The sequence below is a fragment of the Cygnus olor genome, chromosome 3, assembly GCF_009769625.2.
Source record: "Cygnus olor isolate bCygOlo1 chromosome 3, bCygOlo1.pri.v2, whole genome shotgun sequence".
NCBI lineage: Eukaryota > Metazoa > Chordata > Aves > Anseriformes > Anatidae > Cygnus > Cygnus olor.
The window spans coordinates 40,320,209-40,392,297 of NC_049171.1; the positions used below are offsets into that span (position 1 = coordinate 40,320,209).

Sequence of the window (72,089 nt, forward strand, 5' to 3'; positions counted from 1 at the left end):
AACTCATTTCAGTAAACATCTGTTTAATTGCTTCCTTAAATGTCTTATTCTTCATAAAGAAACAATGGGCAATCTAGTTGTTCATCATAAAGTAAATTATTTTATAACTAGCATTATCCTGCTCACAACGGAGAAGGGGTTGCAAAGATCTTTCATAGACTGGAAGTAGAAAAATACAACAGTTTAGCACTACAAAAATGATATTGAATAATCCAGAGATGTCTTCAAATACTTGTGTTCGTGGGATTCTATTCTTAGAATATGCCATAATAACCTATAATGGGGCAGCATTTTACCCCCAAATAACTCAGTTGATATCAGGGGGAGATTTTGAGTAATAATAAGTATAGTTCTGAGTAAATTATTGCTACTGATTTTTATTTTTTTTTTTCCCCTCAGAATGTCTTTTGTGCTAAAGATAGACAAAACCTTTTTACTTCTCCTTAAGCAGAAGTCTGCAGTTCCTGGTGTTCCTCAGACAAAGGCTTTGAGTCCATTGCAGTGTTGTCCCTAAGCTCTTGTCCAATACTCACAGTATAGTTTAGCACACCATTCCCTAGCACACCATTTGCAGGATATAGAGCACCAGTCATATATTTTAACTGCTCAGACCAGTTTATTGGAACACAGGAAAAAAAAAAAAAAAAAAATATAACCTGCAACATGAATCTTGCCAGTTCAGAGGACTGTTTTTGCACCAGTCTCTAAGACTAGTGACCACAAAAAGTCCTGTTCATACATTCATATTTGGCTCTTGGCTTCCCTGTTCTCTTCAGTGTCAATTGAGAAACATTCAGCTCTAAACTCCATTGTTTAGAAGTTCCCAGAAAAATTTTCTTTTATATATCTCAAATTAACTAATTAACTCTTGTTCAAACCTGCCTCTATGGGGGGGGTCCCACTTATTTAGCTGTCTCATTCTTCTGTGGCACTTATTATAATTAACATACAAGACGATTTCTCTGCCCAGTCATTTGTAATAATTTGCAACTATTGAACAAAATGCAGACATTAAGACCTTCCACCACAACATGAACTTTTCAAAACCTCAGTTAAAACTAATTTGTTTAGTGCTCACCTTTATTTTCCTGTGTCTTTAGATGATCCTCAAATGGACATATACTTGGAAAATATATTCTAATTCATGTAAAAATGTCTGTGAAATGACCCTGGGTGCAATTAACAGTGTTGTTTGTATTTGGTAGCATGGGATGAATTGAAAAAAGTTTAAGAAACTTTGCAAATAAAGAACCATATATGCAACCTATGTTATCTTTCACATTTGTGCTTGAAGATTGAGAGTTAGCAAATATGACACATTCTTAAAAGCAGTTCCCAGAGAAAACCTGGAAAACACAACATTTACACCAACCAAAATAATGAAAGACACACTGCCATTGTTGACTCTTGGTCATATTGTATGTTGACTCTAAATATACTCTGCTAGAAAGACCCAACCATGGGAAGACCTATGCACTACTTGGAATATCTGGAAGATCTATTATCTCCATATTTCTAAATACATGAGCAACACCAAGTAAAGAAAAACTTCTAACAGGAAAATTGTTAGATGCTGAATGAGTATTACCATTATAGATGCTTGCCCTATTCTTATCCATATCTAGATGGCATGGTGATTTGTGGCTTCTACCACATTTGATTTCTTAGGTCCTTTTATAGTTCTTCATCGTAAAATTTCCTCTGATTTTTGGAAGAGTTAAGGCAAATTACTGGAGCTTGTGAGGTCAGTCAGCTTGGAGAGAAGGATATGAAATTGGTAACCATCTTCAAAAGAGGGATTGGTATTCCCATGGTGGATATGACAGTCCTATATGACATTTCCAGGCTGCCTAGTTTAGCCTAGTATATTACCTACTCCACTGTCTTTGTATTTCTCTCTCTCTCTCTCTCTCTCTCCCTCCATATATATATGTATATATATATATATACACACACAAATGAACATGTCTGAGGCAAAGATTTGATTTTCTTGAATCCTTCTTTATTCTCCTATGAGTTTTCCCTATGGGAGTCAAGCACATTGCACTTACCTTATTATTCCATTTGAAATAACCTGAACTGGATTTATGTACACCTTGAAACATATTCTACTTGTTCCCTCAACACTGCTGGATAGACATAATATAACAGTGTGCTTCAGGGAGGCAAATGACTTAAGTTGTGAATAAAACAGATTATATTAACCCAGGGGCACAGCAAAGAGTGTTGTTTTAATTACTACAGAAAAGAGTGTATAGAAATGATTTACAGAAGGCAATGGTAAGGCTGCTAACACAAGGTGGTGCTATTTACGCTTTACATAATAGATGTTCAAAGCTCTGTGCTGCCTGCTGGCATTCGCCATTTTCCCCATCAACTTTACAGGGCTTTGGACTAAGTGGGAGGTGCAATTGAGTCCATACTTCTCCTCATGTACCTGTTCTAAAGATGACGGGACATTTCCTTGGCAATAGCTACCTGAGTTCAGCTTGACTGGAAGGTATGTTAATTTGTCCTTGTCATCTCTTGAAGGCAGGACAGCAGTGTTAGGTGTTTTACTGTACCAAGTACCACAGGGAAATCCAGCACTACAAGAAATGACATACTTGGCTGTTTCTGGATAGGAGGAGGTTAGGAGCCAAAGCAGCAAATACTTACTCTGTACTATTCCCCAGATCAAAGAACTGCCTTAGAAGGATTTAGGATACCAGGTGGCATGGTAGACAGATGATACTTTGCTTTTTCACCAGCTTGCTCCATGAAATTGCATTGTGCTTTCACAGTTGTAATTAGGCAAGGTCATTATCAAGTGTGGAATAATAGCTTGTATTCAGCTGGGTGAATCCCTTTGAATTTCTCCATGGATGGTAGATCTCCCACTGCAACTACTTTGTTGAAAAACTCAGGGAATAGTTATCCAAAGAAAAATCATAAGATTACTGTGAATGTTGCTTGAAAGGGAATAGGATGTTGGTAATAAGTGATGACTTCACTGAAATTTAAGTGTAATGAAATGACTGCATTCATCAACTGGGTCCATTCAGCATGTCATATTAAGACATTGCCAGAGTAAGATTTATCTCTGCTTATTGATTCACGAAAACAAGAATAACTATTTCATTTCTTCCAGAATGAACTCAAGAATTCAAGAAAAAATATTTAAATTCAGGATTTTTTTTTTTTGTATTCCAAATTAAAAACAGCAACAAAACAGCAAAAACATATAAGTATATATATCTTCTAATTTAATAAGCCTGAATTCAATCAGAGCAAATTAAAAAAAAAAAAAAAAAAAAAAAAAGCAAGTAAAATGAGAGGGATATTTCTTCCTTATGAACTGCTTTTAATACCCAATTCTTTATCTGATTTTTTTACCTTATACCAGATGATAGATGACTAGTTTAGTGGCTAAGGAGCAGTAAAAAGCAAAGAAGTTCATAATGTTCTTCATAATGATCATAAGATCTTCTTCATTCATTGAATATTTCACTATTGGTATAAAGAAATTCATAGCTAATCAATTAATAATTGACTGAGCAAAAAAAGATCAATGGAAATATTTTTTAACCTTACATATAGGAACTTGAGATTTTGATAATATTTTTTTCTTTTTGCTAAAAATATACTTGAGGAAAGAAAAAAAAAAGGCAAATCCAAAATATTTGCAGGAAATAATACTATTTTTTATTCTGATTGAAATCAAAATTAGGTAAGTTTCATACTGTATGAAATCATACAATATATTTTATACTGTGTGTTAGTTTCTTATGCAAATCTTTCTTCTTTTGTATGTTTGTTATGAATAGATAAAATAAAACACTGCATGATAGTTACTCTATCAAGGGTTTATGGTTCATGTACCAGGACAGTAAGTTCTAACTGATAAGCAAAAATATTTTTGAAGGAAAAATGAAATTATGATGATCGGAAGAAATCAGATAATTTTTGACATTTTGGAGAGAACAGCAAATAAGGTTCTGGAGCCCTTTCACCTCCCGCTACTATCTTTGAAAGCTCTGTTTTTTCAGACTTCACCTATCTGGTATTTCACTGGTAAGTCCTTAAATTTAGCAGCAGTCTGTGCTTTTTGCTTCTCTTCATTAGCCTCAATTTATGCAGTCAGCTTTTCTTCTACTGTTTTGCTGAAATAGTTGTTTTTCTAAATTGTTTTGTCAAGCAGTCCTTATTTGCTCAGCTGCTTGTTTCTAGACCTTCACTTTGCAAGACATTTCTTTTACAGCTACCAGTTCTCTCTTCCCCCTCCCCCCTGTTCTTCAAACTTTCTTTTGAAAAAGTTCCAAGTAATTTCTTCTTCTGAAAAGAGAAGTGCTGGAATTTTAGAATTTAATTTTTCAGCATGAATTGTTCAGTTCAAATAATTTCCCAGAAATAAACTTGTTGATTTTTCATTCTTGATAGTATTAGTAATCTGGAATTATTTCAAATAGAAAGCCCCACTTAGTTTAATCAGACATTTAAAAAAACCTCTAATCTAGAAAGGAATCAAAAAATGCACTTTTTTTTTTTTTTTTTTTTTAAATCACTTGTTTATAGGGGAGTTATGACAGAGTTGCTGCAAGTAATTCCAACTTCCCATTTATTTTCAAGAAGTTAACAGATTAAAAAAATAAAACAAATGGATATGGGAACCATAGCCTACATGTGTGCTGTTATACTTGATGGATTTAAATAAACCACATGAATTAAGGTCTTTTTGTTAATCTCTGCAATATGAGCATCTCTAGTTGGAGTATAATGGAACAATCAGTAGCCAATGTATTTTCAAGAACAAAAAGTTCATATTTGTTGTATTTTTTGTCTCATTTTAATAGCCTGCTGTTTTAATTTGTTTATTATTCAACAATTGAAATTTCTGTATAAGAAAGTCGTACAGCTAAGAATCATTTTAGGTATCTTTCTTATATACCAAGTGACAATTCAATAACAATTTACATCTTTAATCAATGTGCTTGTCTCTTCAAGTGTATGATTACGTTGGTTTGCAAAGGGTAACTACTGAAGGAATATGTTGAAGGAATTTAATTATATTTAAACAAGTTGCTTCCAATCTTCAGGTATTATGAAATTAAGAAGGAATGATCATTAATCTAAATGGAGCTATAACTAGAACTGGTGGTGGACTAAGACAAAGCCTACCAAATAGCAGCTGTAATAAAATGTAATCCCAAAATATTCCATATTTCACTTGGAAAGATGCATGACCTTGTCTTACTTATACAACAAGTTTTACATTTGTTTCTGCTTGTTCATTTGCTTCTGGTGAAGGTAACTTAGAGCAGAAGTGCAATTGGCTTACTACACCTGGAGTGCCTAAAGCCAGTGATTGTGTAATATCCTTTGATTAACAAATTTGTCTCACCTACTGTTCAAGGTTGGTAATAGATGTAAGAAATAAATGGAAAGATTGATTTCCCCTAGAAGATAATTGTATCATCCATGACAAAACAATTCATAAATAAAATCAACATATTGCATGATACTTTCCAGATGTTATATTTCTGTGTGGTACGTTTTGAAGGATGAAGCACAGTGTCCTCCCCGGTGTGGCTGGCCAATTACTTTTGTCAGTTTCTTGTGTACAGACAGTGTGGTTTGATAACTGTAGAAAGTGTAGATATTTTGGGGGGAACTCTCTGAAAATGAAACTGTGTTTTTAATCTGGGGTGTGGATCACATCTCACAGTGCTTGTACTACTTGGTGTCAGTGCCATACAGTAAGACTACGTAAAACAAATAATTCTTCTCCAACTTTTTTTTTTCCTTTTGTTGTTTATAGAAGTCTTAGCCTGCTGCAAGCTAACCTAAACTATAGCTTTATGTACGTTAATTAGTGTTTTCTTTTTTTTATAAAATTTGGGAGAAGTCTTTAAGTGACTTCTGAAACATCAATAAACAGTGTGAATTGCAATCCATTGAGTAAAATATAATTCTGATTTGAACTCTCCCCTTCAGTCCCTTAAACCCCTTCTTTCCTAAAGGTTAGAGGTTCAGATTTGTTTCCCTGACTCCAAGGAGATTCAAGAGATCCTCGCAAGTTGTAGAAAGGAAGCAAGCTCTTATCTCAGTGAGTATCCTAATTATGTCTGGGAGGCAATAAAGTTGAAGTGATTTACCTTTTCCGTAAGGTAGGCATTGGACAAGCATGGGACAGCCTTCTCTGAAAAACTTTATAACTCATACCTGTTAAAAAAAAATCCAGTCTCTCCCATCAGTTAAATCAATACAGCCCTACAAACTAAAACAATTACACATTTTTACATTCTTCAAGTTGCATTCCACTCATGTTGGGTGTGATGCCTTTTCAGTATCCATGAGATAAAATTGTGATTTTTTCCACTAACGGAAAGGTTGTATGGACAAGACTGGCCAAATACATTTCTGCAAAATTCCATGATGTGTGTGAAAATTTTTTTGTCTATCTGTGTTTTACCTGGAGCACTAGTGAGGAGAGAGGCCATGCCTACTTCTTGTCTTGTAGAGTTCCAAACATTTCAATAATCTGGACTGTTGTCATTTATTTTAACTGTTCTTGGACAGATTGTTCAAAATGTCTTTAGATAAATTAGAAATAAAAATATATTTTCTTCCTTGAATGTGACATTTTAGTAAACCACTACTAAATTATTGAATTTGAACACTGGATCTGTTATAATTATACTGACAGAAGTTACATTTAGTTGGGGTGAAAAAAAAAAAAATCCCAAACCATTCCTGTGCAGGCAGTTCTTAGAAGACAAAACATCTCAAAAACCATCTAACCACACTATCTATACACCAGGAAATAGAATAAAATGTTGCCCTTGATCTGGAGCCATACCACATTGTAGAGATTATAGGCTCTCAGGGTTTTTAGGATACATTATTCCTTCCCTACCAAAATACCCTTTTATGCTATTGCTGTTTTTTATTTATGATAATTTATTGATCAAAGCAAGGAATGTCTTCAGAGAAACAAAGAGTCTTGCAAGGAGCTAAATCAACTGCATATCTTTCACTCACAGCACACAGACCTTTCTTTGATTCTGTGATGGGGAGAGAGCATACATATTCAAAACACTGCTTCTGGACCTGCTATCATCATCACTACCACCACAAGCACTAAATAGGGACTTTGGCAGCAAAAGCAAATTCTGGTCCAGGCTGCATATTTCCCTCAAATTCACACAGCTGAGAATATTTAAAACTGGATCAAAAAGTGAGGGATATTGGGCTTATTCACATCTGTTGTTTCATCCATTACTGTTACTTGATCATGCTGCTTTCTGATAGTCTCTGGCAGGCATCAGATATTTATGGTATGGTAACATCCAGGCTGGTTAGAACAAACACGAATAACATGCACATAGAAATAACAACTGCACGAAACCCTTATAACACAGGAAATTATGTTCAATTAAATGCAGCATTAAACAGGTGGAAGATTTTCTGGTGAATTATCAGAGATTCAATATCTTGGACAGGATTCACCATTATATTGGAGAAATATTTGCCTTTTTGGGTTTCTCTGTGGAATAGATTGACTCATCGCTTTCATATGTTGGTAAAGTCAACATTGCAGTATGATGCCCAGTGAGGTGCCTCACAATGGCTTAAATTGAATGGCCCATTTAATCACCTTGTAGTGGTTTAAAAAAAAAAAAAAAGAAAAAATAAAAAAAAGGAAAAAGGAAAAAGGAAAAAGAAAAAAGAAAAAAAAAAAGCTTTGAATATCATAGAAGCCATAGTAGTGAACATGAAAAAGACTTTGTTGAAATTAGGTCTCTATCCAGCATATAAATCATAGAATCATAGAAGCATAGAATGGCTTGGGCTGGAAGGGACTGTAAAGATCATCTAGCTCCAACCCCCTTGCCATGGGAAGGGATGCCACCCACTAGATCAGGTTGCCCAGGGCCTTATCCAGCCTGGTCTTGAACACCTCCAGGGGTGGGGCATCCACAACTTCTATGGGGGGGAAAAAATTCTAAACCAATAAATAGTCTGTACCAATCCACTTTGTAGATAATACCTGAATATCAAATTACAGTTCTCTGCAATGTAAGAAAAAAGAAAACAACAAAATTTGTTTGTAATGAAAAAAGAAAAAATCTGTTTGTAATGAAAAAGACTAGAAAATTTACTTAAATTTTTGTTTGATTTGAAATTAAATTCCTATTCTGGGATAAGACCATAGACCTGAATTCTCACTATTTTCTTTAAAACCAACTGGAAATATTAGTTTTTTTTTGCAGAAAGAAGGCATTTATGCTCAGATTATTATTATTTTTAAAGCTTTTATTCCAATTTGAAATTATTTTAGATATCTAATCTGTTTATCTTTCCTGTGTAGTATGTATTCAATGAAGAAAGGTGAACATTTCTAGTGGGTTATTCATTCTTCCTACTTTAAATGTCAGAGAGTAAATCGTTCTAGAGATTTTTAGATTCCTTCTTCAACTACTAAAGAAATTTGGACAACATAGTTCCATTTCACAAGTAACTTTTTAAAGTCAGAATAAACAAAACCTTCTTTTCTCTTTATTTTAATTTAATTTAATTTAATTTAATTTTTATTTATTTTATTTATTTTATTTATTTCATTTCATTTCATTTATTTATTTATTTATTTATTTATTTATTTTCTGGAATATCTAAAGCTTATGATTATAAGCTTAGGCACACTTTATGTTTCCAGCTAAAGCCTTATATATGAATATTAATATTTTCTCACTCTTCAGCTTAAAATGTGCTCAGTGATACATGTACCCTGACATTAATTAACTTGGCTTGCTGTGATCCTGTCAAGTTGGACTTAAACGAAGAACATACTCAAATAGGACACATATGAGTTTCAACTGTAAATAGATCCTCCTGCTATAAGTGGAGAGCTTGTATTTGCATATATGTGAATCTTCCTGTAAGGAGAACTACTGCTTTTGGTGTAAAGAACTTTCTATTTCAGAGTAGGTTTTATAACTTACCTACACAGACAAGCTCTCTGACAATGTATATATGGTATTTTAAACACAGAGGTGTTCCTGATGTGTATTCAGGACTATAAATGTCTATTTACTTTAAAAGCAAGCAAGATTTCATTTTTTTTTAACCTTGGCAGTACTCAATACCTGTCACATTTCAGAAAAGATAGTTCTGACCACAAATCATGAATTTCCAAGTCCTACCTTCTAGGAAAGTATCTTAAAGATGGTTTCAAAGGTACTTTGAAAGTGTGGTATTAAGATATCGGAGTAAAGAAGGTGGCCAGCAGAAAATATATTACTCACGGTGGTGTTGAGGAAAGAATCAACTCAGCTTGGCTTCACATTTCAAGATGAATTGCAGTAATTTAGCTTAGAGAAAAATATATATCTGCTTGTGAACTCAGCAAATCTAGGTTGGCTCCAAGATAGAAATATGAAGTCATATACTGCCATTTTCCAGGTGCATTTCTCAGCAGAACAAACTACAAGTTATTGATTGGATAAATACTTCAAACCGGAGAAACAGTGGTAACAATAATACAAATTTAGCATAGGGTATACATTTAAATCTCATAAACTTTCAAGATCAGCAAAAATTTAATAAAGTCAACAGAGAAAGATCATTTAATAAAGTACTTAGATAAATCCTAGACTGTGATCCACTTTTTCTCCTCCTTACTGGTTTCCCTGAAATAGACAAGTGAATCAAGCAGCGTGGCCACTAATAGTCTTCAAGATGCTCAGTATTTTCTAATCCAGCAGATTATGATTATGACCACACTTCTGTTCTCATGATTATACATGGCATATTAAATTTGATATTTTGGCATGATTTGAAAGTGTCTGTAAAAAGTACTACATTTATGTGGACCCTAACAAGAAAACTGTCCCATGTAGTTGGTCTAAAATGAGCAATTTTGATACCAGACAGGATAGCTGACCAGCAATAAGCTTTGGTAAAAATTAAACTTTCACTGCAAGCTATCGTCAGGATGTTATTCTATCTTCCTGCTATAAGAAGAGGTGAGACTGATGTGCTGAAAGGCCCCAGGACAAACCAGAGAAGGAAGAGGCTGTATCAGGGCAGCCCAGAACTGATCTGAGTCAGAGGATTCCTCACCAGCTGGGCTTCAATGGAGCTCGAACTGTAAAGTCTACTTTTCCTTTACAGCTCACTTTCTCCTGCAAAAATTCAATAATGATGATGACAATGCCACTATTGTCTTGTATTGGAGTGAATCCCATTCAAAAGAAGTGCTCCCATAACAGCATGTGTAACAATCTGGACCTGCCTTTAAAATCCAAATAAAGCAGATAGAGACTTGGAGCTTGATATTCTGTGGACAGAAGATTCCAAATTAAATCACTGGTTAAAAAATGTGCAAGTCACTCTGTTTGGATACTTTCAAACTGAGGGGGAAATTAAATGGCAAATTTTTATTATATTCTGTTTTACTTAGTGCAACAAGAAAACCTTTCTGAAAACAAGTATTTTGATTCAGTTTACATTTTCTTCTAAAATGATCACAGGTGCATTCATGAAATTCAGATCTACGAAGTAAGATTTTCTGTTTGTTACTCTTAATAAAATCCTAGTCTGAATATTTTCTGTTGTGTCAGCAGTCTCAGCAAAAAGTTGTTTGTACTTGAATATGTTCATACACTTATGCAAATCCATGTATATTATAAATACATATATATTCATATATGTATATATTTTTACAGAATATATATATATATGAATATATATATATACAGAGAGGGAGAGAGACAGATTTGTTCAGCTGAATGCCTATCTGTCTTTCAGTTGGTGATATGACAGTTTTACAGCCAAAGGCCAAAAACTTTTCTCATGGACTTTAGACAGATGTACAGCCTGATTACTGAAGGACTTCAGAAAACAAGTACAGGATAAAAGTATGTCAGATAGAAAGGAAAAAAATAGATAATGGGCTAGAAACTTGTCAGATCCTACAAATTTGAAATTTGCTTTATCACAGTCTTTAAGAGCTTATTTAAAGCCTGAATGCACTAAGAAGCTCAGCAGCAATGATCGAAGAACAAAATATTTCCCCAGTATTAATGACTAGCTTAAATCTCTGTACCTTGGGCAACGAATGTCTTCTGAAATATTATTAATCCCTCCAAAGCACCCTGTCCTGAGGACATCAAGAACTGAAATTTGGAAAAATAAAATAAAATATGCATATAGATTTTTCTTTTTGGACTATAGAATTTAATTGGTATGTACAGAACGAGTCTCAAAAATTATTGCCTTATTGCTCATTCACGTCAGATCAAGGAAATTTCCAAATGACCAGATGATATCAGATTGACAGAATTATCTCTCAAACTTCTATTCACCTTATAATAGCTAATATATACTTGCAAATATGATGTTAAAAATAACAAAATTATCAAAAAAAATCAATTATCAAACATACTAAAGCTAGGTAGGCATTTTAGGTTTAACATGGGAATTGAAAGTAGACTATAGGAACACCTTTCCAAGCTTTTGAAAAGTTAGATGTGTCACTTGTTAATGAAGCTGAGTAGAAATAGACAACATGTTACTGAGAGACAATTTTGCACTCTAGTCTTATCTTGTACTTGCTTTAAATACTTAATTTATTAGAATTATAATGCAAGTAGTTGAGGTTTGAAGCTTTTATTTGCCCATGCTGAAGTATGCTGAACCTGTTTATTTCTCTCCATCAGCTGTAAGGAGGAACTAGGAACTTCAAACCTGGTCTGAAGTATTCCTAAGTAAGATGACATCCACCTCTGAGTTAAAGGGCCTAGGCTTAAACTAACATTCCTGAAACATTATTATTATTATTATTTTTTAAGTTATGGAAGAAATGAGTTTCTTATTCACATGACAATTTTCATTGACTATAAGGGAAAATGAGGATGAATAGATGCTAAAGCAATGTGATGTTTCAAAAGGATGACGTGAAAGTAGAAGAATGGAGGCATGGAAAGTACTTCCTAAAGGAAGTACAAAGTACAAAGGATCCTATGACCTTTGGATCTGAGTTGAAAATCTGTGGGTATTTTTCTTTGCATATTGGAAAAGCTTTGATCAAAACAATCTTCATATAAAACTGGAAACTGGAAATTGTGTTCTATTGCTGCAATTTGTTTCAGATGAAGAGAAAGAAAACAAAGTGGTTAAGGGCAGTAACTATTTTAACATTTTTCAATTCATATTTTATTTTCTATTTACAATAACTTTCTGTATTTTATGGCTATATTAATGCAACAGAAAATAACACAGAATAAAAGTGGTTTTGAAACATTGTCAAATTTTTTACTATTCTGTCCCTACAACTATAGTTATTCATGCTGGTATAAGTTCATTATTTTGCATGTGTCTGTACAGATGCATAAGAGTTAGGTGAATTCTCATTTTCCTGGCTATTTTAGAAATATTTTGCTTGAAATGGCAGAAGATCAATATATAAAAATATTGCAGATATCAGATTTTTTAAAATAAATTTTATACACATTTAAAAAAACTGAAAACTAGTTCAAACACAAATTTTAACTTAGTAAATACTTTATTTTGAATAAAATACATCATTCAATATTTTTGCTATATATTTATGACAATATTGGGTAATTCTTTGCTTTCATTTAAATTTCTGCAAAAATCATTCAGCTGTGTGTGTGTGTGTGTACTCCACTGTAAGATTTTGGTGTAAGCATGATGAATGTATCATGTGGAAGTTGCTGTTGCAAGCTTGGATATCTGCTTCTTTATACGGCAAAATTTCCAACATGCAGGTCACTGAATGAGGAAGAATGTGTGTAGTTAGATCAAAGAAACTCAGTGGATATGTACTAGGATGACAGATAAGTGTCATATGCTTCTCATTGCTTGCGTACTTTGTCAATGGGAGGTTATTTCTGCAGAATATGTTTTTGTTGACTGTTTTTTCCTCATAGGTTCCTCTTACTGTCCTGATGATATTTTTACCCCCAGTAATTTATTTCCTATGTGGTAATGCAATGCTATTTCAAATCGGATAGACCTAAAGAGATATAGTGTACTTAAGATTGTGGATCTTATTTTCAGAGATGTGAATGAAAACTTCCAGAACAAATGCCTAGGAAAATGTACTATCATGGAATTTATTAATGAATTATATATGTATATATATGTATATATATATATATATTTGGTATTTGGTAATCTGCATACTTGCAATCATCCCAGAAAGACTGTTATCGTAATAAAACTCACAGTCTATTCATGCATTTTATGTGGGTATGTCTTGGGTGTGTTTGTATATACATGTGTATACATACATGGCTTTACTTGTTACTTGTTTCTGAAAGTTAGTGCTGAGAATTATCAGGAGTGGTGTTTTAGTGACCCATTCACATCAGGTCAAGGAATTTTCTTTTCCAAATGCTACAGCAATCCACATCTTTATTTACCTTCCACAGTTGGACAATGACTTGAAAATTAATTAATGTTACTTCAATTGACTGCCAGTATTCAAATATTGTCTGCAATATATATAAAAAATTGTAGAACATCTGATGTATTCTTTGGCAGACATTTAGAACCAAGTCAACAAATTTCAGGAATGATCAATGTTGGTCTTACGTTCAAGAAAGTAATAGTTGTCAAAGCCTGAAATGGTGAATAGGCAGGAAGACAACAGTCTACTGAGACCCCAGTATACAGAAAGATGCAGAGATCTGATGGGTGATATCTAAATACAACAGAGTCATGTAGCTAATTGGAGAAGGCAACAAAGCCTATGGCAGTCTTGTGAAAAAAAATAAAAAAAAAAATCATAAAACTTCCACTGTATATCAACAGCCTGAACATAGAAGGAAGAGACTGTGAATTCATTATCTGATGATGGAAGTGGCCTCCAGAGGTCACTTATACCAATCTAAAATTCAAAGACAGGTCTGATCAGAGCAGGTGGTTGAGGGCTGCATCCTGTTGGGTTTTGAACACCTCCAAAGACATAGATCTCACTACCTTTCTAGGCAGCCTGCCATAGGATTTGACCACTTGTGATTAAAAAGTAAAACTATGCAACTAACTAACTAAATAAATCTAATATCTAACCGAACCTCCCATTTTCCAGAAAATAACAATTTTCATGTCACTTAGCTTGCGTAGCTTTTATTCTACAATATTTTGTGGTCTTTTTTTTTTCTTTTTACAAAACCATGCACTGATGTTGTGATATATGTGGCTCCACTGAATTGTAATATGTCCCTCTCATACTAACAGAGATATGTGAATACAACATTATAAATAGGAAATGCATTGATTCCCTTATCACTAAGGCATCTAGACATTTATCTAGCAATGTGCTTTGACCTTGCAACATTTGAGTATACTATGAGTGTCATCAGAGTGGTTTTCTCAACATTAAGGGCTTTCTAATCCCCTTTCTAGCCAGAGTTTTAGATTTTATACATTAAATAATAGGTTATAATTTCATTTTTAATTAAATAAACATTATTTTAACAAATTAAATGATTCTACTCTAAAGAAAAAAAAATAAATAAAGTTTCTATAATGTTAAAGCAAACTTACCAATATGTACATTTAGGTTACAGCAAGCCTTTTCTCCAGTTTCTTCAAGTTTATTATTCGCTTTGGGAAATATTTTTTCTTCAGCAAATCACTCCAGGTGCAGCCCTCTGTAGCCATTTGATCCATGGAAACACAGGATTCTACACTGAATCCTCCCATATCTGTGGGAAAAGTTATTTATCAGCCTGTAATGTTGTGCAGATCAACAGCTGAAATTTTGGACCTATTCCCTGACTACCTCTTGTCTTTCCCTGCCTATTCAAGGTGCAGTGTAGCCACATTAAACTCAAAGTATATGTAGCCTGCACCAAAGAATAATGTTTTTTATTTGCCATTTACATTAACATAAAAGAAATACATTCATAATCCTGATCATTAATATTTTTTGGAACTACATATCATATGGTAATCAATGGAAAATTGCTAAAAGTCTCTAATATTTTTGTTACAGATAATGTTTATCATGTTTTACAGAAAGACTTTGGAACGTAAAGAATGTTAACATTTTACCTAAGAATATTATGATGCAGCACATTTCCATACCATTTGTCTGAGATGTGGAAAACAAAACAAAAATGAGATCTTTCAGCCTCCTCTCTTCCAAATTTAGGTAATTTAGTAGATGAAGAAAAATAAATTTGAATTTTAGGCACACACACTCAGACACATCTATAGATGTCTAAATATGACTACATATATACATAGTCATACATATGTATTAGTATGTGTATTAAAAGCTTTATTTGACTCAATTCCTGTATATGTATTTGTTGGTGTATAGCATTCATAGTGAGACTATGAGAGTGAGTGTACACATTCCCTCATATTTCCATACATAATTAATTTTCAGTTTTCTGGCTTCTGAATTTAGAGAACTACATGTGCTATAATGCCAACTGTGAGTCACTTCATTAGAAATAAATGTTTAATATAAATAACCGGCTGAACAATTGTATTTAATAGAATACATCTAAAAAAAAAAAAAAAAAAAAAAAGACAACAAGGAACAATGATCCTTCCACATGTTTTGGAATATTCATTTTTTAAAACTTTTCTTTGTAAAAAGAAATCTAATCAAAGCCAGTACTGAAGAAACAAGTCATCTTTTGTTGTGGCCTTGAACTTTGACTCAATCAACCCAAGTATGTAGTCATCTGGTGAACATATGGGCATTGTTCTTCCTATAGATAAATGCAGTCCAAATCCCCTTTTTCTTTTTTTAATTTTATTTTTATTTTTTTTTCCTTTGTGTGTATGTGTGTGTGTGATGTTTTAGGACTACCAGCCAGACAATACACTGGCTTGATTCCCCTCCCTGGACTTAGTCAGGTGGTGGGGGATATATTAACCTCTGAGATTGTCACTTGAATTTATGCAATGGATTTTTTTAGTCTCATGGCTAGGTGTTGGGTAAACATACACAGACAGCAACACAGTGCAGAAGACTCTAACCTTAAGACCTTGCCAATTCCAGAATCAAGTTTTTCTTGAGATGATCAGAAAAGTTGTACTGGTGCTATTTCTTCCGCATCTATGTTAAAGATTGTTCTGTAAAGAGTTAGAAATATGAAGCAGTGTGAACCATTAAAATAGGCAGCAATTGGTGTATTGCTGGTTTTTATTTTACATTCTTAGCGAGCCAAATTTAGGTATAACTTAAACTGACTGTGCCTGTTATCTTCCATTCATATTTATTTTTTAGTGTAGTGGATAAATTCCTTATTTGCTACTCTACATAACCTATCGTGAATTAAAGGACGAAGGCAGCCTTGTCTTGGCAAAAAAAAAAAAAAAGTGGATAAAATTAGCCAGTGAATGTCCAGCACCCGAAGGAAGAATTCATGCAGCACAGAAACAGACAAAGCACCATTTGCATTCTTTTATCATCAAGTGCAAATGTGTGGAACCAAACTCAGAAGTGTTATTGGTTACACATCAGTAATTCACATGAAGTCTGAGTGTAAACGGGCTAATGGAAAACAGAACGGGGTTCTAGCAAGAAGGGCAATAAGGTAAGGATATGTATGCTCATCAGTGCTACATATAGGATATACTGAAAGGATACTTATTGCTGCTCAGCACTGGAAAGAATGGGGATGACTGGGAGAGAATTTCAATTACATTTATCTATACAAGAGGTACCCCGCTTTGGGGACAGATAGAATTTGAAAAACAGCTCTGTTCTTTGTTAGTTCCTTCAGAGAGTTTCTCAGAACTGTCTTGATGTCTCTAAATGGAGCACATGTTTTTCACAAGGTATCTGTATGCTTAATTCTGGGCTTTTCAATCGAAGCTCCAGTATATTTAGGAAAACCTATAGTAGAAATGCATCCCTTACAGTTGAAAGCTGGAGATGGAAGCACTCTTGTGCTGGCATGGGTTTAATGAAATAGCCTATTAAATCTCCCTTACAGTAGTATTATTACTTATTTTTTAGGGAAATATGGATGAACACAGTGAGCAGAAGAAAATTTAACTTATTTAAAATGGAATGTAAGAGATGTTTCTTCAGTTGTTAATTTTTGGAACAATTATGATTAGAAAGTTGCTTATATCACGCTTTAAAAAAACACCTCGGTAGAAAAAAATTCAACCTGTCAAGGCTGCTTGTTGTGCAAGCATTGCACAACACTTTCTTGGTAATATGCCAAATTAAATATGTCTGTGAATGTCTATACAGTGTTTTTTGGCTGAGGCCTTAAGTTCATCAGCAATTTTCTATCTTTGCATTTTAATAAGATATTCTCTGAAATAGCGGAACTGATCAGAGTCTGGTTTAGACATCAGTGGACAAAAACCCTGCCTCCAGGGAAAACCTGCATTTTAAAAATGTAGACAGATGAAGGAGTGGGGACTCTTTCATCTGGTAGCTTACATGCTCCTGAAACTGTGCAAAGAATGAAGAATTAATTGATAGCATACAATTAATGCCTTCTAGCATAACAATGCTCAGCCTTGCAAGAAAATTCAGTAGGTTCATACCCTAAATAAATTACTTAGCAGAAAGAAAGGCTTGTGGTAGGGCCAATGCAGAGGTGCATAGAGTCTCTTGTGTACTTGACCTTGGGATAAGGGACAAGAATTATATATATATATATTTATATATTTATATATTTATATATCTATATATTTATATATTTATATATTTATATGTATATATATAAAACTGTTTAGACATTCTGATGAGGAATGATGGGTGACATGAAATCTAAGCCGCTTGAGGAACTTGGATCCCAAATAAGCATGCATTGTAAGCATACTGCTGGTCTACTACACTGACTTCCACTTGCATGCCACCATCTTTGGAAGTGAAATTACCTTTGTTTAGTGAGGAATATCATCTCAGTGAGAATTCTGATTGGATTGCTACTTACCAAGATTATAACAAGTATCTCGGTGGGTGTATTATAAACAAAGTCCTTGAATAATCTCAAGCTTAGCTCTCACTAGTCTTTATTGCAACAATTTTGAAAGATGGATTTGTTGAAAAATTTCAGAGGATAGAAGACTGAGCGAATTTTTAGTAGATGATATCATTTGGAGGTACAAGGTTTTTTTTTAGAATTGACCAGGAAAAACAACAACAACAACAACAAAATTAAATGAATGTAAATTTGGGAACCCTGCTTTTATTCTGCATAAGGATGAAACTAAGACCTTGTTCTAAGACTTCACCTTCCCCATCTTACACCTCTGCCCCTCCCCCCAAACCAACCAACCAAACAAACAAAAAACTAAAACATTCCATGTTATGAAAACGACTACATCAGCAAATTTGCCTGGAAAGGGTTAGCTTAGGATAAGAGAAGATGGGATGAAAAAAGATCTGAACAATTTCTTATTGTTCTTATTATTGAAAAAAGATCTCTACAATTTCTTATTTACCTATATACCAAGATCTGAATCTGTATTTCCCACATTTACAGGCAGGTGAACATCTGAAGGAATATTAATAGCCTGTGTCATGAATACCATTTTCATTTTGAGCAGAAATACAGTCCTGCACCTAACACTTCACATGAAAGCCAATTCCTTTACGTGAAAAATAATTTGGAAAAACTGATATTTGACAATGAAAAAAACATTCTGAAACATTCTCCAGCCAGTACTTGTACTCAATATATCATAAAAACAATCGCTACAGGTAAATTGATAAAAAACAATTACTTAACCGAAACTCATCATTTCCGTAAGAAAAAAAAAAAAAAAGTGCAGAGATAAAACAGTTTATGAAAACAAAACAAAAAACTTCTCAACAATGGAGATACCATAAAATATAGTCTATTTGCTGAAGTCTGCATGGAATTCAACTTTATGTCATTTAACTAAAAGACCTCTCTCATGTTTTGACATTTTCAATGTGTTTTACTTTCCTTTTGACCCTTCCAATAACAAGGATATTCTCAGATCTTCTCCAAAGGGAAGAAAAGAACAAAATCAATGGAAAATGACAGAATGCAATGAAAGCAATTTTGCAGGATCAAAATTTAAATGAGCAGCAGGGTTTTTGGATGCTTATCAAAATCAAGCCAACTAATAATTTTAAGTGTAGCCATCATTTTTGCATACACTGAAAATGATGGAGTGAGCCAAACTCAGTAAAATCCTGTGGCATCCTAGAACACTACAGTACAATTTGCACCTATCTCAAGCACTACCATGTGCAGGGCTTCTGTGGTTCAGTCTATAGGAACTCATCTATAAGAACTCAAGCTGACTTTAGTACTGATATACAGACCTATAACAACTTTAGCTTTATCCAGAAGCCTGTGCACTTCATTGTTTTGCATACCTGACAATAACTACCTTGAGCACAATGATCATGTAAGCTAGGATAAAGGAGTTCTTTTGTGAGAGCCGGAGTGTGTTTTCTGAAAACATTTTGTGAGCAATTCAGTTTCTTAATTTGAGTAATATTTAATTGCTCTTTCCAGAACTATAATACATTTCTTACAACATTATTTATTCAGGGAAAAATTGAAAATAGTATTGAAAATACATACTTCAAAATAATAAATAATAATAAATCATGATTCAGTTTCCCAAGATCAGGTCCAAAGGGTAACATAGTATGCAATGGACTGATGATATTTTCAATAATATATTACTTGTTGTCTGTATTTTTGCATATGCTGTTTAACTGCTAAGCAAAAGCATCAGAAAAGCAAATAAAAGACTTAAGACTTTAACATGAAAAAAACACTCTTTTCAAATAAAAACAAAACAAAACAAAAAAACCCACACACATAGTCTCCCCAAGCCAATATTAGTCTTCATACACTGATTCTTTAACTTCAGCTTCATAACATTTATTCATTTCCCCTACGCTCTGCCTCATGGATATGGATAATCATTAAAACAGTGTTTCATTGGAAAAGGACAACACAATACTCTTCAAAGAATCGCAAAAGGTTTAGTTAAGGATTTATATAGATATTTTTTTTAGGATCTGACCTGATTAAAAAAATATATAAAAAAATAGTTTTAATGCTTATGGTACTTATCTGGGATGTAAGGGTAGCTCATATCTGGGGATTGAACTGATATTTCCCATCCCAGAGGAACACTCCATACTCTTGGATTCCTTGGCTGAGTGTCTTCACGTATTTACAGGGTGTGAACTCCTCAAAAGACTGAAAAAAATGACATCAAGATGACCTATGGTCCAGCAGTTGAGCACTCCCTTAAAGTAAGGGAGAGATGAGTTCATACTCCTCTTCATGATCAGACAAGACAGAGAGAGAGCAGGTTCTGGTATCCTTTCCTGCAGTCAATGCCTTAGTCATTATCTATGAAACATTTTCATCTGTAGTATTTTTCTATTAAGAATATCAAAATCAGAGTCTTGTGTCATTCCAAGGGAGAAAAACAGCCTTGCAACTCTTGGAAACATGCAGAAGGGAAGAAAGTCCTCTTGCACTTAACTCTACTTGCAACCCTTGCAACCACAGGACTTTTACAGTCTTGGTCCCCAGCTGTAGAATAGATCTTTCAGTGACTCTTCTTCTACTTCCTCTTGCTCATACCAGTTACTTTCACCCTGAAAATCAATCTACATCTCACCTATAGCCTGCTGCCTTCTTCCAGGAACTCCTGCCCCTATATGAACTACCTCTTTGTAATGCTGATCCCTGAGTTCCCACGGTTCTACTGGAGGAGACAGTGGCTTAGTCATCTGCCAGCTGCCCCATTGATTACTCTTGGAAGCAGATGATGCTTGGTATTAGAGTGATCATACCGCCTTGTATCTGATGGGAAAGGAAATATTTTGATCAAAACTCATCCTAGGTTTCCAAAATAATTCATAAATTTGCAGATTCAAATTTCAGTTTAGTGTGGGATTCATAAGGAAAATTTTGCATAACTCTGCTCTTCATTCACTTCATGAACAAATTACTTGAATTGATCAGAGATGTTTCCTTTGGATAAGACTCTTAAACCTCAGCTTCAAAATTCCATAACAATTTGAAGAGCTTCAGGAATTGTGGTTCCTTGAACATGTGATATAAAAATATATCTATATAACCAGAACACATTTCTACTTTATGTCCTTTCTAGTCTTCTCCCATCTATTTTGATCTGGGGTAGTTATCAGGTCTTGCTATAAATGCTGACTAACAGGTGAAGAAAACAAAAGCAAAACAAACAAACAAACAAACAAAAACAACAAACTGAAAACTGAAATATGTATTTGAAAACTGAAGGAGCCAAATATTTTGTGTTGAATCCCAAAGAGGTAGAAATAATACAATCTATTGTCTCTTTATCTTTGTGTTTGCAGTTATGACCTGATACTAAAAGTTATTTCCAAAACCAAACAGCTGTCACACAAACATTAGGTGGTTTCAGTCCAAAACTGAAACTGAAAACATGCTAGTTCAAAGACCACCTAACAGTACAAATACCTCAATCTCACTCTCCTGTTTCAACTGCATGATTGTAGAAACAAGAACATACAATTCAAGGAGAAGAGACAATGAAAGTAAATATAAGACATATAGAGCAACTCTGGTACCCAGACTCTTTTCATACACTATTTTTGTTTTATTTAATCTTAGTAGCTGTTGGAGAAGATGCAGATCAAGCAGGAACAAGTATTAGAAGAAAACAGTGCCTGTTTTTTTCCTTGTTTTGCTGAAGATTCTCAGCCTCTGAATGCATATCCATACTTCCTCCTGTTTTCTCTGCTGAAGAGCATCCCCCTTTTAATATACCTTAATAATTTAAATCTGTATATCATCATTATTCAATGGTATTTAACAAAACAAAACAAATGGAAAAAAAATGATAAAGGCCTGGATAGGTTTTGCACAAAGAATTTTTCATAATTTTATGTACAAAACATTTCCAGAAAAGGTGAGGTAAAATAATAAAATAAAAATAATATATATATATATATTTAAATGACCAGTTCTGCATATTTTCAGCATAAATTAGACCTTGCAACAGTTCTCAGGAGAAAGAAGCTGTTATATCCTTTCCCATGTGAAGGCTCAGGAAGGCAAAGTAATTTTTTTGAAAATCACAAGTGACTCATGATGAGTAAGACAGCAGTTTCATCCCTAGGGGTCTGAATTAGTCCCCTGAAATAGCAAGCAGATAGCATTCCTCCTTATACTGGCATCCTTACTGAAGTATGTGGAAGTGTTATCTGTTCCAAGTAGGTAATTTTGACAGCAACTGGTATTGCTTAAACATATATTAGCTGTGTTAAAGTGAACTGAATGTGATGGTGGGAAACTTTAATGTAGGCCATTAGGAGACATTTGGAGATAAACTACACACAAGGAGAAAACTCTGTCTCTGGCCATCTGCTTGTCCTGGTAACACACAGAAAATTTGCAATATGCAACAATTCCCTCTTCTTGCTGAACAGCAGGTGCCCATCTTTCCCTTCAGCTGTCCAAAAACTGTTCCCTTATAACTCTTTCCCTTCTCCCTAAAGGATCCTTTCATATCTTTGTAATGCAAATTTACAGTGGGGAAGAACAGATTCTGTTTGAACTAGAATTATCTCAATTTACCTGTTAAGCAATGGATCTGAAATCTTATTCTGTCCTGTGAGCATTCTACTTAAATGAACAACAATCACTCTTATTTTTTCCTAGTGTCATCTCAGTTACAAATGAAAATGACAGCAGTATTTTACAAACAATAAAAAGCACAGAGTGTGAGGATTATGAAAAAGGAATCCTTTTTCCACTGTGCTGGTTTTCTCAATAAATACTAAGCCATAAGTAAATCAATACACTATACCAGAACAAGATATTGTCTTATATCCTTGGAAATCAATTTTGTCTTCAACTGAAAGGGATCACTGTTAGGTAAGGACCAGGGAATATTATGGTAATAAGGTACAGAAGGTGTAAGAAAGAGTATTCTATTCAAAATATAACACACACCAGTTAAAGGATCAAAAGTCAGGTTACGACAATATTAAGTTTGACAGGCAACTTCTACTAAGTCTTGTGTGCATAAATTTTGAACATCTATGTTTTTAATGCCACATACATTCTGGAAAGGTTTTGTTCCCTGCTCTTAAACTTTAACGCAATAAAATAAGATTTGCCACATACGTTGAGATTGATAAAATAAAGAATTAAGTCTCCATATCCACAATCTTATCAAAAATAAAATGTAAATAGCAAATGTAGATGTTGGGCATGTAGTCCAAAACTGTGAGCTCTTCAGCCACTGAGTGGCTGCCTGTCTTTATCTGATTCCTTATTCATCCTAGAGGATTTATTGGAATATGCATACTTCTGCACATTCTGCACCTCTTTTCTACGTAAGTGTTGTTATTCAGAAATTAGGTGGCACCATGCCTCCAGTCCTAAGGAATCTGATAGTTCTAGCTATGGCCCATCATAACTGTCACAAACTGCAATTGTGGCTGCAGTGATTTGTGGTGCTTCCACAATGTACTTTTTGCAGCATTTTCTAGGTTAGAGAAATCCTTAGAAAAATGAAAGACGCGAATTGTAAGTGGTCTTTAAACCTATGTCTGTGCAAGTGTTTTGGCTGCCAGCTCTCTAGGAAAAATGGCTTTTTAGCCCTTCCACTAGAGTAACTGTACAGTGAAAACTCATGAAAGAGTTATGGGTGAAGAACAGTCTTGGGCACTTATAAGGAAAACAAGACAATGTGTTTCTAAATTCCAAGAGACAGGGAAAGGAATTAATTAATTTCTACATCCTAGGTAAAAGGTTTATCTTCTACTAAATAAGAAAGAAAAAATGGCACCAGCACCTTTTTCACTTTTCAAAAAAGCCTTTGCATTTTCTGAGTTCTCAGAGAGCTCTGATAGTCCTGTTGGATAAAACCCTGCAATGGGTTAAAGGAGGGTTTTTGACATCCTAATTGCGTTTTTCCAGGAGGCCCAAATCAGAACCAATCTGTGCTTGAGTAGGTCAGAATCCAAAGTACCAAACAGGCTACAGGAGACAAACTATGGAACTTGTGAAATTGAGGCACCTCCAGGGCTAAGCACCACAGAGGGGTCTCTCTCAATGTCATAGTACGACACGGATAATTTCTCTCAATAGTATGTAGCTATTATGAGGATGAATTTGATATACGGAGTTAATGTGATGATGATAGTAGCATCTTAGATGATAGATCAAAATAATATGACATAATACCACTTAAAATGTTGCAAAGTATTAGGGATTCATGTTTTGGTTCTTAATATTTTTTTTCATTCTTTGCAGGTTACACTAATCTTCTGTTTCAATGACTGTTTATCTCTGACATGGACTGCGATTTTAACACCAGCATCTCTTCTTTTGAAGTTGTTTAGTTTCTTAGCATCCAAAATTAGAGGCTACTTGTAGAGTTAGGGTTTACATCAGCCTAATGATTGTGTGTCTGCTTCATTTCCAGTTACAGTAAATTTTATTTATTTATTTATTTATTTTAGATTCTGCTCCTTTTTAGGGATATAAATGGGCAACAGAGAAGAAAACTCTTTGCTTTGTTTTGTCCAAACAGCTCAAGTCTGTGTTGGGGCAATCCTCTGGAAGAAGGGGAGATGCTGCTTTCCATGACAGCATCTGACCTTGCTCATCAGGGAGATATTTGTGTGTGAGAAGCAGAGTGCGAAGAACACAGAGCAGAGGATTCATGGCAGGAACAGAAACTGGATGACCCCAGAAAGCATGCAAGGAGCAGACAAGCAGCCAAGACTCCCAGAGAACAGAAGAAAATCGAACAAACAAACATTTTTTTCTTGGGACAGAGACTTAACTTTTTAGTCTAAAAGTCCTTGGTGTGCTCACTCTACACAAAATGTTCCTGCCATTTTATCAAAATTCCCTGTTTCACTGGCTGTCTTATCATAGTCAGACATGTTTCTTATACAACATCTTTTCATTCTTAAACAACTGCTACCTATTCAGTAAATCATTATGATTTCTAAAGATTTGTAGCCATTCACTTAAGGAAAGGACTTGCTGTGTCTTAATCTAGCTAAGACTAGATGAGAAAGTCTCATCAAACTTGAGATTTACGTAGATCACTTGAGTTTTCATACTGGGGAAAACAGTGACACACACATACACCCCAAAGCAAAGCGAAACCAAAACAAAAAATGAAAAGCTGGATTTTCTTATCAGTGTCATTTCACATAATAAATTAGCTGTGTAGGGTACACTAGAAAGAAAATTCATTCCCATTAGAAGTTTGAATAAAAATTTATCCTGTTGCTTGAGCAAGAGACAGCCTGAAGACAATATTCCATAGAAAGTTGTACCTACAAAACATCATCCAGAAAGGATAAGGCCAAGGATGTCATGGTCAGTTCAGTTCTTCAAAACTGCATCAACTTTATGACTAAATCATTTTTGACCTTATAAGGAAGGAAATCTGGTGGCTGCTGCTAATAAATGGCAGGACCAACATTAAAGGGCAATCACATAGGAAAGTACTGCAGCCTCATATAAATGGACCATGGACAGGACATACTTTCTGGCAAAGGAATTATGATAGTGTTTCAGCAGAATACAAACAGGTACTGTGTTCTCTTGAACAACATTCTGAGTCATTCTCTTAGGACATGTATGCATGTATGCATGAAACCCAAAATCTGACTTGGCCATCTCTCTGGCAGGAGTATTGACCCACTTTGGGCACAGATGAAGCAAATCCAATGAATAAATATATATGAACCAATATATGAAGTGTTTATAGGGTTCTCTCCCCACTTTGATCTCCTTTGCTCTACTAGCATTTTTTTTTAAAAAGGAAAAATAAAATGTGGCAGCACTTCCATACTATTGCTATGCAAGCGAGCACTCAAGTTTTTCCCTGTCTTTAAGATAAGTATAGGAAGATATTAAAAATGAAACATCTTACCAAGGCCATATCTTTTAAGTTGTGTTACCTATGCAAGATGCTTTTTACAGCAGAAGTCCTAACACTGTTAGAAGAGTACAGGAGGTCCCATAAGAAAAAAAAATAATTGCAGTTTCATGCAACTTGTGAAATTATAATGCATCTTAGGAATAAATCAAATCACTGTTTCTTTATAATTTCTGAATTCCATAGGGACTAAGAAACACATATTTAAAAGGTGTGCAGAAGGACCTTATTCATTAAACTGCAGAGAAAAGTAGTTGAGGCTTTATTAAAAATTGACTAATAGGCATTCCAGGTAATTGAACTGACAGCCTGTTTTGACAGCTGCAAGCAAAAATGTGCTTGCTCCAAATGGTGTAAATCTTTTAGATTTCTAGAAAGAGAAATGATGTACTGGTTTAACTCTAATCAGTTTATAAAGTTAAAAAAGAAATTCCAACTGTTCACCTGACTAGTTGAAGTTATGCTAATTGGAGGTACCACCAATCATTTCAATGGTAGGTTTTGAATTTAAAGAATTGCTAAGTTCTCATACAATGAAAAGGGTGGAAGGTGAGTACTTAAAATAATAATAATAATAATAATAATAATAATAATAATAATAATAATAATAATAATAATAATAATAAAAGTTTTGGCTAGCAGAAAACATAAATTAAGATGAAAACATCAGTCTGAACATGATTTCCAGATAGGCACTGAAGACTAAATTTGAATAAAGTTAATGGATGATACAGGTGTCTATCAGTTTTGAAAATCAGGCCTCAACTAACTAACAAGTGTGACAAACAATCTGCTTACATGAAGTGATAGCTAATCACCTTGTCAGAACAGGAAAAAAAAAAAAAGGAAAAAAATTAAAGAGGTGTTACTTATCAGATTTTACAAACATGAGAATAGAACATAGCAGAAAGAAAGAAAGAGAGAATGAAATTGTAAAAGGCAAGATGAAATTAAATTGGACTTTGTAAAGGTGGGTTCATTAAGAAGGAAAAATTAAGCAGGCAGCAAGTGTTAAAAAAGAAAGAAAATCTTAAAAAGGACTGTCAAAATATTCAAAAGGTAATGTGATTGACTTAAAAGAGCTAACAGAAGGTTAAATATTTTAAGAATATCATCCAGGTACTGACGTACTACATAATTAGAATTGACATGAGTGCAGAACTTGCCAATAAAACTTTGAGAACACAAACACGTTGCTCTGTATTTGACCTCTAGATGTTCTTTTAATCTATGTTTTCAAGTATGCATTTAATGTAGAGTTAGAAAAGATCCATCCTCTTCATAAGACTTAAAAAAAAAAAAAAGAGAGAGAACAAATAGGATGAATTCACCATAGGTATGTCACTTCAACCATAGACACATAAGAATAGCATAGCACCTGCCAAGAGGAGAAAAAACAAACAAACAAAAAGAATAGATGACACACTGAAAATAGTCAGTGTCATATGTAATTATAGCATCTCTAATACAGAGGGGTGAGCTGTTCAATTTTTCTATTTTTTTTTTAAATTTTATTTTTAAGTAAGAAAACCAAAAGTTTTATTTTCCAAATAGTACCATGCTTAACTTAACTGATATTTGACTGATGTATTGAACTTATATATGATAACTGAACAAGAAGACTACATGTTGTTTTGAAGTTTATTTTATTTGACTGTAGAATTGTTTTAGCCATTCCATGTGAGGAGTGTTGCTGAAATATGTATTTCACACTTATCAGCTTTAAACCAAGCTTTATTCCAAGAGGGAAGAACAATTAAACCACTGACTATTATTAGAATTAGTTTGCAAATGGAATTTGATTGGATATTTTTAGATTTCTCAGGACTATATGTGGCATAGTTTTGTATAAAATACATTTGTTTAAAATGCAACAGAGCTCAGAATTGCCAGGAACAATTTAAACCCCATAAATGTTTCCTCTAAATTGAATCAGAGAAGGCTGAGAAGCCTCTAAACACTGTACAGGGATTCAATGTTTAGCTTTTAAGTGAAACAATTTTAAAAATTGGAGCCTTGGCATCATTTATAACATTGTCAGTCAGTGCTCCAGTAGAATAGGCTGATTTTCCTCTTCTCTTTCTAGTTCATCTTTAGTGGGGGCTTTCACTGTTAAACATAGTAAATGAGGAGGAAATGTGGGAGTGGCGGGAAGGGAGAACAAAGACTTAAATGAAACCTTATTATAGAAAAATATATTCAGTAATTTCATTTTATATTATAATAGGGATATTTTTGCTTGCACTCAAGCTTAAAGACCATTTCATGAAACACAAGGAAACATCTCAGACATTTTCTTGTTTCATTGTATCCAAATATATTAATTTCTTGGTTTCAATGAAGATTTATGCTACCTATATTGCACAAGGTAAGTGTAAATAACAGCTATAAATTGCTAAGCAGTTTATGTTGCTTGTGAATGGACCCATTGTTCTCAAAACAGCCTGATTTTTAGAGAATTCAGCTAACTTAACACCTATGAGGTGCCATACAGGAAAATGCTATAAAAATCTAATAACAATAAATATGCATTGGTATTCAGTTATATTAGTTTGGGTGAAAGTGCATACATTTAGAACTTATTAATATATATACAGTTAAAACCAATTTAAATTAAAAATGGTGTGGGCACATGTGTGTCCAGCTCACCACATATAAACTTATTAGCCCTCGATTTGATTTGACACTTAGTTATTTATTCTTGGAAATACAGGCTATCTGGAAGTGTCTGAACTGAAAAGAGTGAGATTAAGTGAGCACTTCCAATGCTTTTTGCATTGAAATTCTCATGAGTGGAGGAGACTTTTGTCTAACAACAGGGCAGTCTTTCTTTAATTTTCAAAAAATTAATGCTTTAAGGCACAACCTAGATCTAACAGCCTTGAGAACATACCAGATCTTAGAGGAAATATCATTCTGTGTGGCCAATATCAGTATCCAAAGTAAAAGCTTAGATTTCAAAACCTTTTCTTCATGTCAAAATTCCAATGAGAGTCTGAGTATAGTGGCAGGGCTCAAAGCAATTCCTCAGTCTTCCACAGCTGTGCTATACTGGAAGCTAGAGATAATTGCTACATGATATTAAAATAGAAAAGATTAACTGGTACAAACAAGTCCTACTATAGCTAGTATCTGCAAGTCTAGCAAAGAAAACATGATAAAGGAACATCAACCCTCACTGCATCGACCTATGAGTGTCAAAGCGATGTAGAGTAGATAACAGTCAGCCACAAATCTGACACAATATTAACACACCATAGCCAGTGCCAGATCTAGTTTATTCACAGTTTTATACTGCTACCATTCTCTGTAGCATATAATTAGCCATACTCTACCACTACTTTACTGCTTACTTGAAAGTCCTTGGACATATAAAAATTATTTCTGAGCATTTTTCATGTATGATAAATAAATGTCTTCATTTATTTGAATATAAAATGTGCTAATTAAAAAAAAAAAAAAAACAACAAAAAAAAACAAAACAAAAAAAAAACACTAGTTTTATGTTAGGGCCACCCTGAGGCTACTATAGCTTATCCTCTAAGGCCAAAAGCATAAAATGATTTTATGGTATCAGATCATGCCTTGAATTATAACCATTGCCTATAATATAACAAAATTATCACTCATCTTCAAATTAAACCATTCCTTAAGCTTGAACGAGAGTGGAAGGCATGTAGGGGAGAAGACACAAAAGACAGCATCTTTAAGAGGTGTGAATAGGATATTTTCTACAGTAACAGAAGAGAGTTTGAAGGAAACTTCCTCAGTTCATTAGGGTTCATTTACCATGGCTTTTTTGTTGTTGTTGTTTTCTGTATTCATACAGGCCAAAATATAGCCTGTTGATTCAGATATTCAGGATTTCTTCAAAGACCTGTGCTCATAATGCTTTCTTGCATGCCTAGTTTGAGAATTCTCTTTCAAGTACCTTTTCAAGAGAGAATTGCTTCATTTTCTCATTTTCATTTCATGCATGCAGTAGATAGTCCATCTTTTGTTAAATACTTTACTGTCTTGTTTTATACCTCTCCGAATAGCAACTGTGTGTTTCTAACTCAAATTTTTGAGAGAATTAAACTGGGCAGGTGATATATACAGATGAAAATAAACCAATATAGTACACAATATGTAAGCACTAAATAATCAGCATCATTAATCTTTTCCTGAGCCACAAGTCCTCATAAACTGTAGGTATACTGCAGAGTGGCAATGACCTAACGCTGAATGCCCTCAGCCATCCTTTCCAGAATCACCAGTGTTAGATTGTAAACATCATTGATCATCTCATGTTTTTTATGTTCTTATTAAATGTGGAATTGGTAAGGGTCCATCTTTACTTTGTACAAGGAGAAGAAGGAACTTCTTATCAAGCTAATTTTGGCTATTTTCAGCTAGTCACAGAAATAATTGTAGGCACTGGAAAGCAGGAGGTATGTGAAACACAACAGATAAAACAACAGCACATCATAAGTATTTTTTGTTTACAAGATTTTTTTTTCTTTATTTGGTTTTAATGATTATTATGCATGCCTGTACTTTGGGCTATAAGAATAAAACTGAAACATTTCAGTGTTTTCTTTCTCTTCCCTAGAGGCTTTGCATTTTGCCTAAATAGTGTCTTCCTAGACAGTTTCAGGAAAAAGAAAAGAGAAAGAAAGGAAAAAACAAAACAAATCAAATCAAAACAAACAAAACAAAAAAACGTGATGAGACTATTTGCTCATATTTGCCCTACAAGTCTGGAATTGTGCTCCTTGGAATTTCCTCTGGGATGGAAAGGAACTATTCAATATTTTCCCTGTCTATTCTTTGTTTTGAATGTGTGTATCATGTTCTATCAGTCATGATCCAGAGCTAAAACTGGTTCTGAAATCCTACAATTAAATAGTGCATGTTGATAAATAAGATAGATGTCCTAATCTTTAGTACCTTTTGTATGTTTCCCCTTTGCTGAAAGTACCATAAAACTGTGATGTATTTTAACTGTAATACATCATCTGTTTTTAAACAGGAGTACATGATTGTATACATTTGTTCCTTTCTATAAAAAACACATGCACATATATATAACTAGTTCTCCACATACTTTCTGTTCAGAAATAACCGGAGTTGGTGTCTGGATACTAAAGGTATAGAATAAAATAATGCAGTAGAAGCACGTGAGATTTGATTCACTGAGAGTTCTGCTGGCTGCTTTCAGAGACAGAGTTAGTGGTAAATCTATGGATAATACAAGTACCACTGCAGTGAAATCTGAAGACTACATAGGTGAAGCAGAAAATGGCAAGGGAGAAAGCAATACTGAACCTTGGCCACAGCAACTGTCTGACATTATCCCTTTGAACAAGGCTCTTTGCATCTCTGTTACTCTGTAAATAGAACTCTGTTCCTGGAAAACATGACACGAAAGTGACATGAATTTTCTATTCCTTAAATAATCCGGGAGTTTTACTCAAAGTCATCACTATTTGACTAATGAAAGTGTTTGATCCATGGATGTGTATAGGACTTCATATCACAGAAGCTACTTCATGAACATTCAGGTCAATGTATAGACTACAGGAAAGGTCAGCTTGAGTTCTGGTCCTTGTTCTTCTGTAAAGAGATTAACCATTTGTTTCCCATTCCTCAGTTCTCTCACCTGCAGAGAGGGAAACTCTACTACTACCTATGCTAGATGAAACATTCTAGATTAAGTACTATAAAATAACCAGGACTGTCTACTCTTACACAAACCATCATCAGAAATTTTAAACAGGTTGATTGTATTTTCAAAATGTGTACTGTGAAAATATCCTTTCAAAAAACACAAAGTAAATTTATGACTAGACTTATAACCAATGCAAACTCAAATTCTGACACATTAATTGGGATTTTTATAATTTATTTTATTTATTTTTATGGTAGCAGAAGAGAGGTAATTGAGCGGTATTTAATATTTTTGTATCCACAGAAGTTCAGGTGGGCTTTGAAGAATTTTTAGGTGACCAGAGTCATGCTGTTGCATTTTTATTGTTTTGGCTGATTTTTTTTTCCTCTTCCAGACTCTCATATTTAACAACAGGGACACTGAGGAGCATGTTTCAATGAAGTATTATCTCCTTAGATCTCAAGGAGGTGCAATGAAGGATTTGCTGGCTGAGAAATATTCAACAAGTTGCATTTCATACATACCTGCCAGTCTTGAAATCATTATTAAGGACAGGCAAAAGGGAGAAATTGTATCTTGTATATAGACAATAGCTTCCAGGACAGAAGCACCCCTTGGAAACAAAAATCTTCTGAAAAGCACCTTTTTGTGTGCATTTATGTTTTAGCTGTTTTGGGAACCATGACAGTGGTGGAAGTGGACAGATTCACATCATCTAACAGAAAGAATATATGTGAATCTTTCCCATGCAATAGTAAGAAATCTAATAGGAGAGATTTTGATTTGCTCCAAACTCTTCTATATACAGAATCTTAAATTTAATGAAATAGTCCCTTCCTTTGCACTTCACATACTGTGTCACAGACTGTTGTGTTGATGTTGTGTCAGACTACAGGTGCTGATATACTCCTTAAACTCATGGAATCATAGGAAAGAATTGCTTCTGACTTATTTATGAGAAGAAGTTCATATCATAAAGCTTAAATAAATAAGATCATGACTGGAAACTAATGCAGTCATTTAAGACTTAAGCAGTTTTGAACTGTTTTTTTCACTGAGTCACAGTGCTGTAATGTCTCAAATGATGCTCTCTGAGGAAAATGTTCTTACTGCCATCTAAATTTGGATTATTTAATAAAGTTGGATGAAACCTTTTTTTTTTTTTTTGTAGGGGGGGGGGGGGGGAGGGGAGTTGTTTGTTTGTTCTTTAAGTGTTCTCTTTCCCTGGACATAATAATGGTTTCTTTCCCTGGACATAATAATGGTTTCTTCTCTTTTTCTCTGTAGATTGATTGATTTTTGATTGCTGATTGATTATAGATTGTCTGATGATTGAGTAGATTAGAAAGTTGTGGGCTTCTTTGTTGATTAAGATAACATTTGTTCACAGAATATAAGAAACCACATTACAAACCCTCCGGTGCATTATTGCCTCTTTCTCTGTGCTTTTAATCAGTGAACAAAGGGACTTTACAACCTCTGTCACTCCACAGAAATATGCATTACTTTTCAAACAAGATGCTGAGTGGCCAGTTGGCATATCATTTTGGGGTAATGTTTGTAAATATTGTAAACCTGCAAGAATTTTTGTGTTTGCTCAGAGATTACTTACAAGCGTAGAGCAAGGTTGAGTTTAGAGTTCTGAAAGGTTTGAAACCAACATCTGGAGAGAATGCAATGAGAAAAAAGTCAAGGAAACATATTTTCAAAAGGGTTGTTTTTGCTTGTGTCTAGTTGCCCTTCTGTCTCCTTGTCTTCCTTTTTAAGGTGGACCTTTTCATTTTGCACCTCCTGTTTTTTGTTTTGTTTTGTGTATTATTTTTTTTTGGGGGGGGGGGGTGTTTTGTTTTGTTTTGTTTCTTCACAATTCCTAGGTGAAATTAAGACATTTTCTCTCCTAGACTGTGGTTCCAGGCAGTGGTATACCAGTCCTTCAGATTTTAAGGCTTGACAGAGTTTGTTGAAGCTTATGTCTATCCAAGTTCAGTGACCTCCATAATCATCTAATAAATCATTTCATTCTTTTAGCGAGAAAATCTGATGTATTATGGAGATTTATATGGATTTATTTTCATTCTTTATATCCTTTGTCAAGAATCATATTATTCATTCACTTATTATGAGAAAAACAAAATCATAACCCTCTTCTTCATGGGGCAGGGCTAGTCTATGGAATTAATGTATACATTCATTCAAATGGCAGAAAGAAAAATAGATGAATATAAGATGTGTAGTTAGATCTAGCTTTTCACATTTGGTGTAATTTAGCATTTTTCCATAGGCTTTACTGGAATTACAATCTGTGCCAATGGGTATAACATCAGGCTTACAGTAAACTTCAGTACATTCATTCACTTGGCTGGTCATGAATTTCTGTGGATGAAGCTTAAAAACATATCTTTTCATATTTTTCTTGAATATTTCTTTCAATGTGATAATTAGGATAATGGATCATGCCCTGGCTACAATCTATGAATCAGTGAGACAATAGCGCTTGTCTATGTTAATGCATATCACAACCCTGAGGCAAAGCACACAAGAGGGGGGAAGGCATTCTCAGGGAGAGCTGTCTAAAAAACACATTTCTACCTAAGGCTAATATCCTTTGAAAACTATAAGTCTGTTTTAGCAACTCTAAACTGATGGGAATTCCAATTAGGGTGTCCTTACTAAAGATGTCTGTTATAGATAACTTTGGGGACCACCTACATCTCCAATTAGTAGCTATGGAGGTGCACGAAATTCTTTCTTTAAAAATATGTACATATTCTCGGGGGTTCTTTTGATCCGTCTGTGCTTGTACTGCTTTCCTTTGTTTCTTCCAACAACATTTCTTGTTGTGTCAGTCTGTGATAATGATGACCATTGAGCTAATTTTCAGAGGATCATATTAACGCTAACCTTTGGCTCACCATCTGTTCCTCAGTTTATTGCTTTAAATGTCTCCTCTCTGGCTCATTGTTAAACTGGAAAAGAAGCAAAATTCCTCCAAGCCCTGCACAGCTTTACTGGGGCATTTTTGACTGCAGAAGGCTGCTAGCATGGCATTCTGAATCATTTGCTCTTATCATTGAGGTTTTCTGAACACATTCAGCCTCTTGCTGGATGTTGATTGCAAAGAAAACATCTGTGGATGATAGTAAACTTTCCTCTCAAAATAACAAATGAACACATCTCAGCTCCCATCTTCTGACCAGGGAATTGGTCTCTACTCTCCAGGGTAGGAGTAGCTCCAAGATTTACAAACTAAGCACAAATACAAGAAACTAAGAATATGACATAGGATAGTTCTGAAACCCTCTTCTTTTGTGTAATGACACAATAAATACTTCAGCACAGCTACAGGTAAATTTCTGTTACAAGTACACACAGACATGTCAAATATCAGAGTATTTTCAATGCAGCCATTCATAACTCCATGTATACTTATTGGTAAAGCCTTTAATAGTGTCTGAGTTGTACAAACGGAGAAAGTTACTAAATCTAGTGTATACTAGGAATTTAATACTCACTGTATTAGCACTTCCCCCCCTCCCAGTAAGAGTAATTAATTTTTAGTTCTGATTTATTTCTTATTTTGTCTGACATTATTTAATAGACAGTATTCCTTTCTTATCTTTCTCCCTCCAAAAATAACTATACAAATTCAATTTAAAATAAAAAACAAACTTCGGAATATGGGAACATAATAACACCATGCCAGATTTGTTGCTGCTGGGAAATTTTGTCCTCCAGATTGCCTTGCTTTCAATGCACCATCATAAAATATATTTTTATGTAATTTAAAACATATGTTTTAAAGTGTGTTCTGCAGCAACTGAAGAAAAATGTGAACAACCAACCCATTAAAATTGCTGTACATTTTGCATACCTTAAATGCAGATACTAAGAATTATTTTACAGTGCAATAATCTTATTCTTCTAAATTAAGTTCAGGTGTCAGGCTAAAACACTGGGTCTGGATGACAGCTAAATGAAGGATCTTTACTCTCCAGTACAAAAGCTACAGTGAGAAAGAAGGAAGAGGGAAGGGAGTTAACAAAATTGTCAAGTAGATGAATACAGCTTCTTAATATCAGCAGTAATGGAGAAACTGTTTGCCATCATGCAAATCTGTGCTTAGTGAGCAAAAAACATTCTCCAAGGTTTTCCATCAATGTCAGTTGCATACCCATGGATTTATTTTATTATTTTTTTAAAGTAGCCTACTGCAATGCAAAAGTATCAAACATTCATTCCTAATTTTTATTTAGCAGAGTATTTAGTGATTAAATTAGATATCTATGTGTCTCTATCGTCTTACTAGAATATTGTGTTTAATGTAAAAGGCAAATTATTTGGTGCATATTTGGTATGCCACAATCAATGCCATGGAGAAATAGAAGGTAAACCCATACTTCACTATAAAGAACAGATGTACTATAGCTGACTATTTGCAAGTATAGGAGGCTATGAGGTTGGGACTTGAAAAAATGGTATCTTACTTACAGGAAACACATTAAAACTGGGTGACAGCTGGAAACCATGGTAGATGAGACACTGGAAAATTTCAGGATTCTCCTGCTGAAATCAGATATATCAGTGTTAGATCCAAATGGATTTACTTGCCTTTCATCTACATAGCTACCTGCGTATGTTACATCACTTTGAATTAAGTCTTTATTACCAGTACATTTGAAAGACATTTGGGTTTTGTTTGGGTTTTGTTTGTTTGCTTGTTTGTTTTTCTGGTCTAACGGCATTAACTACTTCAAAATTTCATCCCCCTCTAAGATTACATGTATATTCTGACAAACTTCAGCAGCTGACAAAGTGTCTATGTATAAGTGAAATAAATGCAAAAATCCTTCAGACTACTGTGGTTCTATTTATACATGGTGGCATTGATGGGTTTCCAGAAAGACTTCCATGACTGATGTCATTTCAATGTGATGGATCAGATCATAATTTTTATATATAACCTCTTTTGAAAGTTGTTTTAATTCTTCCTGTTCCTGGAAAAAAAAGAAAATTTAACTGTTTTTTTTTTTTTTTTTTTTCCACTTATTACCCCCAAATTGCTGAGTAATATGAAGCAGAATCAAAGCATTTACCTAAAATACTGAAAATTTTTGCAATTTAAATACAAGGGACATAATTGAACTCTTAGAAATTAAAGTCAGAGAAATAAAATATATCATCATTGTAGTTAACCAATTAAAATGAACAGGCAGAGTCTTGTTCTTACTGAATACACCCCACAGAGTATTTCCAAATTCCCAATGTATTTTTGAAGTATATCTGTTCAAAATCTCTTCGTAGAATTTCCTCCTTCAAAACAGAGAACAAAACCAGGTCTTTTAAACTGTGTGTTGTCTGATTTTGTCCTTATTCATTGGATCTGCTTTATGCATTGCCTGTTGTTTTTTACTAATAATATATGTTGACTTCTTGATAATGTATCTTGAATCTTGATCATATATAACCTCTGGAATTGCAGATTGATGCTAAAAGTGAAATGAATCAGGATTTTATTAAATCTATTTTTTAATGAGAGAGTCATGAATTACATGAGTGTATGTTACCTACCTTTTTTTAGCATGGATTTATTTTTCAGTGAGAATGTATCCAGGGCACACCCTTGGCTTGTTTGCTCCCTGGGAGATTTTAGCTTTTTACACAAAGGCTGGAGGAATTGCATTGCTGTGAATGTCAAATCATAGTTCAGATTAGAGTGTCCACTGAGATTACAAATTGGTCCCCCAAAAGAATGTGCAAGGAAGAAAAAGAAAGTACAAGGAAAGTTCCAAAGAAGGTTTGATGATATTAGAAAATATTGTCATCCCAGTGTTCTGGCCAAAAGAACAAAAAGAGGAGTAATTTTTGAGACCAAATGTAATGGATAACTTACTTCCTTCTACTTCACCCTAACTTCCTTGGCTTTTATCTTTTCTCTGCCTTCCACATCTCAAAACTGAGGCCTCTGAAGTCACTTCAGCTCTACTTCCTCATGCTGAAGATTGTGTGTGTGTTACCTTTTTCTCCCATCATTACTATTTATTTATTTTTCTCGCAAACAGTACGATTGTCTAGAGGGCACATTTTAATCTTTGTAACAAGACATGGCCATGTATAGCCTCAGTGAATATGATTATTTGATGCATTTTACTCCATTGAACTGCAGAGACAGTTTAAATGAAGAAAACAAGCCTTTGTCAAGAATTTTGTTTGCCCTACATTTCAGTCTTCTTCCATGTTTCTAATTCCCATGGAAGCTACAGTGTTTTTCCTTATGAGTGTTTTTGTTTTATTCTGTTTGTTTTTTTTTTTTTTTTTTTGGGGGGGGGGAGTTGGGATAAGGTTTCCACATTTATACATGAAAAGATAAACAGAGACAGGCTATCAGTGCAAACGAATAACTCTGTTTTACTTGACTAGTTGCTTAGGATAATTAACAGTTTCATTGTTTGTTTTCTTACTATGTGCAGTTTTGCAGCAAAGAACTCAAACCTGACAAAGTGCTCTATTAACACTAATGAAGTCTTGGAAGATGCCGTGAGCCAGGTAATTATTATTAGACTAATTCTACAAGTAGGTAAACTGCATCACAGGAATTAAATTATTCTCTATCAAAGAAGAATTCAAAGACAGAGCTTAAAAGAAGTCTATTCGAGGTCCACTTCTTTTACTAGACAATGCTGCATCCCTTAGGATCAGCAGTTTTGCTTTTAAAAATCCCTCACCCAGTGTATACACTGTTCTTTTCAAAGAACTGGAATGATTAATATTAATATCAATATTTATAAAAAGGAAGACAAGTCCTTGACCTAAAAGGAAGGAGTTACACACTGATGTGGTTGCAGGCAGTAGAAGTGACACGGGACTGAAACAAGCAGGTGTTAATAGGAATGGATGAGGAGCGGAAAGAAAAGTTAACCCTCTGATTCCCTCTGGTAAGTCTCATTTCCCACCCTTTGTACAGGGAGGAATGATGCAGAGGTCTGGTCACTCCTTGGAAGAATAACATTTATTTCAGCAGAGCTCTACAAGTATTTTCTCATTACATACCTCCTCCAAAATGGCTGAGAAATTGCTGTCAAGTAACCTCCAGAGAAAATATGAGATTTGACTGCTAATATTTGTTATTTGTCTTGATAATAGTACTGAAAGAATAGTATAGGAAGTAGTAGTAATTAATTTAAGTATGAAAATGTTACAGGAATAGTAAGAAAAGCAGAGGAATAGCATTGGAAGAATCTACACTGTTGCAGTGGACATCCTTCCCTAGCACTGCAGAGGTTGAATCTTAACAACTGTCCTTATGGCATATACATAAACTCAGTCTCGCTGAGCTACCAGTCTTCTGAAATGTCATTTTTGGACAATGTACTGGGGACTGGCTGGAAACAATGGTATGCACTGAATTTCACAAGGGAATATGGGAAGTGAAAATACAAGAAGTGCATATGATACTATTTATTCTCTCTGATTAGGTCCGTATTGAACAATGATCTACTTACTTCCTAAAATCAGAAAAAGCTGAAGCCAAGGTGTATAGTAATTCAAATTCAAATCCATTCTTTTACATAAAGGCCACAGTATCCCTGACAGGTTGGGAAACTAACCAGGGAATCTCAAAAGCTAAATGCCTAAGTCTCAGCAATTTGATCTCAAGCTTTTCAGTCGAGACCATGACAAGCCGTTGGCCTCTAAGTGCTCTAGACCTCTCACAGGAGAACCTGTGAGGCATACTAATGAGGGAGTTAGACCTGCATCATGTAGCTCTTTACAATTTATTTTTTTTTACCTAGATACAGCTATGTATTTGTGATCCATCAAGACAGCTTTGACCTCTGAAACACAGCAACTAACAAAAAACAAGGCTAAGAAGGGACGTACATATAAAGAATTAAGGATTATAGGGTTTGTCTATGATGGACAAACACAGAGACTCTCTATCTAACAGGTATCACTGGGTATAATACTTATTTTATTATTATTAGTTTTTTATTACTTTTCCAATACTCTAGAATTTTTTTACACAGAGAAGCACACAGATACTCCAAATAATGATTATAAGGAGCAAAGGAACAAACAAACAAAGACTTGGCAATTTAAAAGGGAAAGCTCATTGATGAAATACCCATGGAAGAGAGAGAACCCAGTCAAGCTTTGCTGTATCAGACTTAGTTGTAAATGACCTTGTGAAGGTTTACTCTAACCTTTGTGTACAGCACTTCAGTACGGTAGCAGTGAACACTACAGAAAACGAATCAATACAGATATGTGGATATATTCAAGGAGATGCTCTCTTGACTGCTTTTTTTCAAGCTGAGTAGAGAATTCATGCTAGCATTTGTTTGTCAATATTTGACTCCAACTTTTCATTCCCACTGCTTAAATGAAAAACAACACAGGCAATTCAAAGTAGAGAGAGGGTCTGTTTATGATGTGTAAACCTGAAACTGTGAAATAATGGGAAAATAAAATATTTCAGGATTCATGAAATTCAGCTACTTCACAGTTACAGCAAATGGATTTCTCATACCCTTGACTTTAAATGCTGTGATACATAATGCATGATTATGTATTTAAAAAAATAAGTGGACACCACTCTAAGAAAATACATTAACGGGAGTGAAACATGCAGTGAAACATATTCCAATTAAAAATTCAGTCTTATTTATACTGGAATTCTTGGTCAATTTCACACTAAAATGCCAATGAAACAAAAAAAAACAATAAAAGCATTCTGTTTTTTTATACTAATACTTCAAGCATATATTCTTTTCTTTTTTTGGAATTATTTCATATTCATAGGTTTATGTATTTTTATTGTAATGGCATATTTTAAGATAGACATTTTTCTTTATGTATTTGCCACGATTTTTGTAGTTTACTGGTGTTGATTGTTTTCATATGCATTTATTTTATCAGATTTAGGGAGCAAATCTATTTAAAATTTAAGATACTGACACCTTTAATAGCAACATACCTATCAACGGAAACACAAGGATTCAACAGAGAAAACTTGCTGGTTTTGCTAATTCTAAAACGTCTTTTTCCAAAATTTTTACTTTGTAGTAAATTTAGGGATAGTGCCTTGGATCTCTAGTGCTTAGAGTTTTCTGTGTGATTTTTTTTCACCAGTTTTCTGTTCTAAACTGAGCTCAAAGCATGAAAATATATAATCACACTTAAAAACTTCCTTAAAAACATGAGATATTTATAATCTTTTTACAGAATATCACTGAAATTATCCTAATGCTCTTTCTTTGCAGTAAACTTTCCCAAACCGGATCAGTATCAAAAAGTACTTAAGGTAGTTATTTCTATAGTACTTACGGACTGTCAGGGAGAAAAAAAATGAAATTAAAAGACCGGGCATTTCAGTGTGAAGAGCTGCCTTGAACATCTGGATTAAAGCACCCTGATATCTCAGAAAATGCTACATATGGTTCTATGCTTCTTTTTCTTTACTGCACACCATTGCCTTTCTTTTCTCTGCTCTCTCAGGCATATTTTAGCTTTATTTCTAAGACTATGCTTGAAGTGGCTCAACTGTTATATGCTCTTTCCAGCATCTCTGCTCCCTACTGTCACCTCACCCCTAAACAGCTTCATTACTGACGAAGTTTGGCAGCTTATGTCTCTGTCTTGCCTGCTCATGCTCATATCTTGAGCATGATCTTCACTTGATCTTGTCATATTCTCCAGTCCCTAGAAATGATTAGTAGTGCTTCTGTGGCTCATCCCTGGTTTTCTCCTTACTCATTTCTCCTTTTGCCCCTCCCCGGCTCCCTTGGAAAACTTCCAGCAGATTTCTCCTAACTTCCTTTTTTTGTTTCACACAGGTTATAGGGTATTTTATTACTGCTGTTATTAGAGGATATTCACTCATCACTATCCTGATACAAATCCTCCTTCCTCCCATTCAGGAATAGTTTCTGTTTTTACTGACTGCCTTTCAGAAGGACCTCTTCACTGTTGTCAACAGACAGTTTATTAAACTATTATCCAAAAACGGAAAAAAGAACTAGCCCACTTAATGATATGTTTACTGTGATGCCAAAGAAGTATTAGTGGATAAAACATCAAAGATAAAGGTTTCTTGCACAATTCCCACAGAATTATGGATTCCTTTATACTTCTCTGTGGTAATGAATGAAGCATTTCATTCATTACAAATACTTTCAAGATATGTATTTATTTGGTTTTACCTGGCATACCAAATTCTACATATACTCAGATCTATAAAAAGTTCCAACACTTATCAGCTTATTGGGTCATTCCATGCAACATTTTCATCCTGATGTTAGTTATTTACTGAAGTCTTGTAAGAACATAGCAAAAGATTTGTAGTGTATTTCAGCATTTCTCTGGGACTCATTTCTTTTATGTGCAGGAAAAGGACTGAAATTTTTGTTAGCGTGGGCATTTTGCAGACAAACCTTGGATAATTATATATCTTTTTTTCTTTTTTTTTTTTTTTTTTTTTTCCCATGGAAAAATTCTAAATAAAGTGGGATTTTTGTGAATTGATATCTTGAGGAAAAAATATAGTATAGAGTATATAATTAAATATATTTCTAAGTTGAAGAAAACTTGAAACTTTTACTTATTATATGTTTATTGATTGAAAGCAATATTGTGATAAAAACAGGATGAAATGCCAGTTTTTTCATACTCCAGGGATGAAAGTACAATATGTTTTATAACTTGGACGACTATGTCAGGAATAGTTGGTTTCCAAAATTTATTTAGGCAAATTAGATGCCTAACTCTTTTGAAGTTTACAGATACTTCAAAGCATTTTGAGATCTAGTTTTCTTAAATAATAAAACTCACCTTAAAATTACGATCCCAGTCTCCTCATGTTTCAACAAAAATATCCCCATTGACTTCTGCTTAAGTTTTCATTCTCTGAAAGGATGATCATATGAAGGGTTAAGTAAAGAATTTAAATTTCTTTCTCTTTTGGCACATGTTGGGTTATTCTTTAGAGGGATACTGAACTAATGTCCTTGCTGTTGTAAAATATTAAACAAAAAAATATAATATTATTTGACATGTGAGAGTGCACACTTAAATGAAAGCAGAGCTCACATATTGCTTTTACATAGTATCTGCCAGTCAAGCTGAGACTTTATGAAGAACAGCAAAGTGATTTTCAATCATGTATGGTATATTCTGTAGGTCAAATTCTTTTATGCAAATCTCTTTCACTTGAGTGTTTAAATTTCAATAAAAATGTAATGATAAAAAGTGTGGCTTTTATATCTCCTTCTTTCTCTAATTCATTCTGAGTTCTGGAGAACAAGTGTTTTATTGAGCATGACACCTAAAAGGGGCATTGTTTTAAAAAGGTGTTAAAACAAGAGTCACATATGTTTTTGGATAATGGAAGTATTACAGAAGGCTTCCCCACACAACCTTTCTTTCCTGTAAGCTGAGGCTCATGGATCTGTTTTTGTAGGCTAGCTTGAGTCCATCTGAATTTTCAGATCAGCAGATGAGAGTGTTACACCTGATTGCTAACAACAGCATGGTCCATTTCAACATTTCCCATTGTTCATTTGCTTTTCATTGCTGTTTTTTGTACAGGAGATTCCTTGTTCTAGGCATGTGCTGAAGTTTCTTAGTGCTAAAATTGTGCCTAAAGTTAAACAGTAACCTGTCTCTCTCAGAGCCATTCAAAAATAAAAAATAAATAATAGTAATAAAAAATGCCCAGTTTCAGTGCTTGACTAATAAAAGGTGCTTTTTTGAGTCAGGACTCAATTTGCATGTCATGATTTCACTTTGTAGTGAACATCTGAAGAAAATGAATACTAACTGACCCCTCTTCAATACGCAAATGAATGTATGGCCTCTGAAACAGCCTTTTTGCCTACCTCATTATTTGCTTTTGAAGTGAAGAAGAAAGATGACGTACACCCCTGAGAACTAGGGTATTTCTTAGCAGGGAGGTTTGCTTTCATGCGTGATGTGGGTTAGACCCCAACAATGGATAATATGGCACATACTATGCTATTGCACAAGTTGTGAAAATAAATATTAGAGAAAACCACACAGGGAATACCATATACTTTGGGCCAACTTCTGGATTCAGGAATATAACTGCAGCTCAGAGGAGAATTTAAACACCAAACTTATGAAATGCATTTGGCTATATCCTCAGCTGAATCACTACCATTCCTCACAAGTATGAGAAGATAAGTTGGTTTGCACCAGTTGAGAGTAAATATTGTGGTTTTGTTGTTGTTCCAGGATATTATTTATTTTTTATTTTTCCCCAGGAATTTTTTCAACCAGTTTGTACCTATATTGATAACACAGAACTAAAGAAGTATAGCACGGAGGGAGTACAGCTTAGTAGGAATCAATGGTTCCAATCCTTAAATTACTTGGAGATTTAATTCTTTTCCTGTTCTTAACAAAAAGTAAGAGTAGAAAAAAAGGAGCAAAATATAAAAACAAACTGAATCTAAAGAAAAATCTTTAGTGAGATTTACTCAACAGTTTCAAAAAAAGTCTCTGGATTTCATCATTAAAAAAAAACCACACTGTGATAATGAGATGAAAACAACAACAACAACAGAGTTCTAAGCAGCAATATTTCATTCAGTCTTTTTCGAAACAATTTTAGGCAGCAAAATGAAATCCACTTTTTCCTCCCTGAATTGTTTTAACTTTGACAAATCAAACTTGTTAATTATTATTATTATTTTTTTCTGATTCCCAATCACTGGCAGTAGGAATAACCAGTCATTAAGTACAAGGAAGGGGAAGAGATGATTTTAGTTCATTTAATGTTCCAAAAACTGTATTGAAACCTGGTCAGATTAAAAAGAATAAGCTGAGAAAGAATAAGCTATAACTTTTTTCTTCCTAACCCTCCTCCCTCTTAGAGACAAGTTAATACAGCTTGTTCTTTAAGCTGCTCTCCCATATGATACTGTTTATATTTATGGCACAGATATTGTCATACACTGGTGTTGTCAGTGGTATCACTATATTGGATAACATTGGTGACATTAATCTTTTTGAAACTCTTTCAAGAGGTTATGAGAGTTCACTGCCTTAGTCAATAAAAAGGATTCAATGACGTTTTGAATTTTGAAATATAAAGAAATCTATTTCCTTTGTTATTTAGTAACTTGTCAGGGATTACACAAGTGCACTTCCACATGCATTAGTAGTTTACATATTTTTTAATTTGCTAACATATAATCTGATAAATTCTCTTGATAATATCTCAGCATGCTATCTGATGGAGATCAATTCCCTTCACTTTCTCCTGCAGGCTGGAAGCCCCAGCTGGAACAAACTGAGTAGTTATATTCCTCACTAAATAGTCTTACCAACAATTCTGTCTCATCCACAGTTATTTCCTTGACTCAAAAAAAAAAAAAAAAAAAAAAAAAAAAAAAAAGCAACATTTCTCCTCACTAAAGCAGTAAGTAGATATAAGTAACTCCAAGTCTAGTGAGATGAAATCTCCCAGGTGGATAGAGATCTGAAAGCTGGCAGGAACATAGACTGTAGTCTCCTGCTAATGAGAGATGAAGACTTGCACAAATGGGTCCTTTTCATCTTAACATAAAAACAGCTTTGAGTCATTTCTACCTATTCTATGTTTTATAAAATAACCAATACATTATAAAAACCTAATTCGGTTAATGCTGCATTATGCAACACAGTTTCTGTCATTACTCTATAGTATGGAACAGGAATGATATTACCTTGCCAAGTCATCTAAAAATGGTATAACTTCTAAGATCCCAGTTTTACAAATATTCACCCATCTTTATCTTTATGGTTGAGAACAATTTCAGTGGTTTCTCTGGAGTTGCTGCTGAGTCCTAGGGTTAACATGTGTGCAAGTTTATGTGGGACGACAGTCTAACGAAACAAAAATCTTCTGTCAGTGCAGGAATATATTATCTACCGTGAATGAGCTCAGGGCTTGGCATGGGATTTGTGGGGGGAATATTATAAAGCACAATCACATACACAGTACGAAACATAGAGAAAGCATGTCTAAATCGTTGTTTTAGACTACAAAATTAGCCTGATCACACAGAATCCTAAGAATACTGACAAACCCTCCATGTTTAAAACACATCATTTCTTCTGTATTAAAATGAAAAGGTGACAAGTTATGTGTACGCTTCTACACTTGGATTGCATTTGTGAAATCAGCAATTTTTAGTAACATAACATCATGGAAACCTGCTGTGATAGACGACCATATGTCCTCGGATTCTGTAAAATCCTCATTTTTTTTAAATTTAACACGTGTAAAAAAAGCCTTGGTAACCTCTGTGTATGGTATTTGAAGGCAAACTACTGAATACTCCTGCTGAAAAAGATCACCCATGTCCTAGGTGCTCAGTATTAATATTAACCAAAATATATAAGAAATTTAATTTCTTCCTTCCTGTCTTTTTTTTTCTCCCACTCCTTCCTCCCCCCACCCCCCCCACCCCCACCCCACCCCCCCCCCCCCCCCCCCCCCCCCCCCCCCCCCCCCCCCCCCCCCCCCCCCCCCCCCCCCCCCCCCCCCCCCCCCCCCCCCCCCCCCCCCCCCCCCAATTTAATTTTAAAACACCCAGCAATACAGTAAAAAAATGTTAAGTAACAGAATAGGTCTCTGTAAAGTTGGATGGACTGCATTTAAATGCTTTGGAGTTTATTCTTCCTTTGTAACTGCAAATAGTGTTAATGAGAGTAATGCACAAGTATTAAGAGTGAAATCCTACTCTGGTGATGAAGAGCTCTTTCAAGGCTGCTATGCACATATCAATGACTTCAACTATATTCAGAAAAGGCACTTACAGAACACCAAAAACAGCTACTTATGGAGAGGAGAAACACATTGTTAAGACTGATAAACAACAGAAATGATGGAAAGAGAATAGTTTCCTTTTGTGCATATTACAGATACTTAAAAAAAAAAAAAAAAAAAAAAAAAAAGCTTTTAAAATTTGTATTGATGTCAGTTGCTTGTAATGAAGCAAAATGTAAAACTGGAACTTGGTGATTGCTCTTCATTGCTTCAAATTAGTATTGATTTCTATTAAATCTTAGTGATAATTATTGACTGATAGTAAATAGCCCCATGGTTTACAATCTCAGCACAGTTTGCATGGCAAACATCCTCAAGAGGATTTCCCCATAGCAAATATTAGCTACTTTTATACCAACATCCTTGTGAATATGAATAAAAATAAAAGATTTTCTTTAGTCTCACTGATGCTGATTTGATAGGAGAATGTTACCACCTGAGGGATACACAGAACTTAGAATTTAAATAGAAGCAAATAAAATGAAGCAGTAGTAGTAATTAGTTTCCTACGGACCTGCCTCTAAATGACTATCCATTCTTCTTTTAATTATTCCACCCTAATATGTTCACTTTTCTGGTCTCTGTGCCAAGCCAGTAAAGTACAGTTAGCTCTTTTCCTTTTTTTTTTTTTTTTTTTTTTTTTTTTATCTCCCCTCTTTTAGTTTAAAGCCATCCCCCCTTATCTTGTCGTTGCCTGAGCAAAAAGTTGCTCTCCATCTTTTTTATAAGCTCCCTTTAGGTAAGGTCCCCCTGAGCCTTCTCTTCTTCAGGCTGAACATCCCCAGCTCTCTCAGCCTGTCTTCATAGGAGAGGTGCTCCAGCTTTCTGATCAACTTCATAGCCCTCCTCTGGACCTCTTCTAAAAGATCAACATCCTTCTTGTGCTGGGGTCCCCAAACCTACATGCAGAACTCATCCAGGCCAAGGGCAGAGTAGAGGGAGACAGTCACCTCCCTCCCTCGACCTGATGGCCTCTTTTCATGCAGCCCAAGGCTGCAAGCATGCACTGCTGGCTCATGTCAAGTTTTTTGCCCACTAGAACCCGCAAGTCCTTCTCTGCAGGGCTGCTCTCAATGAGTTTCCCTAGTCTGTACTCATGTCTGAGATTGCCCTGACCCAGGTGCAGCACCTTGCACTTGGACTTGTTGAACCTCATTAGGTTCATGTGGGCCCACTTATCTAGCTTGTCCAGGTCCCTTTGGACGGTCCACCCATCAATTCTATAGCTCTCCAATTTGGAGATCAGGATGTCATGAGGGACCATGTCAAAGGCCTTGCAGAAGTCCAAGTAGATGACATTGGTCGGTCTTCCCTGCTCACCTGATGCAGTCACTCCATCATAGAAGGCCACCACATTGGTCAGGCATGATTTGCCCTTGGTGAAGCCATGCTGGGTGTCTCGGATCACCTCCTTGTCTTGCACGTGCCTTCACATTGCTTCCAGGAGGATCTGTTTCACGATCTTGCCAGGCACAGAGGTGAGGCTCACCAGTCTGCCATTCCCCAGGCTCTCCTTTCTACCCTTTTGAAAAATTGTGGTGGTTTCATCCAGCTGAGCAGCTGGGATCCACCACAGTTGCTCTCGCACTCCTCCTCTTCAAAGGGAAAGGCAGAGAAAATTCAATGAAACGGGTTCAAGTGCTGAGATAAGGACAGGGAAATCATTCAACAGTAATGATGATGGGTAAGACAGACTCAGCATAAGGAGATTAGAGAAATTTATTGCCTATTACTAACAAGCTAGAGAAGTGATAAACAAAGAAAAGAAACTAAAAACACCTTCCCCATCCACCCTCTTCCATGTCCCCACCCACCCCGAGCAGCGCAGGGGAATGGGGAATGGGGGTTGCAGTCAGTCTGTAGCACTTTTGCCTCCACCACTCCTTCACAGTCCCTCTCTGCCCCTGCTCCACATGGGGTCCTTCCCACGGGATGCCGTCCTTCCTAAACTGATCCTGCAGGGGCTGCCCACAGGCAGCAGCTCTCCAAGAACTGCTCCAACATGGCTCCGTACCACAGGGTCCATCTGTCAGGAGCAAACTGCTCCAGCACGGGTTCCCCATGGGCGGTAGCTCCCCCTAGATCCTCTGTTCCTGCGTGGGCTCCTCTCCATGGGCTGCAGCTCCGGCCCGGGGCCTGCTCCTGCGGGGGCTCTCCATGGGCCACAGCCTCCTCCAGGCCACATCCCCCTGCTCCACCGGGGGCTCCTCCACGGGCTGCAGTGTGGAGATCTGCTCCATGTGGGACCCATGGGCTGCAGGGGGACAGCCTGCTCCACCAGGGGCCTCTCCACAGGCTGCTGGAGAACTTCTGCTTCTGCGCCTGGAGTACTCCTCCCCATCCTTCTTCACTGACTTTGGTGTCTGCAGGGCTGGTTCTCACTCCTCGTCCCAACTGCTGTTGTGCAGCAGTTTTTTTTTGTTTGTTTGTGTGTGGTGTGTGTGTTTTGTTTTTCCCTTTCTTGAATCTGCTCTCTCAGAGGTGCAAAACATCACTCAGTGGCTCCTCTCTGGCCAGTGTCACGTCCCTTTGGAGCTGGCTGAAACCGGCCCTTATCTAACACGGGGCAGCTGCTGGATTCTTCTCACACAGGGCTGTGTGGCTTTTCTAGCAGATATCCAGGTGGCTGATGTTCCCCATCAGGATGAGAGCATGCTAGCGTGACATTTCTTGTAGTTGAAGCAATAAGGCCTAATCAGCAGGCTCCCCTTGATCAGGCAGCCTGTAGTAGACCCCGACCACAAGGTATTATTTATTGGTGTGGTCCTTTACTTTTACCCGCAAGCTCTCAACCTGTCCATGGCTGTTTCTCAGAGGTATCTCTTCACAATCACTTCTTTCCCTAACACAGAGGGCAACATCCCCTCCCTCCTTTCCTGCCTATCTCTTCTGAAGATCTTGTAGCCCTCTATTCCAGTGTTCCAGTAGTGTGATCCATCCCACCATGTTTCTGTGATAACAATCAGGTGGTATTTGTCTAATTGCACCATGGTTTACAACTCCTTCTGTTTGTTTCCCATATTGTATGTGCTGGTGTAGAGGCACTTCAGCTGGGCTATCGGTCGCATCAGTTTTCCAGAAGAACCCTTCCTGATTGCTTTGGAACAGTTCATAAGTGTTTCCCTGTTGTTTCTTAAAGTGACAATGTACTCAGGTTCGCTTTCTTCACTCAGAGGTACATCTCCTTCCCACTGACATCTAATTTAAAGCCCTCCTGATAACCCCAGCCATTGTTACCCCACCTGGCCAGGTGCGCCCCATCTCATGTCAGCATGCCTGGTACATCAAAAGTGTGTCCAAGATCGTAGAACCCAAAACCTTGAGTATGGCATCAGCCTCGCAGCCAATCATTCACTTAGTCTGTTTGTCTCCTTTTTTTGGAGTCCCAGTCAACAACTGGGAGGACAGAGGAGAATACTACTTGCATCCTGATCCCTTTAACATCTTTCTGAGGGACATTAAGTCCTTTTTGATATTTCCGAGTCTCCTTGTTGCAGCCTTGTTTGATCCTATGTGAAGAAGCAGGAAAGGGTTGTAGTCTTTGAGACCCACCGGGCTTGGTAGTCTCTTCATAATATTGTCAATGTGGGCCCCAGGCATGCAGGAAACCTCTCTGGAGAGAGTATCTAGACAGGAAGTGGGTGCCTCAGTGCCTCTCAAAGAGGAGTCTCCAATTACTGACCCCCTTATTGCCTTTTTTGTGGCACTGGTTCCGATGAAGGTGGTAGACTGAGCCAACTTTGTATGGTTGGCCTTCTGAGGGTTTTTACTAGTTACTCTTGGAGTCTCTTCTCTCCTGTCCTAGACTATCACGTGTTGCACCCAACGGGCACTTCAGGGGCAAGGGTGGGACTAATCCTCCGCCTCTGAGCAGAGAGACAAGGGTCCACTCTCCCTTGTTCTGTGAGTCTTTACATGTTGTTTCAGGGCTGCAAGCTTGTTTACCTTCCCCTTGCTAGGACTTAAGACAGGGATGTTACTTGTAGCATGTCAGCGCATAATACCATTTGTCAATCTCCCACTCAGATTCCTGGATGCTACATTGCCTGGTGAGTTCCTCTTGTAACAGAGCCACCTGTTTGAAAAGTTCATCCATCTGGGCACACTTACACCCATGACACCCACCTCTGCCTTCCAGGACTTATGGGGATTTCCAGAAGATGGAGTTTCCCCAGAACTGAGGGTCCGGGCAGCTCTTCCGATCCTTGGGAGGTCTGTTTAGGTATAGGTATCTGCCTTGGGGAGGTTGTGGCCCCTCCATCTGGGTTTCAGCCTCAGACCAACAGGCTCAGCAGGTGGACACCATTTCTGTTAGAGTAGCAGGCCCTTCCTCTGCTGCTTCCAGAATGCAAAATGACCTACCCTCCACCCTCCCTGCTCACACCCGGGCCTGTGCAAGCTGCACCACAAACTGCCACACCGCACCCTGACTGCCAGTTCTGTTCGTTGCACTCCCTAGGGACTGCCTTTGAATGAGGGAGGCGCCTGCTCCTGGCTCTGCCCAAATCCCATCAGCTGCTCTCGCAAGGGCTTGCTGGCCCCTGGTGACTCCTTTGGCTGCCTTGAATGGCCTTGGTGCAAGAAAATCCCTGCATGCTGCAAACCCCAGATCTGCTCTAGAATGCATCTGTCCCAGAACTGATCACGTTGGCGCGTAGCTTGCATGCTTTTTCTGATGGACTACCCAGCAGGACAAACAGATCAAGACTACCCTAAGCCATGGTCTTCTCCTCAATGAAAGTACTTGTTTTGTTTTGTTTGTTTGTTTGTTTCCCTGTACAGGTACTGGTATAAGAAGTACATACAGCCCATACATGAAATAGAAGAGTCAGACCTCCCTCTCCTAAATTTGGCTGAAATAAATCAAATATCCGAGGGAAACAAAACAAACAGATGAATAGACAAAAAGGAATTACAATCCAGTTGGATCGATTTTCTGAAATTATGCCGGGGGGGAGGTAGGGAGGAGGCAAGGGGTGGAAAGAAAGGGGATATGGTGTGGGTGGGTGGAGGAAGGAATTTAAAGAACTGATGTTCCTAACCTGGGGATTCTGAGTGGAAAGTCAGGGGAGTTGCTGACATGAACTGTATTACCTTTAGCCAGCTAAGTCTGCTGCTTATTTGCTTTGGGAAATTCAGGATGTATGAGCCCAAGGCCCCTTTCTTAAACAAAGTATTAAGCGCCATTTCCCCCAAATCTATCATACTTATTTACAGCTGTATTTATTATTTTAAAATAAATAGAAACTGAAGTCTGTAAGCTCTGTTGAAACACAATGCATTATAAGTATAGATATAAAGGAAATGTACAAAAATTAGTAATTCATTAAACAGTATTTAGCAAACATATTTCATATTATGCACTCAGGAAAATGAACTGTATTCAGCTAAAGATGTTAAAAGGGGAAAATATATTAAAAATAATCAATAAAGATGTGCCACAAATTCTGGAATGAAACAAAATATCTAATTTTTCTTCTGAAAGGTTTATGTCTTTCCTTTTACTTAATACAGTACAGTGTCCCAACACCAAGGGAATGCACTTTACGATTGTATGTAGCCTTGTGTAAAGGATTATTTCCCTGATTAACCCTTGGAAATATTTGTGACAAGTAACAAATATACACCTTTTGTTTCCCCTCTGACTCGGAGAAGAATTGATTTACAACAGTTGTAGATCATCATCAGGTATTCTCAATTGTACGGCCTTCATGGCCCATCTGTGCCTTTGAACTCTCTAACGTCAGTTTTGAGCAGCTCCCTGAAAAATGTGAATTGCAGTAATTAACTACTAAGGAATCTACAACAATGGTTTATTCTTATGTGGTTGTAGCTGCATTATTATTATTATTATTTTAAATGCTACACATTTTACATAAAAGACTATTTTTCTTGATTCTATTTGACACAGTAAAACAGTGTTTTCTCTCATAACATTTTTTCCCCAGAAATTCCCTGTTTAATTGGTCTTTAATTATTGCATAATTATTCGGTAATGAATTTGATTTGCATTCACATATTTAATAGCTGGTAATATTCCATATATTTTAGGTGAAATTTTTGAAAATTAATTTTGATGAGTAGTGTTAAAGCAGTTCACCTAGAGTTACAGTGCACTCCACATCATTTGGAATTATTATTATTTTTGTTTAAGTTGTAAGATTACTTTTAAAGAGGTTCTTTACTCTGAATCCTCTGAAACTGTTGAACAGTCTCTGCAAGCAGTAATTTAAACACGGTTGTTTTACTTTTTGCTTGCCTGAAATTTTGGGGCCCTTGTGTTCACCTCCTCTCTTTATGCCAGCACTAACACAAACAGATTCATAGGATGGGCAGATCTGCATGGAGATAACAACATCAATCACATCTCATGCCTTAGCATTTTGGCCACCCAAACTTTCAAAAACTTTCTCTAGAACAAAACTATATGGATATATTCTGGCTCTGTTTTGATTATCTACTCATTCCTGGACCCCTGCAATCTCTTCCTTCTGAAATAATAGAAATGAAGCAATGGCTGGGCAGATAAGGGACATGATGAAAAACACTTTCTAAATGCTTCGGTGGCATCTGGTACTGACAGCTCAGAGACTGGCAGACCACAAGATTTGAGGTCAGGAGGGTAAATGTCCTCCTGTCAGATTGCAGGAGTCAGAATGGTGTTCCTTTCAGTTCAGGATATTTTTTTTTTCTTGGTGAGAATATCTAGTTGTATATCCTCCCCAGGCAATTTCCAACTGAAGAAAGACATTTCTAAAACTGGCAACCAGCTTTATGCCTTCTGTGATCTGCCTGAAAATATATGTTAGTTGCCTGGCAGTGCTTTAGATTAAATACATTAGATTAGACTTTGAAGTGAACAAAGGATGCTTCATTAAAATTTAGTGTTTGCAGTACACAGGAGACATTAGTTTACACTACTCAGGACATTCAGGTAAAGGAGAAGCGTTTCCTTAATTTCTTTTCTCCTTTCTTTTCTTCAATATTCAACATGAACAGGAAAAAAAACATAGGAAATTCCTATTTAGATTCTCCTGAGATATTGTCATCTAACTCAAAGGAAAGGAACAGAGTCAGAAATTTTATCTAGTTGGGCTTCCCTAGTATTTTTTCCTTTCAAAAATTTCTGCAAAATGTACCAGAATAAAAAACTTCTAGTCAAATCAATTTAGGCTGTAACTTTACGTCCTGGGAGGAAAAAAGTTATAATCCCTCCACACAGTAAACTTAATAGGAAGTAAAACATCAACTGCAACTTCTAGTCTATTAATGAAAGTACAAAAGTAATGGCTTGACAAATGAGAAGAGGTGTAATTTCTAAATAAGATCTGGTGTCAGAAATACTGCAATTGTAGCTGCCAGGAAGGAAAAGGAGGAATGGGGACACACTACAGTATTGATTCTAGTAACAAATTATATACAGCTTCTGATGAGACATAGAAAAAGTTGTAACCACAAATACACACTCAAAGAAATATGTGAGCCACATCCAGGGAAATAAATAAAGCCCTTCCAATGGGCACTCACTATCAGTTTTTATCTCATTTTATTTGATCATTATTCTTCTGCAATGTGTATAAGAAAAAAGGAAGAGTTTGCTTCATACAAAGGTTACAAAGATGTAGTGAGGGTTCCTGAAATTGAATGTTTGTGGTTGTAGACATGCAGCCTGCTTCTCCCCCACCCCACTCCCCCATCATTTGGTATATAGGGAGGTGTAGATACAAATTAATTTAGGTTTGCCATAAGAAACACAAGGTAGTCATTAAGATCTTTGAGTGGGAAAGAGGACAGGTAGTTCTCACAAAAGCAGAGACAATGAAACAACAGAATACTTGAGATCTGAATTGGTCTTCCCAGCTGCACTGGCAGTTTGTTGTAAAACAGAACAAAACCCTGAAATGCAACAGTTCTTTACCAGTAAACAAGTGAGTTTGGAATCATGAAGAGCTTACATCTTCAACGCACAAGCAGGTGTGACCTCTTACTCCATAAGTGGCTTTGTTGGTCTGAAATAGGAGAGAAAATAATGTGTAAGAACAGCATAACTGTCCCTTAGGAATATATCTCAACCCAAATGTAAATTCTATGGAAATTGTAAATTGAAGTCAGTGGGGTTACAGATGAGGGAAGAAATTAAAGCAGTATTTCTGTTGGTTTTTTTTTTGTGTGTGTGTGTGGTTTTTTTTTTTGTTGGTTTTTTTTTTTTTTTTCAGGACAACGATGAAATAGTTCTACTGCAGTAGAGGTAGATTTGCCCATTATTTAATAACTTTTTCTAAAAATTGTGCATATATTTTCATTGGCTAAGCTTAACATGCATAAATAGTCTTTCTCTGTTATAAATGTTGATTTAATGTAGTGCATTTGCTTTGACACTACATTTTCACTAAACTTCAATGCTAAAAATACTGAATGGATTGAAGGAATTAGCATATCTATTTGAAGTAGTATTTGTGGAGAAGAAAAAAGCAGAATATTTGATTTTCAATAAAACTTGTAAAATTAGAATTTGTATAAACTGATTACTGGCTTTTTGAAAATAAGAAAAAAACAATTTAAAAATATGAAATTGAAGTATAAACTGGAGCAGGGGAGAGTAAACTAGCAAGAAAATAGTGGTCATTATACTAAATATTATCAACAGACTCCCATAAATAGAATCCTACTATCTAAAATTAAACACATCATATACAGGGGGATGAAAAAGAATCATTGGTTTATTCTGGGTTGGTTGGTATACCCAAGTCAGAGGCATGTATTTTCAATCTCCTATTCTCATTGCTGACTGCATATTTTATTTTCTTGTCTTAATGCAATTGTTATTTGTGGCCCAGTATTTTCAAATGAGATTTACTATTCACTCGTCCTTACACTGACATTGGGGAACACAAACATTTTGTGATGTGAATTGCTAGTGTGAAAAAAAATACAAAATGAACTATTACCATTTTGAAAATCATTTTGTAGGAAACTTGTAAGAGTTCTATGGCTGTAGAAGACAGATCCTGCTGAAGGAGTTGGCAGTTTTTGATTGTAACAACTGTTGAGTCAGCTGTGTTTTTAAACAATCATATCAAATAAACACAAATATAGTATTCTATCACTTCTATACAGGACAAAATACAGCACACCACATGCATTTTAGATTTTACTTTGAATTCAGGTATAAGAAAAAATATAGTATTTAAAAGTCTATGCATATTTACAACAGAATATGTATACAGCATAGTCAAAACTAAACTGAAGTAACCAAAAATCTCTCATTTCATGTTTACCTGTTGTTTCAGTGTTATAAATTTATAAATAAACAAACCAGGTACTATGTGAAGAGATCTTTGTTCAGTTTAGCACTAGAGTTTCATTACGACAGAAGCCGATGCGATTGGCTCTGGGGCAGTTGTGCAGCAGAGTGGGGGACCGAGGAGAGCAGGGCTTTTTTTTCAGCATCGAGGCCACTCGAAGTAGCCGAGGCAGCCGCCAGGACCTGGCAGCCCTCGCGAGGGTGGCTGATGAGGCGTAGGGAAAGCCAGCAGCGCCCCCTCCCCTGACGTTCAAAAGCAGCCCCCAAGGGAGCCCGGCGACCAGGATGGGCAAACGGGGTGGGGTTTGTCAGTTCGCTCAGGCCGGGCAGAGCGTTCTGCCCCGCTCGCAAGAACAGCTCATCTACCGGCTCTCCACCTATAGGTAAACCGCCATGGTCTACACTAGGCAGAAAGCTCTTGCTAGAAAGTCTGTGGCCACCCAGACTGAGTGTCCGCTCAAAAATGCGGCAGTTCAGGTCTCTGGATGCACGGAGTGCCTGAGCCTGTTGCTGCCATCTGAGGGTGACAGAAACACCATGTGCATGAGGTGTGAGCAGGTGGATGACCTGCTCAGCCTGGTGGCAGAGCTCAAGGAGGAGGTGGATAGGTTGAGGGCCATCAGGGAGTGTGAGTGGGATATAGACTGGTGGAGCAACTCCCTGCAAGGCCTGAAGGAAAGGCACCAGGGTGAGACACCCCAAACAGTGGTGGACGCCCTGCCCTGTCGCTGTTGAGCAAAGAGAGGGGACCTAGGAGATGAGGAGGAATGGAAACAGGTCCCTGCTCGGTGTCACAGGCAACCCCCCTCCCTACTGGCCCCGCCTTCCCAGGTGCCCTTACACAACAAGTTTGAGGCCTTGGAGCTTGAGAGACTGGTGGGTGAGGATGAGGTGAAAAATCTGCCCAGGAGGATGCCTAGGACATCTCCTGGGTAGATCCTAAGTTGACTAAGATCCTTAGATCCTAAGTCGACTCCACGCCTCAAGACTGCCCCCACTGAGAAAGAAAGAAGGGTGATTGTTGTAGGTGACTCCCTTCTCAGGGGAACAGAGGGCCCTATTTGTCGGCCTGACTCTACCCTAGGGAAGTCTGCTGCCTCCCTGGGGCCAGGGTCAGGGATGTCGCCAGAAACCTTCCCAACCTGGTTTGCCCCTCTGATTATTATCCCCTTTTGATAGTCCAGGCTGACAGTGATGATTTTGCAGAAAGAAGCCTGAAGGGCTTTAGGGGACTGGGGCGATTAGTAGATGGAGTGGGAGTTCAGGTAGTGTTTTCCTCCATCCCTACAGTGGCAGGGAGGGATACAGAGAGGACACAGAAAGCCCACCTGATAAACATGTGGCTCAGAGGCTGGTACCAACACAGAAATTTTGTGGTTTTTTTTTGATCACGGGGTGCTTTATTTGGCACCTGGCCTGATAGCCGCAGATGGGTTCCACCTGTCTCTAAGGGGAAAACGGATACTAGCCCAGGAGCTGGCAGGGCTCATTGAGAGGGCTTTAAACTAGGTAAGAAGGGGGACTGGGAGGGAATAAGGCTTGTTAGAGGTGTGCCAGGGGGAACAGTGTCAGGGCCGGGGAGCAGGCAATGGCCTAGCTGAAGTGCATCTACACTAATGCACGCAGCATGGGCAACAAACAGGAGGAGCTGAAGCCATTGTGCAGCAGGCTAGCTATGACTTGGTTGCCATCACGGAAACGTGGTGGGACCACTCTCATGACTGGAGTGCTGCAATGTCTGGCTATAGGCTCTTCAGAAGGGACAGGTAGCACAGAAGGGGTGGTGGTGTGGCTCTCTATATTAGAGAGTGTTTTGGTGTTGTGGAACTTGAGGCTGGGAATGATAAGGTTGAGTCCCTATGGGTTAGGATCAGCGGGAAGACCAACAAGGCAAGCGTCCTGGTGGGGGTCTGTTATAGACCACTGAACCAGGATGAGGAGACGGATGAGGAGTTCTACAGGCAGCTGGAAGAAGTTGCGAAATCGTCAGTGCTTGTTCTCGTGGGGGACTTCAACTTCCCAGACATATCCTGGAAATACAATACAGCTCAGAGGAAACAGTCTAGGAGGTTTCTGGAGAGCGTGGAAGATAGTTTCCTGATGCAGCTGGTTAGAGAGCCTACCAGGGGAGGTGCCTGGCTGGACCTTCTGTTCACAAACAGTGACGGACTGGTGGGAGGTGTGGTGGTCGGGAGCTGTCTTGGGCAGAGTGATCACGAAATGGTAGAGTTCTCTATTCTTGGCGAAGTCAGGAGGGGGCCCAGTAAAATTGCTGTCTTGGACTTCTGGAGGGCAGACTTTGAGCTATTCAGGACAGTGGTTGGCAGAGTCCCCTGGGAGGCAGTTCTGAAGGGCAGAGGAGTCCAGGAAGGCTGGGCACTCTTCAAGAAGGAAATATTAATGGCTTGGGAGCTGTCTGTCCCCACGTGCCCAAAGGCAAGCCGGCGCGGAAGAAGACCGGCCTCGCTGAACAGAGAGTTGTAGCTAGAGCTTAGGAAAAAAAAAGAGGGTTTATGACCTTCGGAGAAGAGGGTGGGCCACTTAGAAGGATTATAAGGATGTTGTAAGGCTGTGCAGGGACAAAATTAGAAAGGCCAAAGCTCATCTGGAGCTCAATCTGGCTACTGCTGTTAAAAGTAATAGAAAATGTTTTTATAAATACATTAACACGAAAAGGAGGACTAAGGAGAATCTCCATCCTTTACTGGATGTGGGGGGAAACTTAGTGACGAGAGATAAGGAAAAGGCTGAGGTGCTTAATGCATTCTTTGCCTCAGTCTTTGGTGGCAAAACCAGTTGTTCTCTGGATACCCAGTACCCTGAGCTGGTGGAAGGGGATGGGGAGCAGAATGTGGCCCTCATAATCCACGAGGAAATGGTTGGCGACCTGCTACAGCAATTGGATGTACGCAAGTCGATGGGGCCGGATGGGATCCACCCGAGGGTACTGAGAGAACTGGCAGAAGAGCTGGCCAAGCTGCTTTCCATCATTTATCAGCAGTCCTGGCTATCAGGGGAGGTCCCAGTCGACTGGTGGCTAGCAAAAAATCTACAAGAAGGGCCGGAGGGCAGACCCGGGGAACTATAGGCCTGTTAGTTTGATGTCAGTGCCAGGGAAGCTCATGGAGCAGATTATCTTGAGTGTCATCATGCGGCACTTACAGGGCAACCAGGCGATCAGGCCCAGTCAGCATGGGTTTATGAAAGGCAGGTCCTGCTTGACGAACCTGATCTCCTTCTATGACAAAGTGACGCTCTTGGTGGATGAGGGAAAGGCTGTGGATGTGATCTACCTTGATTTCAGTAAGGTTTTTGATACCGTTTCCCACAATATTCTCCTCAAGAAACTGGCTGCTCGTGGCTTGGACTGGCGTACACTTTGTTGGGTTAAAAACTGGCTGGATAGCCGGGCCCAAAGAGTTGTGGTGAATGGAGTTAAATCCAGTTGGAGGCTGGACACTAGTGGAATCCCCCAGGGCTCAGTACTAGGGCCTGTTCTCTTTAATATCTTTATCGATGATCTGGATGAGGGGATCAAGTGCACCCTCAGTAAGTTTGCAGATGACACCAAGTTAGGTGCGTGTGTCGATCTGCTCGAGGGTAGGAAGGCTCTGCAGGAGGATCTGGATATGCTGGACTGATGGGCTGAGGCCAACTGTATGCAGTTCAGCAAGGCCAAGTGCCGGGTCCTGCACTTGGAGCACAACAACCCCAAGCAGAGCTACAGGCTGGGAGATGAGTGGTTAGAAAGCTGCCTGGCAGAGAAGGACCTGGGAGTATTGGTTGATAGTCGGCTGAATATGAGCCAGCAGTGTCCTCAGGTGGCCAAGAAGGCCAACAGCATCCTGGCTTGTATAAGAAGCAGCGTGGCCAGCAGGTCTAGGGAAGTGATTGTCCCCCTGTACTCGGCTCTGGTGAGGCTGCACCTCAAGTACTGTGTTCAGTTTTGGGCCCCTCACTACAGGAAAGACATCAAAGTGCTGGAGCATGTCCAGAGAAGGGCAATGAAGCTGGTGAGGGTCTGGAGAACAAGTCTTACAAGGAGTGGCTGAGGAAGCTGGGGTAGTTGAGTCTGGAGAAGAGGAGGCCCAGGGGTGACCTTATTGCACTCTATAGGTACCTTAAAGGAGGCTGTAGTGAGGTGGGGATTGGCCTATTCTCCCACATGCCTGGTGACCAGACGAGGGGGAATGGTGTAAAGTTGCACCAGGGGAGGTTTAGGTTGGATATTAGGAAAAACTTCTGTACCGAAAGGGTTGTTAGGCATTGGAATGGGCTGCCCAGGGAGGTGGTTGAGTCACCATCCCTGGAGGTCTTTAAAAGAGATTTAGATGTAGAGCTTAGTGATACGGTTTAGTGGAGGACTTGTTAGTGTTAGGTCAGAGGTTGGACTAGGTGATCTTGGAGGTCTCTTCCAACCTAGATGATTCTGTGATTCTGTGGAAAAAAAAAAAAAAAAGCCTTCAAAGGAGGTAAGCAGCAACCTTATAAAAGCCAAGGAGCTTGTTTCTGATGGTTTCAACATTTTTTCATCCTCAGTTTCCTCAGTTAGACCATTAATGACATATTTCCTGTACATAAAAATTGTACATACTTCCTTAATGGAAGGCAGTTTAAAATTTCACTGTTAGCTGCACTCTGGTGCAGCTGGGTGCCAACCAATGCCTTTCTGTCATTAAAAAATATACAGTGGAAATATCAAGTATTCTACAGAACAAAAAAAGAAAAGGTTCAGAATATACTTTTGGACAGAGAGACAGTGCAAGAGAAAATTTCCATTAAAATTTGCTTAAATTAAGAAAGGTAGATGCCTCAAGGAGTTGTATCTAGTAAAAAACATATCCATTAATATTTATATATACTCTTTTCAGACACAATTTATCTAAGTATTCACTGGAAAAAAAGTAGCCATTTCAAGTGCTATTTTCTCTCTGTTCATCTTTATTTTCTCTGGTCATCTTTATTTTTCAAGTTTTTTTCAAAGATTCAGAGTTACACATTTCAATTTGAAAATAATTCAAATTGTAAATTATATTTACTCAATAAAAATATTTTAAAATAAATAAAGGAATGAATGACGCTCTCTCTTCTGATATTTAATGTCCCTTCCAATCCAAGCCGTTCTACGATTCTATATTTTTTTTTTTTTTCCTGAAATTTCTCTCCTTTCTCACAGTCCTAACTCCTGAGGACATTTGTGTGCACTAGAGTTTGTCACCAAATTTTTCACTTGTGGAACTTTCTTCAGGAGATTCAAGAGCTAGAAGACAAACGAACAAACTCAAATGTATTTTTTTTTCAGAGGTTTTTTTTTTTTTTATATATATATAGTAAACTAAATTATTTAATTTAAGATTTTAAAGCTGGTTGTCCTAACTTAGGCTGCTTAGACAATTTCCTCTTTATTGGCAAGTGATTCATCTCATTGAAAAACAGGGGAGATTAATCCTCTATATGTACCTTCTTTTCTTCACAAATGAAGCCTGTAGTAATTACCTCAAAATTAGTAGTCAAAATGTTAGATTCCTGTAATTAAGTACCTTAAATCTCTCTTTATTTGAGACGGCTTAACTCAAAATTTTGATTCTCTGAAGTTAACAATGTTAGTGGTTAGATTAGCAAAGATCAGGAGATGATTATATCCTGTAATATGAGTTTAATTTTTATGTGAATCAGTATTTGTCAGTACTTACTTGTCATAGAAATGTTCATTTTTTTCTATGCAGCAGCTCAGATACATCAAAATTAAAATGTAGACTAGAAATTATAAGAGATATATGGCAAACAACCTGATACTTCTAAGAACTCTGCTCTGATCTCTCTCCAGAGAGAGTATAATGTAAAATACTCTTTATCATGGCGGGCCTGGCTGCATGGTAGTACTAGAATGTCTGGATCATGAAAAACAAAGGGGTGGATTCTGAAAGGTATTATACTTGACTTTACCTAGTGTCTTTGTGTTGGTCAGCAGAAATGAGCAATCATAAAGGACTGCAAAAGGATTAAAAACAAAACAAAAACCAACCAAGCCTACTGATCCTGATGGGGAGACACCTACAATAAAAGGTTTTATTTGTTTGAGACTGATTTAGGTTTAAGATTTTATTTATTTATTTGTTTATTAATTACAAGTGCTTAAGTGCTGCTTTGGATCAGGGCCTGCACATTTAGCACCTAGGTTGAGCCCATCAGGGTTGATAACTAGCTTCCATTCCAGAAGACCAGATTAAATGCAGAATGATCTTCAAAAATTGTCCAGTAAATATAACGCTTCCTGCATATGGAAATCTGTTTTTTTATATGTGGTGACATAAGCTGGGGAATTAATTGTAACCACCCCCAGAACTGTATTTTTGGTTTGGTTATTGTTACTGTGTTTTGCCTTGGATTCTTCCCAGTTCTTCGCCTCAGTTTTCCTGCCTGTAAGATTTGGTGATAAGTGAGACCTAACTAGCTGTTTGTATAGCACTGTGGAAATGTGACCTGCTGCAATGCAATTAGTATGACTGCCTAAGAACTACTGTAAAAACCAGCTTAGTGAAATCAAAAATGTTTTTGTATCTTGTATTTATGTGTACTAGTCCCTCTACAAGACCTGAAAGGGATTATCAGTTATTCCTAGGTTAATTGGCTTCCATGGCATCCTTCTTTCTGAGTCTTGAAGGGATATACTGTCTGCAAATCCAAATCCCCAGATGCATTTTAGCAACTAATATGGTAAGTGAATCAGCTGGTTTTTATTAGTTATTCAAGCAGTCTGATTGGTTTTACTCAGCTAGAATGATCTAGACCAAATGGCAGCTGTTTTTGCATGTTTTCTCTGCAGATGTCATTTTAATATCTAACATTAGAGCTATGTATACCTCCCACAGGCTAATACTGGAATTCTTCAGCTGCAGATTTGCAAGCATTTCAGATACCTTCTGTGCTTAAGTATCTTTGTATATAAGAATAAAAATAATTAAAAAGGTCCTACAAATCAGAATGTCATTCTTCAGAGTTGTAGGAGGGTGGCAATGCTTCCCTAGTTTTGTGTGTTGGACAGAGAAGAGCAGTTGTCATCACATACTTTTACTTCAGTTCACTTTCCAGCACCATTCAAAATGATCTGATATGCATTGTGTTATTTGACCAATTGTAACATCCTTACAAATGTTTTCAACAGCTACAAGAACTTTTCAATAGTGGAAAAAAAAATGTTTGAAGGGAAGTTAGACTCCTAACTGCCTTTAAATACCTAAGCCTTAGTCTCATTTTCTAGCTATTCAGCCAAAATTATCTTTCCAGAATGCCAAATTGTTGAGTTGCCAAACATCAGATGGACTTTGTTTATTCACTGGGGCATGAAATCACATTGTTTCTAAACCTATGAAGCTGTTATTCAAAAATAAGTCTGTAAAACTTGTTATGAAGAAAATGTGAGGCGTAGATTGACTATGAAAAAATAATAGGATTTCAAAAGCTGAAATCTTGGAGAAAGCAGCACTGTACACACAGATTTCTATAACGAGATTTAGTATTTGATCACAGGATACTACAGTATGAGTTACATGCTTTATTTTTTAAACTACAAAATTAATTTTTTTAAATAAACCATTTATGAAAAGAAACAGCCATAAACTTGATAAGACTATGTGCTCTGGACTGCCAGAAGATAGTGTATAACTATTCGCAATTAAACACAAAGACCATGTTTATGTTGTCTGCTGAATTTATCAAGTGATCTTTATAGAAATGGAGATGAGTGGTTCTAGTAGTTCATTTAGGGTTAGTGCTGCGCCAGAACAGTAGAGAGTCTTTCAAGTGTTGTAACCTCTACAGCTATTTTATCTTTTGCTTCATAGTTAGCTCTTGGTTTATGTTAACCTTACCACTGGAAACATTGCTATATATCATTCAACACAAAGAGAACAGGGACTTTGGAAAATGTACACAGACCCGTGTATTCTCATCAAAGATCAAATAGAGAAAAAGATACCCAGAAGTGAGAAATTCTGGGTATTCTTTAGCTTGTGATTATAATAAACTAACATATAACCTACCTGTGTAGGCAGCAAGCACTCAGTGGCATTCTGGTGCTGGTGGTAAAGATAAAATTGATCCTATCAGTGACCCATTGTTTGGGGAAAGTGGGGAGAGGGGTATTAAGGATTTTAATTTGTCATTTATTTTTCCTGTCGTTAAACTTATTATTTTTCTTCCCTAAGATTAGTTGTAGCAAATTACAGGACAGACCAGTATAGAAAACAGAGTATATGGATTAGATATAAAGATCCAGTGGCAGTGGGAAGTAGAGCTATCTAATGGCAAGAATCAGAGAAAACCTTTCCAATGGAAAATGAATGCTTCATACCATGAATATATGAATATGAGTGTTAAAAATACAGAGGTGCCAACACCACACATGCATAAAAGCATCCCTTAGTTATCATATACAGGGTATAATAACAAGGAAAATTTTCTGTCATATGCAGGGTTGACCAAAGGAAAACATTGGGCTTGTTTTTTATAATGTTTTTAGAGAACAGAACAGAAAGAAAAGTGATAGAAACGATACCTTCTCCCCTCCCCCTCCCCCTCCCCCTCCCCCTCCCCCTCCCCCTCCCCCCTCCCCCTCCCCCTCCCTCCCCTCCCCTCCCCTTTCCCTTTCCCTTTCCCTTTCCCTTTCCCTTTCCCTTTCCCTTTCCCTTTCCCTTTCCCTTTCCCTTTCCCTTTCCCTTTCCCTTTCCCTTTCCCTTTCCCTTTCCCTTTCCCTTTCCCTTTCCCTTTCCCTTTCCCTTTCCCTTTCCCTTTCCCTTTCCCTTTCCCTTTCCTTTTTTTTTCGTTTTCTTTTTTCTTTTTCTTTCCTAAATTAATTCATATTCTGTAATTCTTCAGTACAGGTGCATTTTGCTTTTTTTTTACACTTACAACTTTATTGTATAAACACAGACCTTGAGAATAAATGTTTCTTTACCTTTCTGTCTATTTATCTGTATATACGTGCTCACCTTTCATTAAGCACTAAGCTGCTATTTGATTAATGAGTTGTATAAAATGGTACTATTTCACTGATGATGTATAAGACATCCCATATAAGAGGATATTATTCAACCAGGTATGCATGTACATTTAGGGATTTTTATTCTTTCATTTTCTGAAAGAGGGAGAGGGAAGGCTGACCAAATAACATCAGTAACACCACCACCTTGAAAGCCTGAGAGCAATGTGAAGAACTTATACAATGAACCATTAAATGCAGAGCATCCCCCAGCTGATACTTCCAGTCTTGTTGATCATAAATTATTTTATCGTGTTGCTTGGCATGTGACTCATCATATCACAACATGATGCACTGGAAATAGCTCACTGCAGTATAATATATCAAACACGGAGCAGCACAGGAGGAAATTGATGCATCTCATCCTAATGAAATATAGTTTTTTTCTATCCATTTTGTTAATTAGTGAAGTACCCAAGATCTAATTACAAATGTATCTTTAATATGCTTGCTTCACCCTGCACATCATGGGTGTACCATGATAATTAGCTACGTACAACTAAATAGAAGTTGTTATGTCCTCTGGTGTTGCACTGCAGAATCTTTAATTCTGTGGTTGAGATATTTTAATTGCCTGATGACTTTTATTAAAAATTACTTAAATCAATTCTTCCCTCCAATTCTTAATTTAGCTTTGGAAAATCTATTATGAATGTCATGTTATGAATTTTATCTAACACATCTTTCAAATATGTTCTAAATATATATTGACCCACTAAATTGACAAGCCAGTCTTTCCTGTGTCATCTGAACTGCCACATCCTACAAAGATGAAGAAACAGTCTTCATGAACAATCATCTCTGTTAAGGAAACATGAGGGGAAAACTGTTTTGCTCCTTTGATATATAGAAACTACGGACTAGAGATCAGTTCTGGGGTGCTTTGGAAGTCTAGTATCACTGTCACTAGGCAGTGCTCTGCATGTTACATCAGACAGCTGAGTACCAAAGCAAAGGTTGTTTTGGTTGCAAAGCCAATATGATTTTCTGTACTCCTTGCATTAGCTCCCAAGTTTCTTCTAGTGTCCAGGATTGAACAGCACACAGCTAAGTGGGGCAGAGAAGAGATCATCTCTCTGGGAATTGGAAAGAGAGGATCTTTTTTTTTTTTTTTACTACCCAGTGTGAGAAACAGGAGAATATATTGCGTTTTAAAACTCCATAACGATGAGGCAGAGCTGGCATAACATCTGGTAGGAAAAATGTGTGTATGTGTGTGTGGAAAATGTAGTAAGAAGATTTCTCTGAAAACTCAATGTAGGCAAATACCAATCTGATTCAAGTTTTAAATGCCTCAGGAACCTTTTGAATTAAAAAATGCTTTAAAAAGGTAGGATAGTATAATAGTTCTATTATGCCTGAGAACTTGAAAGCAGAGACAACAGCAGAATTCAGATCTCATGTTCACTGTAGTAGTAGGATGTAGCACTCACATAAAAGAAGCGAGATGTGTTTATAAAAATGTCTTGACTCATTAAGCTTTTGTGCCTTTTTATATCTCAGTTATAAATGAAGAAAAATCAGTGTATCCTAATACAAGAGGATTTTTTTTAAAGGAGAACACAGATGATTAGAAAACTAAGATGATCAGCTATTAAAGGTAGAACAAAGAAACAGTAATGCAGTACGTTAAATACAAGAGACAGCTATCATAAATACATTCTTATTCAATACTTGAAAATATATCCATTTCTCAAACTCATCCTTAAATAGCAATTTTGGCATAACTTTTCTACTATTACACATAGATTTTTAGTGTCTATAAAATTATAATCTCTGTGTTCATATATTTATAATAACAGCTATTAGGTAAAATTAATAAGAAGTCAGCTGCTAGTACCCATAGGATTTGATTGTTATTTTCAAGGAAGAAGCTGAAAATTTAGTATCCTGAATTGGTCCTTGGTCAATTAATTCTGTTTAACTTCAAGTGAGTGTATTTTCATATTTAAGTGGCCATCTCTCAGTTTAAGACCTGTCTTTCAAAGCTAATGAACACAGGGACAGAAGAATTGGAGTTAGAAAAAGAGGGGATACCATGCATATTGCTCTAGATACTGTACTTTCACTGAAAATAATATTTGAATTGGAGTGTGCCCATGTTATTATAATTTTTAATGAGGGAAAGGAATGGTCAACAGAAATATAGCTTTTGTATGAACTACTAGAGATTACTGCAGTTCATGCTCTCCCTTAACTAGGAAACAGGTACCTTATCCATTGATTTCTAAATTGACTTTTGATAGAATGGTGAAATGAGTTCAAATTCTTTGTCCTTGTTTTTTTTTTTTTTTTTTTTTTTTTTGAGAACTGAACTTTACAGTAGAGGGAAAAAAAGAAAATCTGGCTTGGACTGGAGGCAAAGTAAAGTGATGTCATTGAGAAACCAAGATGGGAGCTGTTATTGGAAGATAATGTGGGAAGTAAGTGAGAAGTGTAATCCTTGATCACCCTAAACAAACACATGGCATAGTGCTTGCTCATATAGTTATGAAATTCTGGTTTCTAAGTAAAGAATTTTAGTCTTGTCATTACATCTCCTTTTCATAACTTCTCTCCCACTGAATGACAGCTTTTTAATTTCACTGCCTAGTATTTAGTAAGTCTTTCCTAATACACGAACAGTTTATCCTGCAGCCAAAGAAAAGGTTTATTGCATTCATAGGAGCAAAAGTATACTAAGCAGGAGTTAATAAACATTAGCTTGTTTTAAATTTAGACGTAAGCACAGTAAATAATGATAATATCTGTAAACACATTTTTGCACCCTATGGCCCTCCAAAGAAATTGTAATGCCCTTGCTGTGAATAAGCTTCCCACCTTATGTGTCTTAGTAGACTGTGCAAGGCCCCAGTCATGGTCTGTTATGACTGTTGTCAACTTTCTATGAGAACCTGCAATGTAATCTGAAGCTTGGCACCTGGTGTCTCTATTGTTAGAATGTAAAATTTGAAATTCATTGGATATTAAGGTGTTTAAAATATGGATATATGTTGAAACTGGAACTGTAAACAGCCCACTGAAGATCAGTTGCTGTTTACTGAAAATATACAGCCTTTAAGAAAAGAAGTCATGAAGGTACTGCTTACTCACTGAAGGTGTATCATGTGGCTTCTAAGGACTAACTGCTTTGAATGTACGGTGATTACAACCAAAAATGAGTAGGAAACTATTAATGAAGGGTGTTGTTAATAAAAGTTAGTCTAGTTAAATTCAGTTCTGGATTTTAAACTGACCCACCTTATCAATCTTATAATCACAGAGATTTGTAGGATCCTGATACATATTTAGCATATATTCAGTTGCTGCAATACCTATTTATTTATTAAAAATATTATTTTCAGTAGTTTTAGCCCCACATGCTGTACTTACAAAATAGATCTCTGCAAGATTTTGGTCTGTCTCTAACCTCAGTCTTCATATTGCAAAGATAAACAAGCCAAGTCTCATTTCCTTTTCTGTTAGGGCCGCAGGCAGATATTGAAGCATCTGAATAAGCCCTGGCCTGGGGTTAAGCTGACTGTACAGGACATGAGATACTATGACATGAGAAATTGCCAAGCATGACAGATAAACGTGGTAAGAAGCTGGCAAGTTACAGATAGTGCTGTGAGGGCTGCAAGGGATGCCTGGGTCTCACAGATTATTAAGGGGGAGTTAAGTGAAAAAGGGCTGAACATCACAAGCAACTGAAGGGGAGCACTGGGGACCTTCTGGGAGAGAAAAGTCTTGCAAGATAAACAGCACCTAAGTAGCCACATTAGTAGGAACATAAGAGAATATAAGACTGAGATTACTTAGGCAGAACAGTATGAGAAATACCATATTTGTATATGGATGTAGCAAAACTGATCTTAAAGGGAAGAAAAAAAGAAAAAAAAAAATCAGGGAGTTTCTTTATTTGGGTCAGGGCTGCAGTGAAGAAAGATTGGCAAAAAGAAGGGTAAATGAATAGGAAAAAGGATAATTAAATATGCAAATAATGTATTCAGGAATGTCCAGGGATATCTCCTGTGTTCTACTGCAGCTGAAGGAGGACAATAAAGCAAATTTGTTCCAACCATAACACATGCGAAATGTACTTCCATAATCGGGAGGACTTTGGGAAATGGGGTGGGGTGTCTCCTAGCAGGAAAAAACCTGGGATATAATAACAATATAATTGAGCATAATGATATCAGAGTGTCCATACCTGTTCTAGGCTTGAAAACATCAGCATTCTCCTAAGCATTCTTTGACACTTTTGGTCTTCTCTATTATGGTAGATGCCTAATATCACAGTTCTGCTAGCTATTGCTTATGGGACTTCATGTTTCCTGGTATTAATCAGACTCACACATGACATTCTAGACATGTTTTACAATGATAATTTATACTTTTCCTGTTGTATCTATTTGAATTTGTTTTAAACACAGACTTGACTTTTCAACCAATATCTCAACAAACTCTAGAAACTCAAGGGTAAATTAAAATATAACATATGGTGATCTTCTGACATCTATTATAGAGTTAAAATCTAGGATCCTGTTTCTGTCATAACACAAAAGCTCTTTCAGGCATGGAATTATTCAAGAGCTTACCAATTCTAAAATTTCATATGTCAAAAATCAAGAAACATCTAGGCTTCTTTCTCTTTCACAGCAATGGGTGTTAAAATAAGAGTGAAACAGAGAGAAAATAGCTAATTTCTCTTGTATCTATGATTCAATTAAAGATAATAAAGAAGTTTTAAGAGAATAAAACTCCTCTAAAGGACAATAAGTGTGAGTGCATATTTCCCGTGGGAAGTGCTTTGTTTATGATGTGCTCAGGTATATTGATCTTTCAACAACAACAACAACAATAAAACATTTGATTTGATTTGTCCCAGGGCAGTAATTATACTCAAAGAGGAAAAAGTGAACATGTATTTACAGCTAATGAACTGTATGATAGGCTTATTATTCCAATTTCCACAATGTTTTGTAGAAAACTTTATAGTGAACTCAGTATTTGTTTCTTCATACTGTATCACAAGCAAAAAGAATACATTCTACCTTCTCCAAACCATCACTATGTCACTCTTCATTGTGAAAATAGCAGTTGAATTTGAGACTCAGATTCAAAATAGAAAATGTGTTTGCTGTAATTCCAACTTGAAATTTTAACTTTATTCCTTATTTTTATTAACACAGTATAAACACCCACGGACCCCATATTTGCTGAGTAGGTCAGATTCTTTCTGGATAATTTGCCATAGTCCAATAAAATTTACTGATTTTTTTTTTCAGTGTTGGCATGCAAAGCTAAGTTGCTTTTGTAACTATAGATCAGCTTGGTGCAGATTCAATGTTAAAACAAAATAGATTTCTTTGGTAAATGTTATTGGTAAAGGAAATATGTTTTCAGTCAAATAATGCATTTTTTTTTATGTCTTCTCAGCTTAAGAGAAATTGATAGGAGATGAGGTGCATAATGTTTGCAAAAGTCAGTGAAGAAAAAGGCACGGTAAAAGTAAAAGATTTTTATGACTTCATAGAATCATAGAATGGCTTGGATTAGAAGGAACATAAAAGATCATGTAAGTCCAAAACCCTGCCATAGGCCAGGATGCTACCCACAATAACAGGTTGCCCAGGTTGACCCATCCAACCTGGTCTTCACCATCTCCGGGAATGGGACAACCACAGCCTCTCTGGGCAACCTGTTCTAGTGCCTCACCACCCTCTGAGTGAAGAATTTCCTCCTAAATCTAATCTAAATCTCCGTTCTTTTAGTTTAAAGACATTCCCCCTTGTCCTGTCATTGTCTGCCTATGGAAAAAAAAAGTCACGCTTCATCTTTGTGGTGGTTTTACTCGGGTGGGCAGCCAAGCTCCACCACAACTGCTCTCTCACTCCCCCTCCTCAAAGGAAAAGGGCGAGAAAAATACGATGCAAAGGGCTCAAGGGTTGAGATAAGGATGGCGAGATCACTCGACAATTATTGTGACGGGCAAAACAGACTCAGAGTAGGTGGATAGTAAGATTAATTGTCTATTACGAACAAGCTAGAGAAGTGAGAAACAAAGGAAAGAAACCAAAAGCACCTTCCCCCCATCTGCCCTCTTCCACCTCCTCCTGCTGAGCAGCGCAGGGGAACAGGGGTTATGGTCAGTCTGTAGCGCTTCTTCTCCACTGCTCCTTCTCAGTCACTCTCATCCCCTGTGCTGTGGGATCCCTCCCACAGGATGCCGTCCTTCCTGAACTGATCCTGCGGGTGCTGCCCACAGGCAGCAGCTCTTCAAGAACTGCTCCAACATGGCTCCGTACCACAGGGTCCATCTGTCAGGAGCAAACTGCTCCAGCATGGGTCCCCCACGGGTGGCAGCTCCCCCCAGACCCCCTGCTCCTGCATGGGCTCCTCTCCACGGGCTGCAGCTCCGGCCCGGGGCCTGCTCCTGCGGGGGCTCTCCATGGGCTGCAGCCTCCTCCAGGCCACATCCCCCTGCTCCACCGGGGGCTCCTCCACGGGCTGCAGCGTGGAGATCTGCTCCATGTGGGACCCATGGGCTGCAGGGGGACAGCCTGCTCCACCAGGGGCCTCTCCACAGGCTGCTGGAGAACTTCTGCTTCTGCGCCTGGAGTACCTCCTCCCCCTCCTTCTTCACTGACTTTGGTGTCTGCAGGGCTGGTTCTCACTCCTCGCTTTCCCAACTGCTGTTGTGCAGCAGTTTGCTGTTGTTGTTGTTGTTTTCCCTTTCTTGAATCTGCTCTCTCAGAGGTGTAAACAACATCGCTCACTGGCTCATCTCTGGCCAGCAGCACCTCCCTTTGGAGCAGGCTGAAACCGGCCCTTATCTAACATGGGGTAGCTGCTAGATTCTTCTCACAGAGGCCACCTCTGCAGCTCCCCACTACCAAAACTTTGCCACGTAAGGCCAATATGAAAATGGGAGTGATGTTTCCCTTTTTCCAGTCACCCGGGACATCACCTGACTGCCATGACTTTTCAAATACGATGGAGAGAGGCTTGGCAACTACCTCAGCCAGTTCCCTTAGGACCCTGGGATGCACGTCATCAGGTCCCATAGACTCGTACCTGTTCAGTTTTATCAGGTGGTCTTGAACCTGCTCTTTGTTTACAGATGGAGGGACTTTGCTCCCCCAGCCCCTGCCTCAAGGTTCAGGGACTTGAGAGACATGGTAAGCCTGGCTGGCGGTCAAGACTGAGGCAAAGGACTTGTTGAATGCCTCAGCCTTCTCCATTTCTGTCATTACAGTTCTCCCTTCTCATCCATCAGAGGGGGTACACTCTCCTTGACCTTTCTCTTCTGAGCAATGCACCTATAGAATCCCTTCTCGTTATTCTTTGCATCCCTTGCCAAGCTCAG

At 37.0% G+C, this 72,089-nt stretch overlaps 1 long non-coding RNA gene across 5 annotated transcripts; it reads right to left on the reverse strand.

The window, feature by feature from the left end:
* Positions 1–12,585: 12,585 nt before the first annotated feature.
* LOC121068437 lies at positions 12,586–51,264 on the reverse strand. Of its 5 annotated transcripts, none has more exons than XR_005818870.1 (7): positions 50,757–51,264; positions 42,392–42,466; positions 37,133–37,200; positions 36,053–36,127; positions 35,436–35,567; positions 14,554–14,714; positions 12,586–12,774 (listed from the first exon to the last, which is right to left on the reverse strand). It is a non-coding gene; the product is annotated as an uncharacterized LOC121068437 (long non-coding RNA). The 5 variants fall into 5 exon arrangements; XR_005818872.1 differs by lacking the exon at positions 50,757–51,264 and adding an exon at positions 50,520–50,738; XR_005818874.1 differs by lacking the exon at positions 37,133–37,200 and having other exon boundaries at positions 36,053–36,124.
* Positions 51,265–72,089: the final 20,825 nt, after the last annotated feature.